The sequence below is a fragment of the Phacochoerus africanus genome, chromosome 4 (genome assembly GCF_016906955.1).
Source record: "Phacochoerus africanus isolate WHEZ1 chromosome 4, ROS_Pafr_v1, whole genome shotgun sequence".
NCBI lineage: Eukaryota > Metazoa > Chordata > Mammalia > Artiodactyla > Suidae > Phacochoerus > Phacochoerus africanus.
Genome location: NC_062547.1, coordinates 73602787 through 73674628, shown reverse-complemented (window position 1 = coordinate 73674628; position 71842 = coordinate 73602787). Strand labels below are relative to the sequence as shown.

The 71842-nt window shown below is 50.1% G+C and overlaps 1 protein-coding gene across 1 annotated transcript; it reads right to left on the bottom strand.

Moving 5' to 3' along the window:
• Positions 1 to 28805: 28805 nt before the first annotated feature.
• ZNRF4 (zinc and ring finger 4) lies at positions 28806 to 32307 on the bottom strand. The gene is given in 4 exon segments (XM_047774717.1): positions 28806 to 29474; positions 29477 to 30024; positions 30027 to 30214; positions 32246 to 32307. Coding segments are annotated over 4 exon segments (1467 nt in total).
• Between the last annotated feature and the right edge of the window lie 39535 nt (positions 32308 to 71842).

Genomic DNA, 71842 nt, shown 5'->3' with positions numbered 1-71842 from the left:
ATGCTACCTGTCCAGGGTCACACATCTGGTGGGTTACCACACTGAGGGTTTTTTTTTTCTTTTTCTCTTTGTGTGTGTGTGTGTTTTAGGGCTGCACCTGTGGCACATGGAAGTTCCCAGGCTAGGCATCTAATCGGAGCTACAGCTGCTGGCCTACACCACAGCCACAGCAACGCCAGATCCGAGCTACATCTTCGACCTACACCACAGCTCACGGCAACGCCAGATCCTTAACCCACCCAGTGAGGCCAGGGATCAAACCCACGACCTCAGGGATACCAGTTGGGTTTGTAACCTGCTGAGCCACAATGGGAACTCCCACACAGGTTTTTTTCTGCTTTCTGTGCCCAATGGAGTCACATTCTTTGAGGTAAAATTAGAATACAGGTAAGTCTCCAAGAAGCATCAGATGGTTTGTCATCTCAGGGATAGCAACAACCAAGTTTGGGGGGTGAGGGGAACGTATGTCCTTTCAGAGTGATTTCCTATGCATAAATAGGAATTCATGCACCAAAATAGGAATTCATGCACCAAATGTTCATTGAGCTCTTATTATGCCAGACACTGTTTCGGGTACTGGGGATATGACAAGAGACAAAGAGACTTCCAGGAAGATCATTCTGGGCAGAGGGGACAACCCGTGCAAAGGCCCTGAGGCAGGACCATGCCTGGCGTGTTGGAGGAACAGTGAAGCTGGAGCAGAGTAGGTGCAGGGGTGTAGGGGTGGGAAATGAGGTCAGCAGGGGGGCATGCAGGGTGGAATTAGGGAACCAGGAGAGAACTTCATGTAATTATTCAAGGTGGCAGGCCACAAGCTGGGGAGGTGGGCTGACAGGGTGACTCAAATCCTGGCTAAGCAGCTGCAAGGGTGGGGCTGCCTCAGGCCGAGATGGGGCCAGGGTGGTTGGAGCAGGTGTGGGAGATGGTGGGGTACAGGGTGGTTAAGTTTGCCCCACCCCCACCGTGAGCCTCTTGCGTGGAGACTTTAAGGGGAAGCTGGACCCTGAGTCGGGAGTGGAGGGGGTTCCATCCCTGAGAGTGGATGAAGTCCTTGTCCTTGGAAAGGAGTGATGGGGGGAAGGGGCAACCGATCTAGGAGGGGCCGGGAGAAGTGGAAGGGAAGTGGGAGGAATTAAGTGGGTCCCTGAAGGAGGATCCGGCAGGGTCCCTCTGACCCAGGAGGCTGAAGAGGACGAAGCAGGCATCACTGACCATGAGGAGAGTGAGGCCGGTAGTGGACAGGGAAGGTATGAGAAGCTGATTAGAGAAGGTTCTGGGCAGAGCGACAGAAATGGAGACTGCGCATGCAGACAACCCTCAGGAGTTTTGCTATCAAAAGAGGCCAAGGCACCCTCCTGCACTGTTGGTGGGAATGTAAACTGGTACAGCCACTATGGAGAACAGTTTGGAGATACCTTAGAAATCTATACATAGAACTTCCATACGACCCCGCAATCCCACTCTTGGGCATAGAAATCTATACATAGAACTTCCATACGACCCCGCAATCCCACTCTTGGGCATATATCCGTACAAAACTCTACTTAAAAGAGACACATGCACCGCATGTTCATTGTAGCACTATTCACAACAGCCAGGACATGGAAACAACCCAAATGTCCATCACAGATGATTGGATTAGGAAGATGTGGTATATATACACAATGGAATACTACTCAGCCATAAAAAAGAATGACATAATGCCATTTGTAGCAACATGGATGGAACTAGAGAATCTCATACTGAGTGAAATGAGTCAGAAAGACAAAGACAAATACCATATGATATCACTTATAACTGGAATCTAATATCCAGTACAAATGAACATCTACACAGAAAAGAAAATCATGGACTTGTAAAATAGACTTGTGGCTGCCTGATGGGAGAGGGAGGGAGTGGGAGGGATCGGGAGCTTGGGGTTATCAGACTTAGAATAAATTTACAAGGAGATCCTGCAGAGTAGCATTGAGAACTATGTCTAGATACTCATGTTCCAACAGAACAATGGGTGGGGGAAAAAATGTATACATGTAAGGATAACTTGATCCCCTTGCTGTACAGTGGGGAAAAAAAAAAAAAAAAAAAAAAGCCAAGGCATGGGCATCCGCCAGAGAGGGAAAGCCGGAGTTGAATTCCCCTCCCCTCGTAAGATGAGACGCTGTGATGGAGGAGGAAGTGGCCGTTTCTGGAGTCGGGTCCTCCAGTGGGGATCCGTGCCCGCCCCACACAGTATTCACGCTCCCTCGGTTGCCTCGTCTGCAAAATGGGCACCAGAACAGAATCTACCTCTGGGGCTGCTGGTCCCAGGCAGCCCTCGGAGGTCTAGGCTGGCGTTAAGCCGCTTTCTTTCCCCAGGGCTGCGTCTGGGAGCTGGTCGCCCCCAGCCCAGGGACCGCGACCGACGACTCAGCACCCCCACCCCCACCCCAAGAGCAGCAGAGCGTCTCGAGGAAAAACTCGTTGCGAGATCCCCCGCCGAGAAAGGGCCCCACAAGTCAAAGTGCTTTTTCAAAAATAAATAGCCTGATTAGCATAAGGTATGCAAATGTATGCTAATGTGACAACTATTAAAAGATTCCAAATGTCATCGAGGGAAAACACACCGGTCCGGGCTGAGGTGGGGGTGGGGGTGGGGCGGGGGGATGGGAGGAGAGGACGCAGCCCGGACTCTGCAGAAAGGTCGGCGCGCTCAGCCTGGGTGTCAGCAGGTTGGACACACAAGGGTTATTCTAGGGTGAGCCACATCTTGTACTGGGGAGACCCACAGAGCTTTCCTCTGAAAGTCTGCACCCCGAAAACACTGCCAAGCTCGTGAAAAACTGTCTATTCCACAGGTAAGCTTAGGCTTACCACTTGCTGGGAGAAGGGATGGGACCCCAGAATCCTTCTTACCAATAGGTTAAAAACAGAGTCTTTCCCACAACAAAAGGCACCCCAAAATCTCCCAAGAGAATTTTGCTGCCCATAACCAATCCGTGAGTAGCTTACCTCCCTTCAGGAGAAAATTTCCATCCCCAGCTTGCTTTCTGCATCAGGAAGACAAAATAAGAGCCAGGCAGGGGAGGGACCTAGTCCCAGGGTCACACAGCTGTGCCATCTCACCTAATCACCAAAACTACTTAAAGCATTTTCAGATGAGCAAACAGCATCAGAGAGGCAAAGTGACTGGCTCTTAGGCACACAGCAACTGTAAGGCTGCAGGAGCCTCAGAGTCCCAAACAGCAGTCCTTCCTACCACCTCTGCTGTTCATTCCTGAATGCTTCCCTTCAAATGGACTCATGTCTTAAAACCTTAAATCTGTTGAAAAGGAAATGGTTTATCATGTCTGTAAATGAAAAGCCAGCATCACTGACCATAAGTAGAAACTAACTCAATGAAAACAAAATCGTGTTATTAATTTCTGAGTAGAGATAGTTGTCTCTGAGGCTCTGAGCTGGGGCCACTTTTTCCCTTTGTCCAAGAGGGAAATTCCCAGGTGTGAGAAAGGTGTTAAAGGCTGATTAGCATCCAATTAAGACTTTTTTCTTCAAAAATAAGTGAAAGGAAGAGCTCTCTCACTATGCGATTCAGTGGTATTTATAGCAGTTTTATGTGTCACCTAAAACCATCTTATGGCCACCAAGCTGGCGTCCATTTCCTGAAAGTCAGGAAAATGTCCCAATACTCTAGGATTATGGCCAGGGATCCACTGGGGATTCATACTATCAGCATCCACAGTCATATCAGTGAAGCTCAAAGATGAAGAGATGGTTTCACTCATAAATTGTTACCCCTCCATCTACCACCTACCCATCCATCCATCGTACTATCCACCCACTCAACCATTTATCCATCCACCCAGCCACTTATCCATCCATCCACCCACCCCCTCAATCTATCCACATCCACCCACTTCCCATTCACCCACCCATTCACTCGTCCATCCACGCACCCCCATCCACCCATCTACCCATTCATTCACCCACCATCCACCAACCCTACTTCTACCCACTCATTCATCCATCCATCCATTCACCCATCAATCCTCCCATCCACTCACCCACTCATCCATCTACCCAATCTATCCATCATCTACCCACCCAATCATTCACTCCCTTATCCCACCTAGTCATCTATTCACCCATTCAGTAAATATATATCCAGCACCTAACTGTATGCCTGGCACTGTTCCAGGATATGTGGACACAGTTGTGACCAAGACATATCTGGTACCCATCCTCTTGGAGCTTCTCAACTAGCAGGGACATTTTCCATTTCTTGTACAACATCATGAAGTGGAATGAAGAACTTCTTTTTCAGTGGTTAGGGTCTTTCTGGTGGACATTTCTGGCTTTTCCCAGCCTGCATTCTTCCCCCTGCCCCACCTTCAGGAGGCAGTAGTACTCTGGTTTTGCTGCTGCCTGAGGTGGGGGGGTGCTCTATCACATATTAGAGATTGTCAGGGCCTTTGCCAAACCCACGTCCTCTTTCTTCTGGGCATGCAACAAGACTACATTTCCCAGCACCCCTTGCAGTTGGGGATAGTCATGTGACAGAATTTAGCCAATGGAATTGGGCTAGTTCCAGTACTAGCCATGCTCTTTCCACCTAGATGATGAAGGAGCCACAAGAAGATGGGGTTTGTCCCTGAGTTACCAGGTGGAGAAATCTACCTGCCCATCAGGAACACCTGTTTGCATTTTACTTGCACAACTAACAAACTCCTGTTGTGTCATGTTATAAAGATGTGCCAGTTTATTATAGCAAGAGTGGTATCCTGACCAATCCACACCCTTTCCCACTTTCCAATGCTGTGGTTTAATTGGCTCCACCCACAGTTCTTGGGGTGGGGCTTTGGGGACTTCAGCCAATCACTGAATCTTATTCTTACTGGTCTCCTGATTGAGTCAGCCATGGTCACATGGTCAAAGGATGCAGATGGAGAGATCTGATGGGTTTCCAGGGACTACCATATTGGGAGTGCTGAGGCTGATGGGCCAGTGAACCAAGCCAGAGAACTGAGCTTCTAACATTTGCTCCTTGGAGAGAAAAAAGAACTTCATTTTTATTTTTAATGCTCTGGCCTTCTTCCTGGATGGTCCAAGTTCAGAAACTTGTTTCCCTAGGTTTAGTCACTTTGATGATGCCCAGACCTCCATCATCAACTAGACTGGGCCCCAGTACTCAAGCTAGTTCCTCTGGGTTGCCTCCTTTTGGATGTCCACCAGGTATAAGCAACCCCTAATGCATCAGTTCACTGCCTTCACCAGCTCTTCTTTCTTTGCCCCACCTCAACAGTGGCTCCAGCATTTTTATGAAAAGCTGAAAACAAGACTCAACACCTCACTTTCTTATCCCCACCTCCCCAATTCCACACTCCCCAAGCAACTGATTTTGCTACTATTGTCTCCAGCCCACCCCCCCCCCCCTTTCTATCTCTACCTACTTTGTTCAGACAAACCCCAGCTCCTGCAACAGACTCTTTGATGGTCCCTTGGCATTCACACAGCAGACAGAATGATCGATCATAAGTGTAAGCCTGATCCCTCCCCTCTCCTCCTCTCTAGCTTGCCATGGCTCCCCAGTGCCCTTCAGAAGAAGTCTAAATTATTTTTCAAAATTCCTCCTAGTCTAGCTACTCCATTCTTCCCTGCCCCAGCCCTCCTTCCCCTCATTCATCTAACAAATACTCATCTTTCGATGTCAGCCCTCCAGAAGACTTCCTCTGCACACCCGCCCCCGAGTGCTGAGAGAGAAGTCATGCCTCTGAGCTGCCACAGATGCCCGTGCTTCCCCCATCACAGATCTGACCACCCGATGCTGTAGATGCCTAGATATGTGTCCTTGAGTTCCAGGAGGACAAGGGCTGAGTCTGTCTTGTCCACAACCATCCCCAGTCCCTAACAAAGCACTGGCATCCAGCGGGGGCTTAATAAGTCTTTTTGTTTGTTTGTTTGGTCTTTTTGTCTTTCTAGGGCTGCGCCTGCGGCATATGGAAGTTCCCAGGCTAGGGGTCTGTCTAATCAGAGCTGTTGCTGCCGGCCTATGCCAGAGCCACAGCAACGCCAGATCCCAGCCGTATCTGAGACCTACACCACAGCTCACAGCAACGCCGGATCCTTAACCCACTGAGCTGAGCGAGGCCAGGGATCGAACCCGCAACCTTGTGGTTCCCAGTCAGACTCGTTAATAAGTCTTTTGGAATGACTAAATGGAGGGAGGAAAGAGAGATGTCATGAATGCCACTGCGTGAAACAGATGCTGTGGGTACCCCACTGCATGCCCTCAGCACCCACGTTTTGGTACCAACCAACAGCATCCTTCTGCACTCACCTGCCTCTCCCTAGCCCAAGCTTTCTCAGCCTGGGTGAGAAGCAGGTGGGATGTGCCAGGGAGTTGATACTTCCAGAGACAACTCTTGGCCACTGATGGACATGAGCTGATGCATAAATAACCCCAGCTTCTTGTCCCTCTGGAGGGACAACGCGAGTGCATGCTCTCTGCTTTCTCCCAAGTGTCCCCAGTGGGACTGAGCCCCAGTTACCCTATGTGATCATCTGCTCATAAATATTGAACCCTTCCCTTCCCTCCTTCATGTCCCCACACCCCTCCAGGGGCTTTCTGGGATCACTTCCCATATAAACGACTTGCCCCCAAATCCTCATTTCAGATGCTGCTTCCAGGGAGCCCAGCCTGAGACAGTGCAATGAAAATCTCTCAACTCTCTCACCCAGTTGCCAACACTTCCAGGAGAACTTTGACATGCTTTGGGGCGGGGGAGGAACAAAACAAAACAACGAAAACCAACAAAAACCCAGCGCCTCTTGCTCTCTGTCGGCTGTGGACCTTGCTGTCTCCATACAGAGACTGCGACATTTGCAGTTGTGTATTAATTGCGTGGGTTGTTTTTTTTTTCCCCTGAGGACGAGATGCTTTCCTGCACTGTGTGTGTGTGTTTAATGACTTTCTCATTTTGAGATGGGGCCAGATAGCTTTTTGAAGAAAGTCTGCCCAGATCCTGGAACATATAGAAAATTCTCTCAGCTTAATAGCACTCCCATCCGCCTGCCCATCCATCACAGACGCACCGCAGAATGAAAACCAAGCACATTGATTGGATCTATTTCTAATCGACAGCCTAAGATACTGAAATCTGCCATTAGATTGGAAGACGTGGGAAATGGCTTTGTCTCACGGTCTGGTCTGTGGGGGAAGACAAAGATTCAAGACAGTGGTGAGCAAGCATTTATTGAGCACCTACTGTGTACTGCATCCCAGGCTGGGTCCTGGGGACACGGCAGTGACCAAGACAGACCCAGCCCTGTCTTCTCTGTGTTGGAGACAGACAGGTCACCTGTGGCCATGATCAGGGCCATGATGGGGTATGCTCAGGCAAACCGGGGTGCCCAGAGGAGGTGCCTGATCCAGACTGGGAGATCAGTGGGGGTTTCCCAGAATCAGAAAGAGCTGAGAGCTGAAGGCTGAGGACGAGTTAGATGTCAAACCAAAACAAGAGCACTCCAGGGATGGGGGAACAGCATGTGCAAAGGTCCAGGGGCAAGTGAAGGTAATTTGGTATGGCTGGAAGGTAGAAAAGCAGTGAGAGAGGAGGAGTAAGAAGTTGGCAGTATCAGGAGTTCCCGTCGTGGCTCAGCGGTTAACAAATCTGACTAGCATCCATGAGAACACAACTTTGATCCCTGGCCTAGCTCAGTGGGTTAAGGATCTGGCATTGTCGTGAACTGTGATGTAGGCCGCAGACACAGCTTGGATCCTGTGTTGCTGTGGCTGTGGTGTAGGCCGGCAACTACAGCTCTGATTTGACGCTTAGCCTGGGAACCTCCATATGCCGCAGGTGTGGCCCTAAAAAGCAAAAAAAAAAAAAAAAAGTTGGCAGTGTCTTGAGAAGATAGGAAAGTGTTTACCTTTCCTATGGAGAGTAGGGAGCCATGGAAGAAGGTAGACCAGGGAAGCGAGTGCCATTTGTTAAAAATAATTTTGGTGTAGAATTATCATATGCCCCAGCAATTCTGCTCTTAGGAATATCCTCAAAAGAACTGAAAGATGAGACTCAAATAGATATTTGCACACCCCTGGTCACAGCAGCATGACTCACAATAGCCAAAATATGGAAGCAACCCAAGTATCCATTGGCAGATGGATGGATAAACGAAATGTGATCCATCCATACAGTGGAATATTATTCGGCCTGAGAAAGGAACGAAGTACTGATACGTGGTACAACATGGCTAAATCTTGAAAACATGATGTTCGGTTAAATAAGCCTTTTTCCATGAAAGGACAAATACCGAATGAGCCCACTTATATGAAGTGCCTAGAACAGACAATTTCATAAAGGCAGAAGTGGATTAATGTTACCAGGGGCTGAAGAAGGAGGAATGGGGAGTTATAGCTTAATGGGTATGGAATTTCTGTATGGGGTGATAAAAACTTTTTGGAACTAGTAAATTGTGATGGTTACACAACATTGTTGAATTTTTATTTTTGGTCATGCCTACCTGCAGCACACTGAAGTTCCTGGGCTTAGGGATCAAACCCAAGCCACAGCAGTGACAATGCTGGATCCTTAACCCACTGAGCCACCAGGGAACTCCTTGTTGAATGTATTTAATGCCACTGATTTGGACACTTAAAATGGTGAAAATGGGAGATTTTTAATTTTTTTTTCTTTTTTAGGGCTGCACCTGCGGTGTATGGAAGCGTTCGAATCAGAGCTGCAGGCCTTTGCCACAGCTGCAGCAATGCCATATCTGAGCTGCGTCTGTGATCTACACCGCAGGTCCCAGCAACACTGGATGTTTTAACCCACTGAGGGAGGCCAGGGAGCAAACCCACATTCTCATGGATACTAGTCGCGTTCTTAACCCACTAAGCCGCAACGGGAACTCGTGAAAATGGTCGGTGTTATGTATATTTTACCGTGTTAAAACAATTACAATATAAAAAGAAAAAAAAATCATTTGAGCTGCAGGTGGAGATTTAGGATGAAGCAGCGAGTCTGGACAAGCCATGAGAGTCCAGGCCAGCATGGAGGAGGCAGGCAAAGGCGAGTAGTGGGCGGGGTGTGTTATGGAGGCGGGGCTAAGAGGATGCTGGGGGAGGTGCCATGTTAATTTCCTGTTGGCCTCACCTCCAAGGGTGGCCTTTGCAGACCCCTGGGTTTATTGCACCCATTCTCCGGAGGCCGAGGCACCCCACCTCATCAGCCAGGACCTACTGCTTCTCCGCTCTCTAAACCCCACCCCTAATGATCCAGCCCTGGGAGACCCCCAGCAAGGAGTCCCAGATGGGAATTAACGCCCCCTCCTCAGTACAAAGTTCGAGGCAACACTGGGTAAAAACACTCCCTCTCGGCAGTAAGTTCTCCACCCGCCTTCGCTTACAAGGTGCAGATGTAATACCTGCTTTTAAATTCAATTAAGTCAGATTCAGTTCTGCTCCTGGAATACATTACCCAGCCGGAGACAGCAGGGGGGCGGGAGGAAGACAGGAAAAAATACACACACAAAACACAACACAGGCCTATTTAGAGATTTCCCTCTAAATGGATTTTAATTCTCTCGATTTGTCAGAGGCCAGAGGAGCTGCTGACAGCCGACTTTCGAGTGGCATCTGTGAACCCAGTTTCAGCCACAAGGAGGTGCGAAAAGAGGCTGAGCTTCTGCTTTGACATTTGCTTCCAGTGGGGGAGGAGGGGGGCATCTGGGGCCACTCAGATCCGAGTTTGAGTCCCAGCTCACTGGCTCCCATGTGACCTTGAAACAAGTATGGCACCCTCTATGGGCCTTGGTGTACTCGTCTATAAAATGGGGACAGTGGTTGTGCCTGTCTTCAAAAACTGGCCAACAAAAAGAGGATTCAGGTCAAGTGAGAATCCTGGGCGCAGACAGGATCACACAGGACTACATTCATTTTTCAGAAGCCCCGCCCCCACCCCATCAAAATTTATCCTTCCTGTATCCTATTTCATCAGGGAAAGCTCTGCCAAGTCCATGATGCCAGAGTACCCGTAGGAGACAGTGTATAACCTTCTCTTGCTTCTGGGAAGCCTACATTTGGTCCGGGGCTTTACAGACATCTCCCCACCCCACCAACCTACCATTGTAAAGTGTCCTGAATGGGGTAGATGCCAAGGCCTCGGGACTCACAGCCCAGAGACCAGCACCCCCTGGCTCAACCCTCAGCCGCCCACTTCATAGATGGGAAAACAGGCTCAGGAAGGAGGAGGAACCAACCACCCTGAGGCCTCAGAACTGAGAACTATCCCCAGGAAGCCTGGGTCCTAACCCAGCTGGGTCCAGACTCACCCTCTCACCTTGAAGAAGCATTCATGCAGGGGCTCAGTTTTGCCCATCTGCCCAGGAGGAGGAAGAAGGAAGGCCCCTTTGGGTCCTTCAAGGTCTGCTGTGCTAAAAGGTCGTCTGGGAATTCCCACTGTGGTGCAGCAGGATTGGCAGCAGCTTGGGAGCACTAGGACGCAGGTTCACTCCCCAGTCCAGCACAATGGGCTAAAGATCTGGCGTTGCCATTAGGTTGCAACTGTGGCTCGGATCTGATCCTTGGCCCAGGAACTCCATATGCTGCGAGGCGGCCAGAAAAGAAAAACTAACTAACCAACTAAATTCTAGGTGTAGTTTCAGTCAAATGGCACTGGGACCTCCAGGAGGGCCTCTGTCTTCATAGGAGCCTGATCAATGGTAATGGACATTGAGTCTGTGGACAAAGTGGGTCCTGGCTACCCAGGGATGTCCTCTATTGGGTTTTGACCTGTAATGTTCCTTGGGGGCCTCAGTGGGACACACTTGGTTTCTTAGAAAGGCCATTTCATCCACAGGAGGCCTCCTGGGATCCTAGACACACAGGCCCTCACCTCGCTCTGCCCTGCAAGGGCCGCGAGAGCTACTGAGGAGGGCGGAAGGTGTAACAGGTACTCTGATCTCAGGATCAGGGGAGCAAAAGTGAAAGAAAAAGACCAAATACATTTACCCTTGAGGGCACCTGACTGGGAGGGGGAACAAAAGGGGCTTCTGAGGACTAGAATATTCTGTCTTGACCTGGTGGTAGCTACATGGATTTATATCCAGGTAATGATGCCTCAGACCACACATTTAAGAACAGAGCAGGAGTTTCCCTCATGGCTCAGTGGTTAACAAACCCCATTAGGATCCATGAGGATGTGGGTTCAATCCCTGACCTCGCTCAGTGTGTTAAGGATCTGGTGTTGCCGTGAGCTGTGGTATAGACCAGCAGCTGAATCTCCAAATTGACCCCTAGGGTGGGAACTTCTATATACCACATGTGCAGCCCTAAAAAGAAAAAAAAAAAAGAAAGAAAAGATCAGGGCATTTAGGAGTTCCCTTGTGGCTCAGTAGGTTAAGGGTCCAGTGTTGTCACTGCTCTGGCTCTGGTTACAGCTGTGGCTTGGGTTCAATCCCTGTCCTGGGAACTTGTATACTGAGGATGCAGCCAAAAATAAAATAATAGTGCATTGTAGAAAGTACACTGGACACAGATAGAAAGGAAAGAGAAGGACACTGAGAGACTGGCCAAGACAGAGACAGAGAGCCAGGTGAAGAGAGAAAGAGATGGAAACAGACATTGAAACAGAGACAGAAAGACACAGGAGAGAGAGAGACTGACATGAAGAGAAAAATAGAAAAAAGAGAGAGGAGCAGGGGAAAAATGAAAGAAAACCAAAGCAGAGGGGGGGGGGAAGGAGGAGGAAACAGGCAAATGGCCCAAGAGAGGGAGGGAGGCTGGGAAGCCAGAAGCCGTCACATGCGAACATGTCCTTAATTGTAATTACACAGGAACATTTAGTTTGTAGATGCAGCAGAAAGCAAAGCGCTGAGCCTCCTCCATTAATCTAATGGATGTTCGTCAATCACTCTTCAAAAGGGGCTCTGGCTGTGGCTGCGTGGGGGGTAGCCTGTGGGTAGCAGATCAGAAGAGATGGTTTTAAACTAATGATGCCCTTAGAGAGAGCCTGAGGGGCAGTTCTGCTGAGAACAAAACTGGGCAAAAGTCTTGGCTGGTAAGTTTCAGAACCCTGCAGGCAGCTTCCAGCCCAGAATCAGAGGCTGGCTGGCGAGCAGGAATTCTAATTTGCAAGGCTGGGTCAGGGGAGATATAATGTATCCAAGAGGGAGGGAGCAGTTCTGTAACTCACCCTCTGGGGCAAGAGAAAGCTTCCTAGATGGGCCGGTCTGGAAACTGTGCTTGGATTATAGAAAGAGGCCAACGAGCAAAAATGAAAGGGAGAAGGTCCGTCCAAGTAGAGAGAATGCCTTGTGCAAAGGTTGACAAGGAAACACATGGATAACATTGAGTGTGATTCGGAGAGGTGAGCTGGAGAAGTCAGCAGAGACAAGACTACACCAGGCCTTATAAAACATACTGATGAGGGAGTTCCCGTTGTGGCGCAGTGGTTAACGAATCCGAATCCGAATTCGACTGGGAACTATGAGGTTGCGGGTTCTGTCCCTGGCCTTGCTCAGTGGGTTAAGGATCTGGTGTTGCTGTGAGCTGTGGTGTAGGTCGCAGACACAGCTAGGATCCCGAATGGCTGTGACCCTGGCGTATAGGCTGGCAGCTACAGTTCTGATTCGACCCCTAGCCTGGGAACCTCCTTATGCCGTGGGAGAGGCCCTAGTAAAGACAAAACAAAAACAAAAACTGTACTGATGGGAAGTTCTCTGGTGGTCTAGTAGTTAGGATTTGGTGCTTTCACTGCTGCAGCCCAGGTTCAATCCCTGATGTGAGAATTGAGGTCCCATATCAAGCCACTGCACTCTGAAGCCAAAAAGAAAAAAAAGAAAGAAAAAAACACTGAGAGAGAGGGAAGGAGGGACAGTATAGAGGTAGGGGATCAAGACGTACAAACTTTTATTATGTATAAAACAAGCTAGAAGGATATATTGTACAACACATGGAATGAAGCCAATATTTTACAGTAACTATAAAAGGAGTCTAACCTTTAAAAATTGTGAATCACTATATTGTACCCCTATAACTTATATAATATTGTACATCAGCTCTACCTCAATAATACAAAAAAAAAATACTGAGATTTTGTGGTTCTGAGGGTAATGGGGAGCCTTTGAGGGTTTACAGCGGACACACACAAGTTCAGATTTATATTTTAAAAAGATACCCATGTCCTCAGAAAACTAAGTATACAACTACCATATGATCTAGCAATCCCACTCCTGGGCATATATCTGGACAAAACTTTCATTCAAAAAGATACATGCATCCCTACATTCATTGAAGCACTATTCACAATAGCCAAGACATGGAAACAACCTAAATGTCCATCAAAACATGAATGGATTAAGAAGATGTGGTACATATACACAATGGAATACTACTCAGCCATAAAAAAGAACAAAATAATGCCATTTGGAACAACGTGGATGGAACTAGAGGAGTCTCATACTAAGTGAAGTAAGTCAGAAAGAGAAAGACAAATCATATGATATCACTTATATGTGGAATCTATAAAGTATGGCACAGATGAACCTATCTGCAGAATTGAAACAGACTCACAGACATAACGAACAGACTTGTGGTTGCCAAGGGGGAGTGGGAGGGAGTGGGATGAACTGGGAGTTTGGGGTCAGTAGATGCAAACTATTACATTTAGAATGGATGAGCAATGAGGTCCTATTGTATAGCCCAGGGAACTATATCCAATCACTTGTGAAAGAACATGATAGAAGATAGTATGAGAAAAAGAATGCATATATCTGTATGACTGGGTCACTTTGCTGTACAGCAGAAATTTACAGAACACTGTAAATCAACTATAATAAAAAATTTAAAAATAAAGGGGAAAAAAAGATACCCATGGAGTTCCCTTGTGGCACAGCCAGTTAAGGATCCAGCATTGTCACTGCAGTGGCTCAGGTCATGGCTGTGGCCTGGGTTCAGTCCCTGGCCTGGGATTTTCCACATGCCATAGGCACAGCCAAAACCAAAACCAAAACCGAAAATGATAGCCTTGCCTATGGAGGCAGATTTTAGGGTCAATCATAGGTTTTGTTTGTTTGTTTGTTTTAGGGCTGCACCAGAGGCATATGGAAGTTCCCAGACTAGGGGTCAAATCAGAGCTGTAGCTATCAACTTGGGATCCAAGCGATGTCTGCGACCTACACCACAGCTCACGGCAACGCTACATCCTTAACACACTGAGCCAGGCTGGGGATCAGACCTGCATCATCATGGATATTAGTTCAGTTCATTATTACTGAGCCACCATAGGAACTACCAATCACAGTATTTTTTATTCTCACAAAAAGAGTGAGCTTCCTGGTCCTGGGGGTATGTAAGATAAGGTGATGCTAATAACCCTTGGGGCATCAGGTGGAGGCTGGGATTACAGAATTGGGGCTCTCAGCTCAGAGGGTGAGAGGACCCTGCAGAGAGAGATATGATATGTTACTAATCTCACTTGGGGCCACGCTTGGACACGCAGTGGGGGGAGGGGGTGTGAATGATTCAAAAAGGCCTGGGTGGGAGGCTTGAGTCAGCACCTAGTTTGTACCTCTCCCCACCACTCTCAGGCAGGGGTGACTCACTCATTCACTTGGCTGGGAGCAAGGAGGTCTGACGGGAGTGGAGGAGGAAAAGGCCACTCAGTTATCCTGCTGCAACTCACTCCTGCTCACTGGGTGCCTATGGTGGCCCAAGTGCTGTGCACAATCCAAGACTCTGCCCCTCCCCTCAACCCAATACCTCTGGAATGAAAACTGTTGGCTCCAAAAATACAGCCCGACCTCATCCACTTCGCACTCCCTCCATGACTCCAACCCTGGTCTGGCACTGTCTTCACTCACCTGGACCAACACAGAGCCCTCTGTCCTTGCCCCCCTTCCCCCATGCCCTGGTCCCTGGCTCCCACGCTGGTCATCCAGTCTGTCCTCCTCGAAGCAGCTGGAGGGCACCTGTGAGCACCTGAGTCAGGCTCCACCCATCCTCTGCCCATAGCCCTCCGGGGCCCCCACTCCTCAGGGTAAAAGCCCAAGTCCTCCCCATAGCTCCCAAAGCCGTACAAGACCTGCCCCAATACCCCCACCACCCACCCCAAACGGGGCAGGCACAGTGCTGTCCCAGAACCTTTGCACTGGCTACTCCCATCTGCTATTCCTCCAGATCTTCTGATAGCTTCTTTATATTCTATCTAAAGATCACCTCCTCAGGTAAGCCTTCCTTGGTTGTTGGGCAAAAGTGATTCCAACCCACTCTCCTTCTGCCTTCTCATCTCGCTTTTATTTTCCTCCAAGCACCATGCTTCTCTGAAATGGATGGGTTTCTGTTTCTGTTTGTTTCCCTCATCAGATCTTAAGAATCTGGGCCAAGGCTTGCCTTGGTCAGTCCCGGATTCCCAGTACCTGGCACAGGGCCTGGTACATAGTAAGTGCTTAATATGTGCTTGTTGGCTGACCAAATGGACCTTTGCAGCACCTCCGGATGTGGGGATTTTATCTACCCCATTTCACAGCCGGAAACTGAGGCTCAGAGAGATGCAGCCTTTGACCTTTGGGTGCTGCAAGGGCGCCTATGGCTGGAGGGTGTGCCCTGAACTCTCTGGGATGAAGGGTGGTGTCTCAGGCACAGACCAGCAAACTGAGGTCCTCTCTTGACGGTGGCGGGGGCGGGGGGGGGGGGTAAGGTGTCTGTCCACGCTTGTCTGTATGTGTGTTTGTAGGAGACCCAACTTGGGGAGGGGGTGTCTTCTAATTTAGCCATGGGGGAAATTTTCTCATTCCCCTTCAGCTTCCCCCCTAAAATCGGCCTCAGGATGGCCAGGCGAGGGGTCCCACGTGGGGAGCTACACAGGGCTTCACGCTTATTATAAAGACCCACTCACAGTCCCGCAGATAGTGCAATCCCTCTTCCATGCGCTCCCTCCCCTCCCTTTCTCTCCACTCCTTTGCCCCCCTTTCTCCTTCCTCCCCGCTGGGCCCCAGCAACCTCAACCCAGTCCCCAAGAGCTAGTGCCCGGCTCCCGCCCACCGGAGCCCGCAGCCAATGGCCGCGCTTCCTGATGAGGTAATGCTTCTCCTCAGCGTTCCCATTGGCCAGCCTAGAGGCCGTTCTCGCGTCCGCGCCCGCAGGAAAATTCAGACCCTGTGAGACGTTGTCTCGGGTCCTGAAGTCTTTGGGCACCTGCATTTCCCTCCTGACTCTGGGAACCCCACCTGCCCCCGCCCCTCTCTGGGCTCAGGCCCTAGCTAGAAGGTGCGGGCTGGACTTACAGACCCCTGCCCCTCTCCTTCTGCCCCCAGGGGCGCCCAGTTCTCCCGTCTGCGCAGGAAGGAAGAAAGGACCCCCACTTCCCCGCAACAATCAAAAGACCTTAGAGCTTTGGTCGACCTTTCAGGACAATTGCGCATTAATTGAGCACCCACTGCATGCCAGCTTGGGACCCAGCGGGGATACTGAGGTAGTGACATTGCACCCAGGCTCACAGAATGTGGGGAAGAGGGACACACCATCAGACAGCCAGTCCCCTCTCCCTCCCTTTCCAGCCCGTGTGGCTGCGGACTGTTGGCAGAAAGAGTAGGCAGCGGCCGGCAGTTTCCTGGCAGCCGGTCTCCGCAGCCGGCGCTGCCAAGCCGGGCAGGGATGGCAGAGGCGGCAGAGGGGGAGGCAGGGAGGGGCTCCCCTCTTAATTATCTTGCTCACTTGTTTATTTAGGGGGAGCTCTGGGCGCATTGGGGGCTGTGCCTTCCTGTTCACTGTGTATTCATTCAACAAATATTTATTTGATTATGCTCCTTCCCCCCATTACTGGTTCTTGTTTTAAGTACTTTTCCCCTCCTTTATCCCCTTCCCCTCCACAACCATTCTAATAAGGCTTTTTTTTTGGGGGGGGTATTCTTGAGACTAGATAACGTTGTTTTGTCTGCCCCCCTCTCTTTTTAATGTTGCTGCTTTTTTTTTTTTTTTTTTTGGCCGTGCCGGTGCCCACAGCATACTTAAGTTCCCAGGCCAGGGATCAAACCCCAGCCACAGCAGTAACTAGAGCCACAGCAGTGACAACGCCAGACCCTTAACACACTGAGCCACCAGGGAAGTCCTTCTTAACCTTCTTATTGAAGTGGAAAGCACTTTTTTTTTTTTTTTCCTTTTTGGTCCACGCCCTCAGCATATGGAAGTTCCCAGGCTATGCTGCTGGGCCTAGGCCACAGGAGTGCTGCATCGGAGCCTCCACCATAGCTCACGGCAATGCTGGATCCTTAACCCGCTGAGTGAGGCCAGGGATTGAGCCTGCATCCTCACGGATACTAGTCCAGTTCATATCCCGCTGAGCTACAATGGGGAACTCTGGAAAGCACAAATCTTTAAGTGCACGAGTGGATGCATTTTTACCCAAGCTCAGCACCCAGGGGGTGAGAATCAGGGTCTGGGTTACAGGAGAGAGGGAAGTGGAGGTGAGTCTTACAAGTGCAAGGTCAAATCTTGCCTTTATTTGAAATTTTGATATTGTGTTCATTCTAGATTGGGGTGGGGGCACATTCATTTCTTTTCCAAATATTACAGTCAAACGTTACTTCCCTGATTGCTCAGTTTTTCAGTGTTCTCTTAAACTTTGTTGCTAAGGACCATGCCTTCCTCCAGTTACCCTAGGTCTGACCCTTTTATTTTTTCTTTTTTGGCCACCTCATGGCATAAAGTAGTTCCCCCAGCCAGGGATCAGATCAGAGCCACAGTTGCGCAGCTGTGGCAATGCGGGATCCTTAACCAGCTGTGCAGGGCTGGGGATGGCACCTGCGTTCCTGTGCTCCAGAGACTTCACCAACCCCTTTGCACCACGGTGGGAACTCCTAGTTCTGATCCTTTATAGAATATTCCATCACACTCAAGTCTTGGGGTAGGGGCGGCTCCCAGCAGATGTTTCCTCCCCAGGTAACTTTCTCCTCTCCATCATCATAGTTTGCCCATTTTTTTTTTAATTGCTATAAATAGAACCATACAGGACATAGTCTTTGGAATCTGGCTTCCTTCACTCAGCATAATGCTTTTGAGGTGCATCCAAGACGTTTCGTGTGTGAAGAGTTTATTCCTTTTCATTGCTGGCTTATTCTAGTATCTGGATGGACCAGAGTTTATCTGGTCACCAGCTCACGGGCATTTGTGTTGTTTCCTGTGTTTGGCCATTCCCAAAAAAGCTGCTGAGATCATTGTCACACACATCTTCGCGTGGACATATGCTTTTCATTTCTCTTGGGCAAACACCCAGGGGAAGGATGGCTGGGTCATATAGTAGGTGTGGGTTTCACTTTTTAACAAACTGCCAAATGGTTTTCCAGGATGGCCAGGCCATTTTGCATTCCCACCAGCAGTGGAGGGGCGCACCCATGAGCCTGCGTTTGGGGCAGTCACGTTTTCGGTGCCTTTATTGAGGTGTCATTTAAGTATACAGTTCGATGACTTTGGACAAATATATACACCTGTGTAACCACTACCTCGATAGATATTCAGTGAGTCCCATCACCCCAGAAAGTTCCCTTGGGACATGTGCTTTTAATTTACAAAGAGTGAGGGGGGAGAAAAAGAGAGAGTGAGGGAGATCTCACTTTTTTTTTCTTGTTTTCTGTGCTTTATTGTGAAGTTCCATCCATGTGCTTTAAAATGAATATCTTTGCCTATTATAAGGTTCTTGGAGAACAGGGTGCCTGTAATCTTTGTCCTCCTGAGTCTTCTCCAGTTTATTTTTTTTTTTTATTTTTTTTATTTTTCTTTGTCTTTCTGTCTTTTCTAGGGCCGTACCCGTGGCATACAAAGGTTCCCAGTCTAGGGGTCTAATTGGAGCTGTAGCCATCGGCCTATACCACAGCCACAGCAACATGGGATCCGAGCCGCATCTGCGACCTACACCACAGCCACAGCAACGCCGGATCCTTAACCCACTGAGTGAGGCCAGGATCGAACCTGCAACCTCATGGTTCCTAGTCAGGTTCGTTAACCACTGAGCCATGACGGGAACTCCATATTTTTTAAATTGAACAAATAGCTAGTGAGGATTTGCTGTAGCCTGATGACATTCCAAGCTCTTTATATCAATTAAATATAAACAAAGTTATTTAATCCTTTCCCATAGCACCACTACAAATTAGGCACTTATCATACTCCCCCCTCCCCCGCTTTTTTGAGCAGAGAAAGGTTTTTATGGCAGGGCCAAGCAAGAGGACGGGTAGCTCATGTTCGAAAACCTTGAACTCTATCATCCCCATTTTTTTTTTTTGTCTTTTTGCTATTTCTTGGGCCACTCCCGCGGCATATGGAGATTCCCAAGCTAGGGGTCTAATTGGAGCCATAGCCACCAGCCTATGCCAGAGCCACAGCAACGCGGGATCCGAGCCACGTCTGCAACCTACACCACAGCTCACGGCAACGCTGGATCGTCAACCCACTGAGCAAGGGCAGGGACCAAACCCGCAACTTCATGGTTCCTAGTCGGATTCGTTAACCACTGTGCCACTACGGGAGCTCCAATCTTCCCCATTTTAAAGAAAGGAAAACTGAGGTACAGAAAGGTGATGATGTAGCTTGCTCCCATCCCAGAGTTCCAAAGGGCACAGAGCTGGGATTTGAAGCATGGCCTCTGCCCATGGCACACGCTGCCTGCAGGCACCAGGCCAGCAAAATCAGTCAACAAACATCGGCCGCAGGACCACCCTCCCTCATCCACCATTCTAACACCTGAAAAGCTCCAAAAGTGGAAAATTCTCATCAATATGACTCTAAAACTCATTGAGAATCAAGAGTTAATCACCTTTGGAACTCCCTGGTGACCTAACAGTTACGGATCTGGCATTGTTACTGCTGTGACACAGGTTTGATCCCTGGCCCGGGAACTTCTGCATGTGCAGGCATGGCCAAAAAAAAAAAAAAAAAAAAAAAAACCTGATAGCCTTCAGCTTTTACTAAGCTTTATTTATCCCATTTCTTGGGTGTCAATAGTCTGTCTATTGCTACTGTGTTTGATTGGGAGGGGAGGATGGGCTGTCCCAGGCTCTGCTGGAGGGCGTTATCTAATATACGCTGAGTACATCTTCATAATGTCCTAAAATCTAGGACTTACTCTGTTCCAAAACACATCTTGCCCCAAGGGTTTCAGATGAGCTCTGTTATTTGTTACTATTATTTATTCAGCTACTGTGTGCCACCAACTCTTCTAGGCAGTGGGGACACGGCAGTGACAAAGCCAGACCCAGCCCTCACAGGGTTCATAGTCCAGCAGGGAAAGAGGACAAACATGGTGCCAGGTGGTTACAACACTGAGTAACTGAGGCCACGGTGGGGGAGGCAAAGACTTTGTGGGTTCCAGAGGAAGCACTTGACCCGGGCTGAGGCATTCGGGGAGGCTTCCTGGAGGAGGTGATGCCTGAGCAAAGACCTGAAGGAGAAGAAAGGGGTAGTGAGGGAAGGCAGACAGGGTATTCCTCTCCACAAGCAGAAAATACAGCTTGTGCCAAGGCCCTGAGATCTTCAAGGGCCTGCAAAATATCCTCGGAGGGGGAAGAACACAGAGCTCCTTGCTAGCTTTCCTGCTGCCTGATGAGGCTCCCATAACACTCCTCTGTTCTCAGGGTGTTGGGGCTGAGCCTGTGATGCTCATGGACATCTGGCAGGCACATCGCTGGTCTCTTCTTGTCTCCTTGGGCTAGACTCTGCAGCTCTCAGGATCTGATTATGTCCTAATCAGTTCACCCACATCCTTGATGCTGAGGAACACCCCCCACCTCCAATATCCAGGGGTAACTATAGTGCAGACACCTGGGCTGGGGCTCACTCCATCCAGCTACATTTCTTGGGCCTGAGTGATTGACCCGAGGCTGAAGACTTTTCTTTTGCTATTTTACTACTGCATCTGCGGCATGTGGAAGTTCCCAAGTTAGGGTCCAATTGGAGCTGTAGCTGCTGGCCTACGCCACAGCCACAGCGACATGGGATCCAAGCTGCATCTGTGACCTACACCACAGCTCATGCAATACCAGATTCTTTAACCCACTGATCAAGGCCAGGGATTGAACCTGTATCCTCACGGATGCCAATCAGATTCTTCACCCCCTGAGCCACAATGGGAACTCCCTGAAGTTTTTGTTTTTTTGTTTTTTTGTTTTTTTTTAGGCTTTGCTCTGTGGAAATCTGGCATCTCAGTGGATCAACAGTCCATTTCTACTATTTCTGGGTCAGAGATCTGGGAGTCTGTTGTTCCCTTATTTCCCCCTTTCTTCCCCTTCCCCACCCATATGATATGCAATTGTCTCCCCTTATCTGAGGGAGAAACATTCCAAGATTCTCAGTGGATGCCTCTAACCACAGATAGTACTAAATCCTACATATATTATGTTTTTTCCTACACCTATATATCTGTGATTAAACTTATACATAAGTTTAATTTATAAATTAGAAACAGAGACTATCCAAGTTGCCAACATCATGACTCTTGTGCTTTGGAGACATTATTAAGTAAAACAAGGGTTATTTGAACACAAACACTGTGATAATGTGGCAAGTCAATCTGATTACTGAGACAGCTACTAAGCCTCTAGCAGGCAGAGATGCTGGACAAAGGGATGACTCAGGCCCCACATAGGACTGAGATGGACTGTGCAAGATTTCATCACACTGCTCAGAGTGATGACAATTTAAAACTGAGTTGTTGATTTCTGGAACTTTACATTTAATATTTTCTTTTTTTTTTCTTTTTTCATGACACTGACTTTTTTTTTTTTTGCCATTTCTAGGGCCGCTCCCGCAGCATATGGAAGTTCCCAGGCTAGGGGTGCAATTTGAGCTGCAGCTGACGGCCTACACCACAGCTACAGCAACACCAGATCCAAGCCATGTCTTCAACCTACACCACAGCTCATGGCAAAGCCAGATCCTTAACCCACTGGGTGAGGCCAGGGATCAAATCCACTTCTTCATGGATACTAGTCGGGTTCATTACCAATGAGCAGTAATGGGAACTCCCTAAAATTTTTAATTTTTAATTTTCCTGGCTGTACCCATCACATGTGGAAGTTCCAGGCCAGGGATTTAACCCAAGCCACAGCAGTGACAATGCCAGATCCTTAACTGCTAGACCACCAGGGAACTCCCACATTTAATATTTTTGGATTCTGGTTAACTGTAGGTTACTGAAACCGCAGAAAGCAAAATGGCAGATAAGGGGGAACAACTGTGTCAGCCAGTCTTATCGCCTGTGCCTGCAAAATCTATCCCAAATCTGCCCACTTCTGCCCCCTCATCTGTTTCTACCTGGTCCAGTCCCTATCACTATGGGTCCTGCCTCAGGACATTTGCACTGGCTGTTCCCTCTCCTTGAATACTCTTCCTCCAGCTATAATAATGTCATCTATTTCCTTTGCTTTTAAAAATATATGACAAAGATGTAAGTTCCAAGATGCCAGTGGCTATGTCTATCTCTATCACTTTGGGTCCCCAGCTCCTAACAGTTTCTGGCACACGGTGCTCAATAAAAATTCCTTCATGATGGAAGGTGTTAATACATGGGACCTCAAAAAACAGCCTGGTTATATTACCAAGTCCTGGATGGAAGCATTTGGCCATGGATACTGATAGAGATTTAGAAAAGAAAAGGGAAAAAAGTCTTCAAATTTTGGTTGCCTCCCTCTGCCTTTAATTATTTTGTCGACAAGGCTCACAATTCAGCAAGTCAAGGTGGCATTTGAGAGGGACGGTTCCCTTTAGCATAGCTGACAGCTAATTTGTGGGAAGTTTAATTACAGGCGGCGTTAATTAACTGGCAGAGCGCTGGGCGAGGAAGGCAGCCATCTGTTCCTAAAAACATCTTCCCCTCCTGGGCCTGGCTGGGAGGCTGTGAGGGGTGGGCTAGGAAGGGGACAGGGTGTGGGGAGGAGGCAGAAACAGGAGGAAGAAGAAAGAAGGGTCAGCTGATGGATAACAGCCTTCGCATTCCCCTTCCAGATGCCCTCAGGATTGAGATCTTGGCAGCCAACCTCTTTGTGGCCTCTATCATTATGCAGTTGCCTCCAGTGGCTGCTGGGAGTAGCAGTAACAGTTACTGGGAATCTTCTCCTCACTGGTTGTATCATTAGGAGTAGAAGGTGTGGAGTAGAGGAGGTGAAAAATACAGTAATCAGGCCACATTGGACTGGGTTGGCACCCACCAAAGGAGGTTGGGAGGGGAAGCTGGGTCTCGGAGCCAGGGTTGCCCTAAGCAACCAGGCCTGAGAGTAGGGGATCACTCTGCCTCTCATTCCACCATTTACCCAGCTTTGTCACTGCTGTGGCTCTGGTTGCTGCTGTGATACAGGTTTGACCCCTGGTCCAGGAAATTCCACATGCCGTGGCCATGGTCAAAAATAAAAATAAGAGTTCCCGTGGTGGCTCAGCGGTTAGCAAATCTGACTGGCATCTATGAGGACACAGGTTCAATCCCTGGCCTTGGTCAGTGGGATAAGGATCTGGCGTTGCCATGAACTGTGGTGTAGGTTGCAGATGTGGCTCAGATCCTGCATTGCTGTGGCTGTGACATAGGCCAGCATCTTCAGTTCCAATTGGACCCCTAGCCTGGGACCCTCTATGTGCCATGGCTGTGGCCCTAAAAAGACCAAAAAAAAAAAAAAAGAGCAAAAAAAATAAAATAAAAAACAAAAATGAGTACGCATATTGGGGAGGGAGTACGTCTGATAATGTTGAGAGCCCTTGTGCCTTTTAGGACTCTGGGTGCTTGTATATATTCTGTTCCCTCCTTCTGGAACACCCTTCCCACCCCTGCCCAATTGTTTCTGTCCTATCTTTCAGGTCTTGAGGTAGATGCCCCCTGCCTGAGAAGCCTTGATCCTCCAGGCTGGGGCAAGTGCCCCTGGGGACATTCTTAGCCTCTGTGCATCCCCTTGGTCACCCTGCCATTGCCTTGTCACAGCCCAGTCCTCCCACTAGACTAGGAATGCCACGTGGGCAGGGACTGGGTCTGTCTTGGTTACTGCTGCATCCGGGGTGCCCAGCACAGACCTGAACACATAGGTGGTCAGCACACATGGTGGTACAGACACACAGCTGGAGCTATGAGCCACACATGGGGAGGCAGAGACCAGCAGAATACAGAAAGTTAGAGCCATTTAAAAACGGAGAGGGCTAGCTTGGATGTAGGCGTGAACCCCTCATCGCCACTGGCTCAGTCAGCTCCCAGGAATGTGGCCCAGGGCAGGCCACCTCCTCTTTCCAGGACTCAGTTTCTTCCTGTGGAAAATGGGTATATACAGGAACCTGGCTCAGGATGCAAGGAGTCAGTGCAGGAGAGAGCCTGGCCAGGCACCCACCATGCTGTGTGCGCTCCATAGTCATGCTGGCGGCTGTTGTTATCCCTGAGTCCATCCTCATCTCTGAGGTTGGTTCCCTGTCCTCTCAACCTCAGTTTCCCCATTTGGCCTCAATCTCCCTTAGACAAACACAGCCAGGGCACTTCCTGAATGAGCAGGGGCAGCCTCCGCTGATGCCTTCCTAAAGCAGCCACCAAGGCAGGGCTGATGGGGCTAGCATGGGCTGACCTTGCTAAGCTGGTGGTCCTTGACAGCGCTCACTTTCCTGGAGGCGGCTGGAGAAGGGCCCAGACCTGGTCATTGGGGGACCAAAGAGACTGGGATGATGCTGAAGCCCCTTCTCAGAGGGCACTGGATCTGATTGGATCTCTATGTACATTGACTAACCCCCCTATCGGATGCCAGACTAGGCTGCTTGGGGCTTTTGTTCATGCTGTTCCAGCTGCCAGGAACACTTTTCCTCTTCATGGTGCTTACTCCTGCCCTTTCTGCTCTCAATCTAGAGGACACTGCCTCGAGGAAGCCTCCCGGATTCTCTGAATTGGGTCAGACACCTCGCTTTGGGTTAACAATGTGCCTGTTGCTTCCCCCATTATAGCTCTCATCATCCAATATTACAGCTGGGCAGTGGGAAAGTCATTGAGTCAATCAACAAACACTGATGGAACACTTAGTAGGTGAGGCCCTGTGCATGCTGTCCTCATGTTATAGGTAGGGAAACCAAGGCTCAGAGAGGTTTAATAGTGGAAAAAAGCCATGTGGTTTGGGGCCTGGAGGACAGTAGGGCCTCAGAAGAGTTGGGTTTACTCCCTAGTGATGGTGAGCTCACTCCTTTTGCTGTCATGGTCATGAGGAAAGTCATCTGTCTTGTGAACTGGGATGTGCTGGCTCCCCATGTGGTGCCTATGACCTTGAAGGAGGCTCAAGCTAGAGATGTGGGGATTCATTCATTCATTATTCACTTATTCAACAAACAAGTATTGGGCAGATCTTGTGGTCCAGGTACCACAAATGTGTCCAGTGGCAGGCATGCTGGCCACCCTTAATATCTGTTCTCTCCTCTTCCATGGTGATAGAACTCTTGGGTTTTCAGCTGGACCATTGATCATTCAGAATAAAAACTACATTCCCCAGCATCTTCATGGGCAAGTATGGCCACATGACTGAGTTCTGGCCAATGGGGTATGAGTAGAAGTGGTGTATGGGGTTTCTGGGAAGTGTCCTCAAAGGAAAAGGCCAGCTCTTCCTCGCCTCTTCCTCCTCAATGACTGGAATGCAAATGTGATGGCCAGAGCTCAAGCAGCTTCCATGTCCCATGAGGAGGTCACTTGCTGAGGAGGTGAAACAACAAGATAAAAGGAACCCAGGCCCTGGGGCCTTCATGCTAGCCCTGAACTGACTACTCATGTACATGAGCAAATAACTCTCGGTGCTTAAGCTGCTTTGGTTGGGTCTCTGATCCCATTGCCAGCTCCAAGCCTGACTGTTACACATGTCCCTCCCTGTCTCACGTCTCCATCCTCATCCCAGCCCACGCATGCTGGACAGAGACACCTGTCCCTGCTCGGCAGCCCTGGCCTCTTAGGGCCATCTGCGGTGACCAAGGCAGTGTCCTCTGGATAACATAATCTCTGCTTGTGGCCTTAGGGTCACCAGGCTGGGAGCAGAGTCCCTCAGAAGGTGGGTGGGAGGTCTTTACTCTCTCCCAGGGATCCCGTTGAAGGACCTCCGTCTCTCTCGTCTCCATCTCCCAACACACACACACACCAGAGCCATGACCAAGGCTCCATCCTTTGCCATTATGAACCCAAGAAGAGAGACCCTTTCTCTGAACTACCTTGGAGGTTCCCAGCTACGTCGTGAAGCAGACAGCAAAGCACAAATGGAAAACTCTCCTGAGTGTATAAAATATTTGACTAAACTCAGATAATGACCCATGTACCCAACAAGACCAGACTACCAGGTCCAAAGCCCACCATCACCCGTATGCTGTGTCCTCCAAGACAATGTTTCCTCCTGGAACACCCTGATCGTGCCTGCCCCACAGCCAAGCATCCTCCCATTCATTGCCTGGAAGACCCCTTCATGTCGCCCAGCCCTTCTGAGGAGGGAATACACTGGGGGTGTATGTGTGAAGAAACCCCTTATCTGTTCCCTGTAAAATTAAGCCACATCTGAGCTGGTCTCTGAATCCAACCATAAATTAACCGAAGCTACAGGGATGGAGGAATACGTTAAATGTCACCATAGGGACACCCAATAGGCAAAAACCCAGATCAGGAACACCTCAGCAGGGTGAATGACCCAGTGGCCTTAAATAAATCCACTGCAAAGAAAACTTAAGAGAGAGATGGGAGTTCCCGTTGCGGCTCAGCAGGTTAAGAACCTGACTAGTATCCATGAGGATGCAGGTTTGATGCCTGGCCTCGCTCAGTAGGTTAAGGATTGGGCGCTGCCAGGAGCTGTGGTGTAGGTCACAGACATGGCTTGGATCCAGCGTTGCTGTGGCTGTGGCATAGGCCGGCAGCTATAGCTCTGATTGGAACCCCAGCCTGGGAACCTCCATATGCCGCGAGTGCAGCCCTAAAAAGACGAAAAAACAAAAAAAGAGAGAGAGAGATGGAGGGAGAAGCTCTTCATTAAGACAGACAGGGGACTGTCAGGCGATCTAGACAGTATATCCTGATTCAAACAGTCTAAATAATTATATGTCATGAACGTGTACACTAGTTCCTGTTGTGGTTCAGCAGGTTAATCCGACTAGTGTCCATGAGGATGCGGGTTTGATCCCTCGCCTCACTCAGTGGGCTAAGAGTCCAGATCCTGAGTTGCTGTGGCTGTGGCATAGGTCAGCAGCTGCAGCTCCAAATCAAACCCTAGCCTGGGAACTTCCATATGCCACAGGTTTGACCCTAAAAAGAAAAAAGTGCATATTTCTATGCTCAACTGGGGTGGCTATTTGATCTTAGTAAGGAACCACTATTCTAGATGTGATATTGGAGTCTGCAGGGTTTTTTGTTTGTTTGTTTGGCTGCACTGCAGCATATGGAAATTCTCAGGCCAGGGATCAAACTCGAACCACAGGTGTTATCAGAGCCACAGCAGTGACAACACCAGATCCTTAACCTACTGAGCTATGAGGGAACTCCTGCAGGGTTGTTTTTTAAGATGCCTTTTTTTGTTTGTTTTTAGGTTTTGGTGGTTTTGTTTTTCTTTTTTTTTTTTCTTTTTGGCAGAGCCTGTGGCATCCAGAGGTTCCCAGGCCAGAGATCAAACCTCAGCCACAGCAGTGACAACACTGGATCCTTAACCACTAGGCCACCAGGGAACTCTTTAAGATGTCTTATCTTATAGAGCAGGGTCTCTCCCCTGGCACTGGAGACCTTCAGGCCAGATCATTCTTCTAGGTAAGACCACCCTGGGCGCCTTGGGGTCTGAAGCATCATCTCTGGCCCCTACCCACTCAATGCCAAGCCCCCACCCATGTCTCGATGACAACAGTTGTCCCCAGACATCACTCGTTGTCCCTTGGGGACAACATCCCCATCAGTTAAGAACTACTTTAGAAATGCAGACTGAAATATTTACAAATGAAAAAGCATCTTGGATTTGCATCAAAATAGCAAGGGAGGGGTGGGGTTGGGTGGGGTAAAGGAGACCAGAGTTGCCCTGAGCATTCATTGTGGATGGGGACATGTGGGAGGGTCATTATTCCGTTTTCTCTACTTAGGTTTGTTTGACATTTCTCAATATAAAAAGTCAGGATGGAAGTTCCTGATGTGGCTTAGTGGGTTAAGAATCCAACTAGTGTCAGTGAGGATGTGGGCTCAATCCCAGGCCTTGCTCAGTGGGTTAGGTATCTGATGTTGCCATGAGCTGTGGTATAGGTCACAGACATGGCTCAGATCTGGTGTTGCCATGGCTGTGGCTGTGACCTCAGCTGCAGCTCCGATTCAACCCCTAGTCTGGGAATCTCCATGTGCCGCAAAAAAAAAAAAAAAAAAAAACCTGGAGTTTAGTTCATTGCAACCCACCACGTTGCTCTCTTGGTTGAGCTGAATGTGCCACGTTGATGTAGACGTGAACATTCAGGGGAAGCCGGGTGAGGATCCGGGTGAGGATCTCTCGTACCTTTGCCATTTGTAACTAAGCTAAAATTACTCGGAAGTAACAAGTTTATTCTCTTAAGGTTTAAATGAATAATAAGTATATAAAGAATCAGCCGATCAGGTGCTCAGGATTGGAACCCAGACACCTTGCGCAGTGGCTCAGGGAATCCCTGTCCCCTCCTCCACCCCCACATCCCCTCCCTCATTCACAGACGCTAGGACCCAGCCTCAGGCTCAGCTGGGCTTTGCCATGTGGGCATCCCCACAGCAGCCAGAGCAAGAATCCGCTTTCAAACCCACTTTATTATCCAGTTCCCAGATGAGAAACACTCCTCACCTCTACCCTCCCTGCCCCAATCTCCATGGGCCTCAGTGGGGCTGTGCGGGCCCCCCCTCGGATGCATGGGCTTCGGCTGCCCCCACAGAGGTGGCACTACGGCTGCGGCTGGGGCCGGCTCGGGCCAGGAGCTCCAGCCTCCGGGACCGCAACCGGGCCTGGATGGCCCAGATCGGGGGGTGGTGGCCAGGCAGCGAGGAGTCCTCCTCATCGCCATAGCTGTTGATGGTGGAGTCAGAGCCATCCTCCGTGCCGGCCACCGACTGCTTGCACATGGGGCAGGAGTGCCGGGCAGCCTGGGAGAACCAGGGGTCGATGCATTTGCAGTGGTACGTGTGGGAACAGGGCAGGATCTTGAGTCGGTCACCCTCCTCATATTCGTCCAGGCAGATGGCACACAGGTCATTGCGCCTGGTGAAGGTACGCACCTGGGCCCTCTGGCCAGCTGGTGCCTTGACGGGCGGCTCACGGGTCCACCAGGCCCAGAGCCAGTTCCATAGGTGCCGCAGGACAAAGACGGCGGACGTGAGCAGGGCCAGGGTGCGGCCCAGCACCCAGGAGACAGCCAGCACAGGGTGGCAGTCCAGGTCCGGGCAGGGTGGGTAGTTGGGCAGCAGGAGGACATGGGCAGATTTGTCGCAGCGCACGATGGCCCGCAGGTCCTGCGAGGCAGCCTCGCCCATGAACACTGAGGGGATGGCGGAATCTGGCGCCGCAGGTCCTCGTAGACGTGGCCCATTCGCACCAGGTCATCGGAGTGGACGTTGTGCACGATGGCTGCCTCGAAGCCAGCCCTCTGGGCATGCAGTACCTTGAGGTCAAACGTGCAGTCATAGCGGCGGATCAGCACGATGGCGCCGAGGGAGCCATTGCCCAGCTGTGGGCCCTCGATGGGATGGCATGCGTTGGCTGGCTTGGCCTCTATCAGGTAGCCCCGCACGCCCTCGGGGGCCAGGGGCACCCCAAACAAGGCCGGCAGATCTGCAAAGTCCACTGTGCTCGAGTTGCCATCCAGCACGGCCCGTACCACCGCCTGTGCTGGCACCAGCAGCCCCAGCAGGATCAGCGAAGCCCTGACCGCCCCCAGGGCCAGGGCTGGCCACCGCTGCCGCCCCATGGCCAGTCTCTCCTTCTCTGGCTGTGGTCTGGAGCTAGGTCCCGCTGGGGACTGGAGACGGGAGGCCTCTGGGCATCTCCAGGGCCTCCCAGGGGGGCCGTGGCCAGGGTGGGAATGGAGGTGAGCTTGATCTAGGGCTCAGAGGCAGTTAGGCAGAGCGGCTGGGACCTGGGCGGCCCTAAGTGGAAATGGCTCCTGGTGGCAGCCCAGCGTGCATTGTGTCTTTGAAGGCTGGTCCGAGGAGGAGCTGACCCACCCAGGCAGATTTCCTGGCAGATGATGCTGAGGCCAGAAGACTCCAGGGTTCTAGATGCCCCCCAGCCTCTGTGACATCGTCCTGTTACATCCTGCCCACCCCCTCCCCAAGAGAATTCCTGGGGCTCCGACCTGGGGGCGCTGGGCAGCCTTTGAAAAAACTTCTAAAAGTCTCAGAGCATCCCCAGCTCCCAGGCCTCCGAAGTCCTGGGGGTGCCACAGAGTGGACTGGGCGCCCTCATGACATGGATCCAGCCCTCCGCCATCATTTCCCCAAGCCTCTCAGGGACCCACTGAGGAAGTAGTCAACACTACCCCCTTTAGAGATTCTCAGGGGACACAGACTTGTTCAGGGCACCTTCTGTCCATGAGGTCAGTTCTTTTTTTTGCTTTTTTGCTTTTTTTAAGGCCTCACCCGTGCCAGATCACAGCAATGCAAAATTCTTAACTCACTGGTTGAGGCCAGGGATCGAACCTGAATCTTCATGGATCCTAGTCAGGTTTGCTACCATTGAGCCACGATGGGAACTCCAAAGTCAGTTCTTAAAACCCAAATTCCAGACCTGCTTCCTCTCTCCCCCTCACTCTCTCTGCCCCAGCCATGTGCTGTTCCTCCAACACACCAAGCACAGTTCTGCCCCAGGGCCTTTGCACAGGCTGTGCCCTCTGCCGGGAATGCCCTTTCCCCGCAGCTGGCTCTTTCTTAGCACTCAGGTCGAGTTCATATGTTTTGAGTCGAACTGACTTGATGTGGGGGGAGGGGGGAGTGCCAAGGTCAGGGTTGGACTGGCAGGAATGTGTGGTCCCAAGTCGTCAGCAGCTGGAAGTCCTCCAGGACCGCACTAGCTTGTTCTCTTAGCTCAGACCTTCCTCTTTAGCCAGGTCTCCAACTGTCTCCCATTCCTCAGCCAGAGCCCAGGCTATCAGCCTCATATCCCCTTGACTCCCCACCCCCAGATCTCCCTGTGAGTCTATCTCAGGGACTATGCAGCCTGCTCTGTCCTTATTCCTGGCCCTGTCATTGACAAGCTGGATGATGCCAGGTAAATCCCTTAACTTCTCTGAGCCCGCAATTTCCAGATCTGTAAAATGGGCATAATGATGAAGAACTTGTCTTATAGGGCATATAAGAGAATGGTTTGAGACTTAAAAAGGATAATGCCCAATTGACATTCAGCATAGGGTCTGAATTTATCATTCTCCCAGGACAGACCTGCCTCCAGTTCACAACCCTTTCAGCTCATCACCACGTGGCAGTCAGGAATATTTCTAAAATCTCAATCCTCTGGTCTCTCTCATGCTCTAAACTCTCCTGTGGCTCCCCATTGCCCTCCAGACAGAGACCACCCTCCTCTCTGTGGCCTACAAGCTCCTCCATGGTCAAGCCCCTGCCAATCTCTTTTTTTTTTTTTTTGGTCTTTTTGCTATTTCTTGGGCCGCTCCCACGGCATATGGAGGTGCCCAGGCTAGGGGTCCAATCAGAGCTGTAGCCACCAGCCTATGCCAGAGCCACAGCAACGAGGGATCCGAGCCGCGTCTGCAACCTACACCACAGCTCACAGCAACGCCAGATCCTCAACCCACTGAGCAATGGCGGGGACTGAACCCGCAACCTCATGGTTCCTAGTTGGATTCGTTAACCACAGCGCCACGATGGGCACTCCCAATCTCTTTTTAATTTTCCTTTTTTAGGGCAGCGTCGGCAGCATATGGAAGTTCCTGGACTAGGGGTCAAATCGGAGCTGTAACTGCCCGCCCACACCACAGCCACAGCAACACAGGGTGTGAGCTGCATGTGCAACCTACCCTGCAGCTTGCAACAATGTTGGATCCTTAACCAGTGAGCAAGGCCAGAGATCAAACCTGTATCCTCATGGATACTAGCTGGGTTCTTAACCTTCTGAGCCACAAAGGGAACTGCAAGCCCCTGCCAGGCTCAAAACCTTCAGTGCTTTTCAGTGTTCCAAATACTTCATGATTTGCTGACCTTTAGAACTTTGCAAATGCTCTTCCCTCTGCCAGGAACAGAATTCTCTCTCCTCGACCACACTTTGCCAGCCTGGCTGCTTATTCTTTAGGTTTTCTTCTTTGGTCTAATACCTCCCAGGATAGCCCTCAGCCAGTGACAAAAGAGACACAGAGCCAAACAGGAAGAAGGCCATGTGATAGCAGAAGCAGCGATTAGGGTGACGTGTCTACCGGCCAAGGAATGCCCAGGTGACAAGCAACCACTGCAAGCTTGGATCGATGCACAGAACAGATACTCCCTCGGAGCCCACAAGAAGGAACCAACCCTGCCAACAATTTGATTTTGGACTTCCAGCCTCCAGAACTGTGAGGGAATAAATCTCTGTTGTCCTGAGCCCCCTGATTTGTGGTACTTTGTTACGGCAGCCGTGAAAATGAATACACGATGGAATCCTTATCCTAGGGCCTGCATCTGTGAAGCCAGCAAGGTGTTACCATGCTGAGACTGAAGGGTAAAGAAGAAGTTGGTGTAAGAGGGCAGAGAAGAGCAAATGGCATATGCAAAGGTCCTGAGGTGAGTGGGAGATAGAGATGGCTATGGAGTTAGAGAGAGAGTTGAATGGTTGGATAGGGCAAGCCATTCAGAGCAGCTAAAAAAAGGGTCTTATTCAAGGATGGGAGAGAAACAGGGGAAGGGCAGGCAGGGACAGACCCAAACCTTGAATGTTCATGGCCTTGGGGTTTACACAGAGAATGACAAGGAGCCATAGACCAGTTTAGAGCAGAGACAAGATATGGTCGACCTGCATTTCCCATTTCAGCTCTATAAATTTCTGCACTGCTTGGATCTTTTACCATGGGAATGAATTCACTTATTCCTCCTGAAATAAAAAGAGGTTTATGTTTCTGAAAGAACTCTGTGATTACTGGGTGGAGGATGGGTTGGAGAGAGACAGAAAGAAACCAAGAAGCCACGGAAATAGCCAGAGACTCAGAGAAGGGACTGGGGACTGCGACACAGAGAGACTAAGAGGGGATGAATGATGGCACTGAACGAGTGGGTGAGTGTGAAGGACAAGAGGGGAGGTGGCCGTGAATGGAGCCAGTCATAGGACATAGCAGCATCGCTCCCCCATAATTCTCTTCCCCAGGGATTTCTTCAAGAGAATCTTGCCCGGTGCTACCGTCTTTAACATCTTTGCGGCAACTGCTAATTTCCCTAAGAGACAGGTCCTTGGCCTCACTGCATTTTATTTTTATTTTATTTTATTTCTTTTTATGGCCACACCTGTGGCATATGGAAGTTCCCAGGCTAGGGGTTGAATCAGAGCTGCAGCTGACGGCCACAGCCACAGCAATTCCAGATCTGAGCTGCATCTGCCACCTATACCGCAGTTTATAGCCACGCCAGATCCTTAAGCCAGGGATCAAATCTGCATCCTCATGGGCACTATGTTTGGTACTTTGCCCACTGAGTCACAATGGAAATTCCCTTGCTGGCATTTTATTTATTTATTTTATTTTTTATTTATTTTTATTTTTTGTCTTTTTAAGGCCACACCTATGGCATATGGAGGTTCCCAGCCTGAGGGTTAATTTGGGGCTGTAGCCACTGGCCTACGCCACAGCCAGAGCAATGCCAGATCTGAGCCACGTCTGTGACCTATGTCACAGCTCATGACAATGCTGGATCCTTAACCCACTGAGTGAGGCCAGGGATCAAACCTGCAACCTCATAGATACTAGTCAGATTCATTTCCCCTGAGCTACAACAGGAACTCCCCTCACTAACATTTTAAAGCATCAGTTTGTTTTCTTTGTTTCTTGTGGATCTCATCCCTTTGTGGCAAGAGATATGGGTTTTTCCTTCGTGACTCTCTCAAAGTTTTTACTTTTTTTTTTCTTTTTGCTTTTGTTTTTAAGGCCACAACTATGGCATATGGAGGTTCCCAGGCTAGGGGTCCAATCTGAGCTGCAGCTGCTAACCTACACCACAGCGACAGCAATGCCAGAGCCAGAGCCAAGCCGCATCTGCAACCTACCCCACAGCTCATGGCAACCCCAGATCCTTAACCTGCTGAGTGAAGCCAGGGATCAAACCCACATCCTCATGGATACTAGTTGGGTTCATTACCATTGAGCCACAATGGGAACTCCTTTTTTTTTTTCCTCATTCCTCGGCATGTGGAGTTCCTGGGCCAGGGACCAGATCTTAGCCACAGTTGCAACCTACACCGCAGATGAGGCAACACTAGATCCTTAACCCACCATCCCCTACTGGGGATTGAACTTGTGTCCTGGCACTGCAGAGACACTGCAGATCCCGTTGCACCATGGTAGAAACACCCAAAGTTTTCTTTTTCTTTTTTCTTTTATTGTTTTGCTTTTGCTTTTTAGGTTCCCAGGCTAGGGGTCCAATCTGAGCTGTAGCCATCGGTCTACACCACAGCCACAGCAACACCAGATCCAAGCCGCATCTGCGACCTACACCACAGCTTTGGGCAACACTGGATCCTTAACCCGCTGAGTGAGGCCAGGGATCGAACCCACAACCTCATGGTTCCTAGTCGGATTCATTTCTGCTGAGCCATGACGGGAGCTCCCAAAGTTTTCTTTTTAAAGGAAGATAAAACTTGGATCTTTAGGGAATATTTGGTAAATAAAGGAACAGGTGCATGATAGGAGGGGAAGAGGTCAAGAAAGAGTTCTCCAAAGACAGGCACTTGGTAGATAGAGCATGTTTGTTTCCTGGGGCTGCTGTAACAAAGTACCATAAACTGAGTGGCTGAGAACAAGAGATGTCTTATCTTGTGGTTCCGAAGTCCAGAACTCCACGGTCAAGGACCCACATGCAGGGGAATCTGGGTGTGCCAGGGAATTAACCCCCTGGGGAGTAGCCCAGAAGCAATAAAAAGATGGGAGAAGGTAGACACACGCCCCATCTCCCTTGCTCCTCAAATGAAATAACCCCGGCTTGCATATCCCTCACTATCTCCTAGAGAACCTAGCGGAACTGGGCTCCAACTGCCCCACGGATAACTTGCTCTGTACAATGCTTCCTTCACTGGTCACCTTTCCTTTCCTATTCCTGCCCCCCACTCCCCTCCCATTGTTTTCTGAGATCACCTCCAAAATAAATGTCATCAAGTCCTTGTCTCAGGGTCTGCTCCTGGGCAGATCCCAGCAAAGATGCTGCCTGAGAATAGAAGACTGCACAAGAAAGCAGAACAGAGAGACCGGGAGAGACCAGGTCCCAACAATGGCATCTGAGCACCTCCGTCCAGATGAGCCTGAAAGCCACACAGCACCTGAGGCCCTAATGAGCCAGTTATATTCCTTTTTTGGCCCTAGACAGGGTTTCTATCCCACACAGTCTCAAAGGGGAGTGGCAATTCTTCCAGAACCTCATGGGAGAGGAATTCCCTTGTGGTGCAGGGGGTTAAGGATCTGGTGTTGTCATTGCTGTGGCTCTGGTTACAGCTGTGGTGTGGGTTCAGTCTCTAACCCAGGAACTTCCACATGCCTCAGGGCATGGCCAAAACAAAGCAAAACAAAACCACACAGACAAAACCTTATGGGAGAAGAGACACTGGGCACAATTGGAAGTTTGTCTTGTTTTGTTTTTTCCCTGCTCCATGCTGCCTCCTTCCCCAAATATTTCTAGCAGGGACCCTCTTTGTGGTGGTGGAGGGCACATAACATAGACGACTGGTTCCTCTGTTAGATATAAAGCACTTATCAGATGGGGTGATGACATGGGAGTCACATCTCCTTCCTTCCTGGTGGCACCTCCTGCAAATTGGATGCTAAATTTGCATATACATGGGCAGGCATGCAATACACCTGCCCACCCAACAGGACTGCAATTTAGGAGAGCCATGTGGCTTGGGAAGGGGGGTGGGGTGCTGGGGCTGGACCTGGGTGGGGGCAGGGGGGATGGATTTGGATATCTATGAGGGGTCCTTGATAGATTGCCAGTTAATCATCCATGGGAAGGGTGCCCTGGGACCCTCTGTCTCTTTCTCTCTCCTCTCTATGTATCTCTATTGTCTCTCTCTCTGAATCTCTGACTCTTTCTTTCTTCCTCCTCTATTTTTACATTTCTCTACCATTGTCACTTTTTGTTTTAATTTTATGGCCACACCCATTGCATATGGAAGTTCCCAGGCCAGGGATTGAATCTGAGCCTCAGCTACAACTTGGGCCACAGCTATGGCAACACCAGATACTTTAATCCACTGCACCGGGCTGGGGATCGAACCTGTTCCTCTGCAGCAACTGGAGCTGATGCAGTCAGATTCTTTTTTCTTTTCTTTTTTTTTCTTTTTAGGGCTGCAACTTTGGCACACGGAAGTTCCCAGGCTAGGGGTCAAATCAGAGCTGCAGCCACTGACTACACCACAGCCACAGCAAGGCAGGATCTGAGCCACATCTGGACCTATACCGCAGCTCATGGCAATACTGGACCCTTAACCCACATCCTCATGGATACTAGCCAGGTTCTTAACCCACTGAGCCACAGCAGGAATTCCTGTCCATGTCACTTTTTGTCTTTGCCTTTTTTGTTTCTGCCTCTATCTCTGTCCTTCTCTCTCTTTCTCTCTAACTCACTCTTTCTGTGTCTCTGTTACTATAAGTCTCCATCCTGAGATGTCTCTGTCCCTGACCCTCTATGTAAGTTTCTCTTGGTCTCTGTCACCTTGTCCCTGTGTCTCTTTGTCTTCCTCGTTTAACCTCTCTTATCTCTCATGCTACTTTCTGTATGTGTCTCTGTCACTCTGCGCCTTTCTGCCTGCCTCCCCGCCCCCTGCTGTCCCAGCCCCACGCCTGGCCTACAGCAGATATGCAGTGGCTTTTGTCATCTGGAAACCAAAGGCACATCTTTGTGATGTGGTGAGAGGGGGGAGCTGGCCTTAAGGCCCAACATGCCCTCACTTACTGGCTGAGCGTATCCCTCCCCCTCTTAGCATCACACCTCCTCATCTGTAAAATGAAGCGGGTGGAGTTCCCATTGTGGCTCAGCAAAAACAAATCCGAGTAGCATCCATAAGGACTCAGGTTCTATCCCTGGCCTCGCTCAGTGGGTTAGAGATCTGGCGTTGCCATGAGCTGTGGTGTAGGTCTCAGATGCGGCTTGGATCTAGTATTGCTGTGGCTCTGGTGTAGGCTGGCAGCTACAGCTCCGATTAGACCCCTAGCCTGGGAACCTCCATATGCCGCTGGTGCTGCCTTAAAAAAAAAAAAAAATTAATTAAAAAAATAAATAAAACGAAGAAGGTGGATGCAGAGCCAACACACTCTGAACACAACTGCCCACGGACCCTCCCTCCTCCTGTCTTTAGAGGTTGGAGTTGTGCATTTTCCCTACCTTTCCCAGGAGGAAGCTGGCAGGCAGAGGGGGCACCATCCTCCCCAGTGCCATAGCCAAGAGGAGGCTGGACCACTGTCTCCATCCCAGGCTCCCCAGACCTCCTGCCCCCACCTGGCCAGGCAGCCCGCTGCCCATCACAGACCTGCTATCTGAGGTCATGGCTTTATGTGTCTTCCTTCCTTTCCTGCTCCAAGGTCCCAGTTTTTCTGATGGGATAGTTAAATTTGTAGAGACAGAAAACATGGCTGGGAAGAGGCATCTATCTGCAAAGGATATTGTGCCAGGTACTGGGTACACAGTAGTGACCAAGATAAAACTCTTGACCTCACAGGGATTATGTCCTAGCTGAGAGGATGGGAGACAGCCAGGACACTAATTAACTGAATGAAGAATCTAAATATCAAATGAAATAATTTTTTTATACAGATTTTTTTGGGGGGTCTTTTTTGCCTTTTCTAGGGCCGCTCCTGCGGCATATGGAAGTTCCCAGGCTAGGGGTCGAATCAGAGCTGCAGCCACTGGCCTAGGCCAGAGCCACAGCAACGAAGGATCCAAGCCACGTCTTTGACCTACACCACAGCTCACGGCAACACTGGATCCTTAACCCACTGAGCAAGGCCAGGGACTGGACCCACAACCTCATGGTTCCTAGTTGGATTTGTTAACCACTGTGCCAAGGCGGGAACTCCAAATGAAATAATTTTAAGGTGGGATGTGTTGTAAAGGAAATCAGGCAGGCATTTCAATCAAGAGAGGAGCAGTATTGGTTGGGGCACTCAGGGAAGTTCTCCCCAAGGCGGGGACATTTGACTGGAAGCCCAAAGTGAGGGAAGGTTTATGCTTCTAGAACATTCTTGGTATAATGGCCACCAAATCATACTTCTGGAGCACCTGGGATTTGTTGATTGGTATAATTTCAAATCAAATATTTCCTAAGCACCTACTGTGTGCTGTGTGTGTGCCAGGTCCTGGGCTGGACACCAGGGACACAGAAGTGACCAGGACAGGAGTTCCCATCGTGCTGCAGTGGTTAACAAATCCGACTAGGAACCAGGAGGTTGCGGGTTTGATCCCTGGCCTAGCTCAGTGGGTTAAGGATCTGGTGTTGCTGTGGGCTGTGGTGTAGGTCGCAGACGTGGCTCAGATCTGGCGTTGCTGTGGCTGTGGTAGCTACAGCTCCGATTAGACCCCTAGCCTGGGAACCTCCATATGCTGTGGGTGTGGCCCTAAAAAGACAAAAAAAAAAAAAAAAAAAGGAATCCGCATTCATATCCCGTCGTGCCGCAGTGGTTAACAAATCCAACTAGGAACCATGAGGTTGTGGGTTCAATGCCTGGCCTTGCTCAGTGGGTTAAGGATCCGGCATTGCCGTGAGCTGTGGTGTAGGTTGCAGATGCAGCTCGGATCCCACGGTGCTGTGGCTCTGGCCTAGGCCGGTGGCTGCAGCTCTGATTCGACCCCTAGCCTGGGAACCTCCATATGCCGAGGAGAGGCTCAAGAAAACGCAAAAAAGGACAAAAAAAAAAAGAAAGAAAGAAAGAACCGGCTCGGAAAAAAAAAAAAAAGGTAAGAAGGCAAATTTCCAGGGTGGAAATCTGGAAATCATAAACACGTGACCAAGGATGACATAACCAGTGCAGAGGGATGACATCATCACCAGTGCGGAGGCACAGCAGCTTCCTGTGTCTCCTGACATCCTACTCCTACAGCAAGGAGAATGCAACATCACCCCTGATCACCCCTGTAGGATTCTGGGCAGAAACAAACGACCCCAGTGCAGAAACAAACAACCCCAGTGCAACTCTGAGCTAACTCTGAGCTGACATCAGACACACTGGAATTGAGGGACTCTATAAAATCCCAAGCCAGTGCCCTTCACAAATGTCTTCACAGAAGACTAAGGAACTGTCCCAGAGTGAAGGATGTGTGATGACAAGATTCCATGAGTGACCTTGGATGGGATCTTGGACCAGGGAGGGGACACTCATGGAAAAATTGGTGAAACTAAAATAAGGTCTGTAGGTATGTAAAATAAGGTATGTTCGTTAATAATAATGTACCGTATGAATTTCCTGGTTTGGGTCATTGTTCCAGGTTATATACTATGTTGACATTAGGGGAAGCTGGGGGAAGGTATATAAGAACACTGTGCTTCCTGTCACGTGTATTTCTGCAAATTTTCTGTAAACCTAAAATTATCCCAAAACAAAACATTTTTAAAAAAACCAAAACAACTCTCCTGCACTGTTAGTGGCAATGTAAATTGGTGCAGCCATTAAGGAAAACAACATGCAAGCTCCCTTAAAAACTAAAAAATAGGAGTTCCCATCGTGGCGCAGTGGTTAATGAACCCAACTGGGAACCATGAGGTTTCAGGTTCGACCTCTGGCCTTGCTCAGTGGGTTAAGGATCCGGCGTTGCTGTGAGCTGTGGTGTAGCTTGCAGACATAGCTTGGATGCTGCATTGCTGTGGCTGTGGCGTAGGCTGGCAGCTGTAGCCCCGATTAGACCCCTAGCCTGGGAACCTCCATATGCCATGGATGCGGCCCTAGAAAAGACAAAAAAATTTAAAAATAAAATAAATAAATATAAAAACTAAAAAATAGAGATACCATATGATCCAGTAATCCCACTCCTAGACATAAATCTGGAAAAGATGAAAGCTCTAATTGGAAAATATTCACTCCAATGTTCACAGCAGCACTATTTACAACAGCTAAGACATGAAAGCAACCTAAATGTCCATCAAAAGAAAAATGGGTAAAGAAGATGTAGAACATATATGGGATGGAATATTATTCAGACATAAAAAAGAATGAGATAATGCCATCTGCAGCAACATGGATGGACTTAGAGATGATCATATAAAGTGGAGTAAGTCAGAGAAAGACAAATACCATATGATATCACTTTTTTTGTGGAATCCAAAAAAAAAAACCCTGATACAAATGAGCTTATTTACAAAACAGGAACAGACTCACAGACATAGAAAACAAACTCATGGTTACCAAAGGGGAAGGAGGGAGAGAGGGAAAAATTAGGAATTTGGGAATTCACATATACATGCTACTATATATAAAATTAGATAACCAACAAGGGCCTACTGTATAGCTCAGGGAGCAGAATTTGTAGTAACTTGTAATAGAAAAGAATCTGAAAAAAAAATAGATTTATGTCTATATATTTACATGTACATATATATGTGTGTAACTGAACACCGTTGCTATACACAACATTGTCAATCAACTGCATTTCAATAAAAATTTTAAAAAACAGCCAAAGAGGCTTGAGGCACTAAAAAGAAAGAGGAGGAAGCAGGGGAGGAGAAAGTCTAAGAGGGAGACAGTGGCTGACATCAAGGGGTCCGCTGTGTCCTCTCGGACCGGGTTGGCATTTAAACCAAGACTTGAAGGGTAGGGAGTTGGCAGAAGGAGACAGAGCTGGGGGAGCCCAGAGTCCCAGGGGGCGGGAACTGCATGAGCAAATGTCCAGCCAGGAGGGGTCGGATGTATGAGGAAGAGCCAGAGGACAATATGGTTGGCGTGGAGGGCAGGGAAGGAGGAGATAACAGGCTTAACTACAGAGGGTCTTGCAGCTCAGAATGAACAACTTGCATTGTATTATAAATGCCATGCAGAGTCTGGCCTATCTGGGCTCACCGCAAGGAGCCCTGAGACAAGGTTTTGGGTGCAAGCATTGCATGTGGGAGGTGATCCCAAGAAGCCCCCGGGGAGTGAGGGAGTGTGGGAGGGATGAGAAAGAGCCAGTCTGGGTGCATCCTTGAGTGACTGTGGTGGGTAGATGAGGCTCAGTTCCACTGGGGACCTCTGGGGGGTGCTTCAGAGCATGAACTTCAGAATTGCCTAGCTCCCAGGATGAGGGAGCTGGGGTATGTATGCACCTGCTCCTGCGAGCCATTGGTTGGAGGTTGCTGGAGCGAATAGCATAAACTCTGAGATACTTCTCGCCTGCCACGGTTGTGAGCAGAGCAGGCTCAGGCAGAGAGTCAGAGCTGGGATGCCAGCCAGCAGCACAGAGGACTGATGAGAGCCCAGAGGATCTGGCAGGGCCGCCTATAGCAGGAGCTGAAGAGGCTTTTGACCTGCACTGACCAACATGGCAACCACCAACTACCTGGCCATATATAAATTCATGAAAAGGAAAAGGAGTTCCCATTGAAGGGAAATGGAAACAAAATCTGACTAGTGTCCATGAGGATGCGGGTTCAATCCCTGGCTTCCCTCGGTGGGTTAAGGATCCAGCATTGCCATGAGCTGTGGTGTAGGTTGCAGACGCAGCTTGGATCTGATGTTGCATGGCTGTGGTGTAGGCTAGCAGCTGTAGCTCCTATTCAACCCCTAGCCTGGGAACCTCCATATGCTGTGGGTGTGGCCCTAAGTAAATAAATAGATAAATAAATCAATTCATTAAAAGAAAAGAGAATTAAACATTCAGTTCCTCACTCACACTTGCCACGTTTCAAGCGCTCCATAGCCACGTGTGTGTGGCCGTGTTTGGTGGCATGGGTGTATAACATTCCATCGGTCACAGAAAGTTCTACTGGACAACCCTGCATTGGAGGATTTTGAGAGAGTGACATAATCCAATTGAGGCTCTAGGAAAATCCCTCTGGCTGCTGCGGGAAAACAGCTGGCTAGGGGTAAGGGTGGAAGCCAGGAGCCCAGGGGAGGAGCCAGGCTGGAAGTAATGGAGGCTTGGACTGATGCAGTAACATTAGGCGTGGAGTGAAGCTGTTTGGAAGGGGTACCACCAGTGAGTCCTTGGACATAAGAGGTGAAGGGAAAGGAGGAAGGAGGGTGAGATGGGGACTCTGCTGTGAGCAGCAGGTTCGGTGGGGGGACTTGGGAGGGAAAGCCAATTCAGGTGTAGATACTGAGCTTTGTTTGCCCCCCCCCCCCCGCGCCCCGTGGCCTGAGGGGCTCAGAGAGAAATCCAGGGGGACATCCAGTTGGCAGCTAGACTCTAACAGCAGAGAGCAGGGTAAACACAGGAATCTGGGCCCACAGGCCATTCTGGCCACCAGCCCAGCTGGCAACCACTGGGCCGTGATCTAACTTGTCAGGCGGAAGCCGAGCCTCGTCCCCAGGCTCGAAGGCACAGCTTGCCTAAATGCTAACAAGTTTTGCCTCCAAATGGTGGCGGGGTATGCGTGTGTGTATGTGTGTGTTTAATTCTGGAATGAATTTAATTCTAATTCCGCCGACTTTGGGGATGGGAAACAGCTGTCTTAATGAGTTAAACAGTGGGTTTAAAATAGCGAGCATCTGTTCACCGTCTGAGCTAGCACCCGCCGAGGCTGCTCGGAAGCTCTGGGGCTCAGGGTTTGGGGGGTTCTGGGGATGGTGCAGAACCTGAGGCCCCTAGGTTCAGGAAGCAGGTTCAAAGCTAGCCCTGTCACCAGGTAAGTCACAGCCTCCTGAGACTTCTGCTGTTTCCTCTGTAGAAACAAGAGGCTGTTCTCCTGCCACACAAAGCCCTACATACCCTGTGCTGGGACCAGGTGCACAGCTGGGGATGGCTCAGGCCAGTCCTGTGGGGTGACATGTCCTCAGCACTAAATGTTTCCTGGCCGTGTGGCCTGAATCTCTCTGTGTCTCAGTTGCCTCATCTGTAAATGGAGATAATGACATTACCCAATGTAGAGAGAGTCACTTATAAGTTTAGATTAATTAAGATATGTGAAGTGTGTGCTTAGAACCAGGCAGAGCAGCCAGTGAGCGCTATGTAAATGTGGAAGGAGGGGGTTTTGTTCTGTTTTGTATTTTGTTTGTTTGTTTGTTTTAAGGCCAAACCAAGGCATATGGAGGTTCCCAGGCCAGGGGTCGAATTGGGGCTGTAGCTGTCGGCCTGCACCGCAGCCACAGCAATACGGAATCTGAGCCGAATCTGCAACCCACACCACAGCTCAGAGCAATACCGGATCCTTAACTCACCGAGCAAGGCTGGGGGATCAAGCCTCAGTCCTCATGGATCCTAGCTGGGTTCATTACCACTGAGCCACAATGGGAAATCTGAGGGGTTGGTTTGTTTTTTTTCAAGTAAATAAACATATCATAGGCTCACAGAGAGAAAAGAGGCTGGTGACAGGAAACAGCAGGGTGATAGATGTCACAGAGGGAACTGGGTGGAGCTGAATTAGAAAGGGAGTTCAGGGAGGGCTTCCCTGAGGAGGTGACTTTTAAGCTGAGACTCGAAGGAAGAGGAGGAACTGCCCATGTGCAAGTCAGGAGGAGAGCATTCCAGGGAGAGGGAAGAGCAGATGCAAAGGCCCTGTGGCAGGACTGTGTTTTTACAAATAGCAAGGAGGCCAGCGAGCCTGGAGGAGAAGTAGGGCCAGAATGTCAAAGAACCGGGAAGTTGCATTATGGACTTTAAGCATAATCCTAAAGGCACTGGGGAGCCACTATGGGTTTCAGCTTGGGGAGGACTGAGATCTGATTTGTAGCCAGACTTAGGGCTCTCATCTCAGTTTCTGCTTGCATTTATTAAGCAGCTACTAGACACCTGGCTCTCGTGCAGAATCAGAGTTGCTCACGGCCAAGTTGAGAAAGAGACACTGAAACACCACATGCTTCTATTCCAGCTTGTCACGGTACAGCCCCTGGGTGATGCTCTGGGCACAGACAACCCTGGGTTCAAGCCCCAGCCACATGGCCTGTCCTCAATCTACCCTTCCCTGCTTTTTTTTTTTTTTTTTTTTTGGTTGCACCCACAGGATACAGAAGTTCCCCCAGCCAGGGATCAAACCTGAGCCACAACAGTAACACAAGCCACAGCAGTGACAACACCAGATCCTTAACCACTAGGCCACCAGGGAATTCCTCAATCTCCCCTTCCTCTGACTGAGTTGTGTCCCGGATGGAACAAGATGATCCATGCCCTGCACCGCACGAGTGCTGTCACTGCGTTTCCAATGCTTAAACCAATTTCTTAAAAAAGCGAAAGGCACACCTACCATATGATCCAGCAATTCCACTCCTAGCTATTTGCTCAAGAGAAAGAGATCACACATCCACACAAAGACTTGTACCCAGGAGTTCAGAGCAGCCCCCAACTGGACACCACAAACTGTCCGTCAACAGTCGAATGGATAAACATGTGAACCCCGAAACCTTCCTCAGCGGTGGAAAGGAATGGAGCATTGAGACACGCCAGCTAGAAGACTGCACACCACGTGATACGCAGAAAATGCAAACTAAGGCATAGTGACCGAAAGCAGATCAGCATTTGCCTGAAAAGGATTGGGGGAGGGCAATAGGGAGGAGTTACGAAGGGACCCAAGGGAACTTTTGCGGTTGATGGATGTGTTCACGCTCCCGGCGGGTTTATGTGTGTGCGCATGCGCGAAAATGCATCCAACTCGCACTTTAAATATTTGCAGTTTATCGTATGCAAACTATATCTCCATAAAGCTATAAAAACAAAATGAAATAACCAAAAGCACTTAGCCCAAAGCCCTAGGTGCAGAAGGGACCGGCTGGGATGGAAATTGCATAGGTGGCCATAATGGGGGTGGGGGACAGGCGTGGGATCAGGGCAATTTAGGAGAAGCTTCAAAGAGGCCGCAGTCCCAGGGCCACAAGCGTTGCCCCAGATCCCCCTCCTCCCTGTCCTCGACCTCCGCATGCATCCTTGGAAAGAGCCTCACCAGCCCGCACTTCACCCAGGCCGGGGAAAGTAATCTCTTAACATTCTGCTCTCCGCCAACGAGACACAAGATTAATTACTGCCATAAACACGTTGGGCGCCGCCTAAATATTTCATAGGTCTGTGCGCGCGCACACACACATATACACACACACAGCTCTCTCTCCCTCTCTCTTTTTAATATTTTCTTTTTCTTTAAAGGAGGCTGCAGGTGAACCTATAGGAAGATTTCTCTCCCCTCCTCCCTGGCCCCTCCCCTTCCCCCTCTTTCTTTTCCCTCCCATCCTCTCTGGTCTTTTTTTCATTCCTTCCCCTTCCAGAGGGGCCTTAAGGAGATGGAGAGGCTTCGGCAGGGGGTTAGTGGAGGAGTGGGTTTCCCTGGCTGCCTCTTTGCAAGGGGCAGCTGTGCTGGAAGGATGTAGGGAGTGGCAGAGGGTTTGGGCCATTACTCTCTAGGGAAAAACTGAAAGCCCCTATGTCATTATGGAAAGTGGCCAAGAGCCCTTTCCTCCTTCTCAAAGGACCAATCAACACTCATTTGCTCATTCATTCAACAGGTGCTTCCTAGGACTGAAGAGTGTGGCAGTTTAGAGCACAGACTTGGGATCAGAGAAACCCAGTCCAGTTCAGCCTCAACTATCTCTTGGCTGTGTGGCCTTGGGTGACTGTCTTCACCTCTCTGAGCCTTGGTTTCCCCATTTGCAAGAGGGGGATAATAATAGTATCCTATATCACAGGGCTGCTCCAAAGCTTAAATTAGATCTAAAACACTTATAATGTTTTCAGTGTGGGGCCAGGTATACAGTAGGTGCTCAATCAGTTAAACGTTCATGAGGTGGGTATAGTACTATTTGTTGAGCTCTAGGCCCTGTCCTGGGAGTTGGCAATGGAGTAGCAAAGGAGAATGATGGTTTTCTCCCTCCTTATGGTCACACCTCATTTCTTCTTTCATCCTGACAATTTACATATGGAGGCTCAAGCCATGGAAGGGTTTGGTCAGGGACTCAGTGCAGCATATGGCTAAAGGAACTCAGAGATGCTTCAATGATCTCAAGGCTTCTTCTTTTTGCTGATGGGGAAACTGAGATACAGAGAGGGGCTGGGAGGGTTCCCAGGCTTCCAGCTCTGAGCCCAGCCTTGGGTCTCAAGAGGGACCTAAGCTATTCCAGTCACATCCCTGACTATCTTCAGCACTGCAGCCACGGAAACTGCCTCCCTGCAATTTACCAAATGTGACAGTGTCTTGGCCCCTGAGGTCCAGCCTAAGCCAGTGGCTTCTGCAGGACTGTCACTTCCCACGCCAGCTCTGAGCAATGGACTGAGGGAGCAAAAGTCAGGCTCTTATCCTGTGCCAGAGCCCAGCCAGCCCAGCCCTTCTGCAAACTTGGGGGGATGGCTAGGAACTCCTAACAACCTGATGGATGGATGGATCACAACCCCATTAGATAGATATGGAAACTGAGGCTCCAGGGTGGAAAGTAAGTCACCCTGCATCACACAGAAGGTAATTATTGGAGTTTCCATTGTGGCTCAGCATTAGCAAACCTGACTGGTATCCATGAGGTTGCAGGTTCCTTCCCTGGCCTCGCTCAGTGGGTTAAGGATCCAGCCTTGCCACGAGCTGTGCTATAGGTTTCAGATGCAGCTTGGATATGGTGTTGCTGTGGCTCTGGTGTAGGGCAGCAGCTGCAGCTCCACTTCAACCCCTAGCCTGGGAACTTCCATGTGCTATGGGTGCGGCCCTAAAAAGACAAAAAAAAAAAAAAGCTAATTATCTGCGTCTCTCCTATTGCTGGCTCTGGACTGCCGGGTGCAGAGAAGCGATTACCAAGACAGATCCAGGCCCTGCCCTCTCTGGGCTCATGTCCAGTGGTGAGGATGGGCAATGAGCAATAAGCACTGTAACTGTGTGCTGTGTTGTGTAATGAATGCTACGAGAAAAACAAAGAACCAGGGAGAAGGTATAATATATCAGGGTCGGAGGAGGGTGAAGGTATTAGAGAGATGCAAGAGCAGATCCCTGAGGGAGGTGAGGGAGGGAGCCATGGAGGAATCTCGGGGAACAGCATTCCAGGCAGAGGACACAGCCCATGCAAAAGTCCTGGGGCAGGACTGTGCCACGCTTGCTGGAGAAAGAGCAAGGAGGCCCATGCAGCTGGAACAGAGCTAGCGAGGGGGAGAGAGGGAGGAGGGGAGGGCAGGGATGGGATGAAACAGGTCATGCAGGACCTTATGGGCCTTGGGGAGAACTAGGGCTTTTGCAGGTGGGAGGTGGAGCCCCCTGGGGTTGGGGGGGGCAGGAGGGGCAGGCCCAACTCAGGTGCTCATGGGCGCCCTCTGGCTGCTGTGGGGAGGACAGACTGAGAGATGAGAGTTGGGGCTGAAAGACCCAGGCAGAGTTACAGTTAATAAAAGGCAATGGGGTAGAGATAAAGGGGATGAGATTGAGGCCAGGTGGTCTGGGAATGCATTTCTAAAGAGGTGAGCTTTGAGTTCTAAGCGAGGAAGAAAATCTAGGGCAAGAAAGGACATTTCAGGCAGAGGGCATAGCCAGTGCAAAGGCCCTGAGGCAGGAACAAGCCATGCCTGTGTGGAGAACAGCACAGAGATGGAGTGAGATAGGGAGAGGGAGATGGGTGGAGGAGGCAGATTCCAGACAGGGCAGGGTCCTGTGGGCCTCAGTGAGGAGTTTCACTTTTCCTCCAAAGCAGTGGGAAACCATGCCTTTGAGTGGGAACGGGACACAGTGGCATGGATGACGTGGGAAGCAGAATAAATTTCCCCCAGAGATGTCCTCATCCTAATGCAACCTGTGAATATGGTTCCTAATATGGTATCCCTCTAGGAACCATGAAGTGGCAGGTTCGATCCCTGGCCTCGCTCAGTGTGTAAAGAAAGGATCCAGCATTGTCATGAGCTGTGGTGTAGGTCACAGACGTGGCTCAGATCTGGCACTGTTGTGGCTATGGCATAGGCCAGCAGCTGTAGCTCTGATTAGACCCTGGGTAGTGTAGTGGGAAGGATAGTGCCCCCCCAATTCATGTCCACTCAGAACCCCCAAAAGTGATCTTCTTTGGAAAGAGATTCTGCAGGTATAATTAGTTTAGGATCTGGAAAATGAAATCATCCTACATCGAGGGTGAGCCCTCAATCCAATACTGGTACCCACATAAAAAGAAGAGTGGGAGTTCCCTGGTGGTCTAGGGGATAAGATTTGGTGCTTTCACCACTGCAGCCCAGGTTTAATTCTTGGCCTGGGAACTGAGATCTCACATCAAGCTGCTGCATGCTGGGGCCAAAAAAGAAGAGGAGAAGAAGGAGGAAAAGCAAAGAGAGAAGATGGAGAAAGAGGTTGGAGGGGTGGTGCCACACCGCAAGGAACACCTGGGCCACCAGGAAAGGGTGAGGGTTATGTGTATTTAGCTACAATAAAAAATATTTTTTAATTTAAGAAGTAACATTATTGGGGAGTACTGGATTTTCTTTGGGGGTGATGAGAAGACTCGGGAACTAGAGAAAGGTGGTGCAACATTGGGAGTCTGCTAAATGCCACTGGATTGGTTAATTTTGTGTTACGTCAATTTCACCTCAAATTTTTTTGGTTTGTTTTTCGGCCACACCCCTGGCAGGCAGAAGTTCCCAGGCCAGGGATCAAACCTACACCACAGCAGCAACCCGAGCCACAGCAGTGACAATGCCAAGTCCTTAAACTGTTGTGCCACTGGGGAACTCCAATTTAAAAAGTAATAATCAAATAAAACCCCTTTCCTTGGGTGCCCCCTGTTGACATTCTGATGCAAATGCTTCCAGAACTTTCTCTTCCCCATGTCATTCTCCTGCAGCTTCCTCTTGCCCCTGTCTCTGTGTCCCCAGTGTCAGTCTACACCTGCTCACATAGCTGGCCTCATCCTTTGTCACTTGCCTTCCCTTATCCAAGTAGCAAGAGCCACCCCCCCGGGGAGGTGGGCTTTGGGCCATTTCTGGTTATCTGTCCCTTAGTGCCAAAGTGAAGGTGACTAGACCTCTCTCTGTGTCACTCTAGAATGGAGGCAGAGGCCGAGTTTGGTTTATTTTGAATTTCACTGGATGCAGCCATCCATTCTCCACTGTCCCCAAGTATACAGGGGTGTTTTTTCCTCGCCCTCCTGCCCTCACCAGTGCCCTCAAACCAGAATGGATGGGTTAGGACTCTCTTCTTTGGCCTCCAGGCCTCCACTGTGCCCCTCCAACTCATTCCCAGAGGGACCTACTTATACATAAAGAAATCACCACCCTCCCCTGCTCAGCATCCTCCCAGGTCTCCCATCTCCACTGAATTAAACCCTACCTCCCTGTGGCCCCCAAGACTGTACATAACCCACCCCTGTCCCTTCCCTGCCCTCCTCTCCTCCCTCTCTCCCCCTCGCCCTCTCTGTTCCACACAAGCCTCCTTGCTGTTCCTCCAACACACCAGGCCCGGTCCTGCCCCAGGGCCTTTGCATATGCTGGGCCCTCTCTGCCCAAGGTGTTCCTCCCAGTCACCCCCCTTCTCCAGGTGAACTCATTTCTCAAATCACAGCTCCAGTGTTTTTTCCTCATTCCAAAGTCACAAGGGGGTCTGAGAGGGAATGAGAGGCTCTGGGGGAGAAGCCAGGCAGAGATGGGGAGGAGGAGGAGGGGATCTGGGCTTGGGGAGGATTGGGGGAGAGGGAGTTGGAGGCTGAAGAGGATGCTGGGGCTGTGCTGGAGGCGCTGGTCCCTGCTACTTGGAGCCCCCCACCCCCCACCCTGGGCACTGGCTCTTACACATCAACACTCGCCAGAGATGCAGGAAATATTTTCTCACTGGCTGACACTTTTGGCAAAATACAAATCCTCCAGCTTTTTTCCAGGCAAAAAACATGTCCATCAAAACCTTCCCCGCAGTGCCTGCAGGAGAGGGAGGCCGCTGGATTTGGTCCGGGGATTGAGGAAAGGGCTCTGGGGAAAGAAAGAAGCAGAGGCCTCGTCTCTCTCTGCAGTTGGAGGGCGACATAAAATGGTAGTAAAATAGTAGTAAAATGGCCCCATTTGCTGGGTGCTTGGTCAAGGCTGGAAGCTTTGCTACCTCCACTTGTTCTGTGTCAACATAGTTCCACGATGATCCTCATTTTTCAGATGAGGAAGCTGAGCCCAGAGAGGGGAATACACTTCCCAAAAGTCACACAGCTGAGCCAGGATTTGAACCCACAGGCTACTCAAGTTGCTTAGTTTGCCTAGAAGAGCCTCTACCCAGAAGGGAGAGGAGAGGAAAGGCAACAGAAACCAAAGGATCAGCATATGCAAGACTTCAAAGTAGGTGCCATTCGACAGCTCCAGCTGTGGCCAGGAGCCCTCAGTTAAATCAGTCTGTGACTGTGGAGAGCCTAGAAGGAGGCATACCAGCTGGGTCCCCAGCCAGGGCTCTGGCCATAGCGGTGATGAGGACAGGGTGTTCCTGATGTCTCCTAGTTGGCTGGTCATGTCTTCCTTGTCTGCCTACATCACCCTTGTATATCCTAGTCCCCTCGAACCCCAAAGCCAGTGGAAAGTGTAAGAGTAGCAGCTGTGCAGCCCTAAGCAAGTTGCTTAACCCCTCTGTGCCAGCTTCCCTGTTGGTTAAAATAGACATAAAAAATAATCCCTAACTCCCAATTAAAACCATTAATGTTCTCAAAACACATGGCACACAGTAGGTGCTTATAAATGTGGAATAGATTTAGGCAAGTGGTTCCTGACTAAGGAGCAGATGAGCCGGGGGTGGAGGCATCTTCCTTCTGCCTTGCCCACCCAACCCAGGGAAAGGTGCGACCTCTAGAAAGGCAGCAGGAAGGTGGCTCTGGTCCTGGAGCCCCAGCTGCCGCCTGTTCCGTGGCAAGGGACTGACTTTTCTAGAACGTTGCCCCTCCTCCTGGTTTCCATCCGGAGCCAGCGCTGCCGCATAAATCCCGCTTTACGGCTGTTATTGACGGGGAGCGGGGAGAGCAGCCCTAGCAAGGCCCAATTAATTTTCCCGTCTGGCATCTGTGCGCCGGGCGAATTTCTGAGCTCCTGGAGGGAGGGGGCAGAGCCAGCTGGGGACAGGCCAAGTTGAGGACAAGGTCATGGGCAGGCTGGGACATTCTAGACCCCCAGCCTAAGAGTACTGTTCAGGGAGTTCCAGATTCTGAGCCCTAGACTCTTGTCTGAAGGGTAGGCTAGGAGATGTCTCTAAACTGAGTAAACTCTGCAATTTTTAATTAGGATGAAAATGAGGGTTTCATCAAGGAGATTTCCCCCCCTTTTTAGGGCTGCACCCATGGCATATAAAAGTTTCCAGGTTAGGAGTTCCCATCATGGCTCAGTGGTTAACAAATCCGACTAGGAACCATGAGGTTGCGGGTTCGATCCCTGGTCTCCCTCAGTGGGTTAAGGATCTGGAGTTGCCGTGAGCTGTGGTGTAGGTCACAGACACAGCTCAGATCCCGTGTTGCTGTGGCTGTGGCTGTGGCCAGCAGCTGTATGTAGCTCCAATTAGACCCCTAGCTGGGAACCTCCATATACCGCGGATGCGGCCTTAGAAAAGGCAAAAAGACACACACACAAAAAAGTTCCCAGGCTTGGGGTCACATTGGAGCTGCAACTGCTGGCCTACACAGCAGTCATAGCAATGACAGATCCAAGCTGTGTCTGTGACCTACACAGCAGCTCCCAATAATGTCAGATTCTGAACCTACTGATCAGGGCCAGGGATCAAACTCGCATTGTCAAGGATACTAGTCAAGTTCATTACCTCTGAGCCACAATGGGAATTCCTCAAGGAGATCCTGGAGCAGAAACCCAAAGGAGGTTAGAGAGGGAGCCACGCAGGTTTCTGAAGAAACAGCCTGCTAGAAGAGCACACTGCTGGTGCAAAGGCCCTACAGCAGGACTGTGCCCAGTGTGTTGAATGAACAGTGTGGCTAGAGCAGCATGAATGAGAGGGAGAGAGGGAGGAGAGGTGGGGAGGGAGGGAACAAGGCTTGCGGGCCACAGGGAGGACTTGGGCTTTTACCCCAGGAGGTGGGGAGGTGGGAGTCCTGGAGGGTGTGGGCAGAACAGCTGACTCATGTGCTCACAGGCGCCCTCTGGTTGCTGTGCAAAGAACAGCCAGAGGTCCACAGTGGAAAAACAAAGCCCAGTTATTAAAATCTCCGTGCTGCCAGCCTCAAGCTGTGAGCATGAAGTCTCTTTGCTCTTTAAGAGGAAAATTAGTGCATGTGAGGAGACATTAAAACACTCTCGATGAACTATCTGCCCTGTCCAATATGGGCGCCACAAGGGACAATGTTTCCAGGGGCACTGTGGAAATGCATTTCAAATTCGCTTAATTATTTCAATTTATTTTTATCTTTTATTTTATTTTTTGTCTCTTTAGGGCCACAGCCGAGGCACATGGAGGTTCCCAGGCTAGGGGTCAAATCAGAGCTGTAGCTGCTGACCCACACCGCAGCTCAGCAAAATACCAGATCCTTAATCCACTGAGCGAGGCCAGGGATCAAACCTGCATCCTCATGGATGTTAGTCAGATTTGTTTCCACCAAGCCATGATGGGAACTCCCTAATTTATTTCTTAAATTGAGGTAAAATATACGTAACGTAACGTTTACCATTTTCACCATTTTTTCCTCTTTTTTGGCCACCCCGTGGCATATGGGGCTCCCAGGCCAGGGATCAGATTCAAGACGCAATTATGCAGCTTGGGATCCTTAACCCACTGTGCCAGGCTGGGGATCAAACCTGAGTCCTGGTGCTGTGGCGAAGCCATTGATCCTGTTGCGCCACAGTGGGAACTCCCATTTTTCCATTTTTCAATGCAAAGTGCCCTGGCATTGAGTACAGTCACACTGCCAGGTGACATCCCCACCATCCATCTCCAGAATTTTCTCATCTCCCCAACTGAAACTTTGTCCCGGTTGAATATGAACTCCCCAGCCCCTCCCCCAGCCCCCGGCCCCACCGTCTACATCCTGTCTCTATGGATCTGACTCCTACAGACTTCGCATAAGTGTGATCACACAGTATTTGTCCTTTTGTCCCTGGCTTACTTCTCTGAGCATCATGCCCTCAAGGTTCATCCATGTTGTGGAATGGGTCCGAATGTCGATCCTTATTTAAGGCTGAATAATAATCCATTGTACAGATGGGCTGTATTTTTGTGCATCCATTCATCAGTCGACAGGCACTGGGGCTGCTTCCACCTTTCAGTTCTTATGAACAGTGCTGCTCACAACGTGGATGTACAAATAACGCTTTGAGACCCTGCTTTCAATCAAATTTTATTTTATTCTGATTAATTTACATTTAACTAGCTAGGGGTAACTAATGGCTACTATATTGAACACTGTGGCTCTAAAAGGATTCAAAAAGACTTTGAGAGAGTGAATTTTCTCTTTCTTTGGTGTCGTTTAGTGCCCTGTCTAAGCCAACAAATGACGTCTTATAAGCCACCCATGCTTATTAGCATCCCAGACTATAACCCATTGTTCAAAATGGGACACAGCCCAAGAGCTTTGGAAATAACAGAAGAGCCCTTGCCTGGGATGAGGTATCCTAGGCCCCCTGCCTCCTCCTCTCCAGAGGCAGGTGGCCTGGACCCCACAGGCCTGGGGATGATGGCTGTTGCTGCCCAACCAGCCCTGCCTGCAAGAGCCTCAATATGGCCACATCCCACCCCATAACCCTGGGCCTCATTAGAGTGGTGCCTACGGAGATAGGATGGGGAATATGGAGCTCTTTGAATGTTTCCTGAGCCATAGGTGAGCCCTGAAGAAAACATCTAAGTGGAAATGTATCCGTCAGCTATTGCTGTGTAACAAAGTACTCACAAACATAGCATCTTCAAAGAAGACATTTACTATCTCATAGGCTGGGTGTCATGATTCAGGGTTTCTCATGAGCCTGCAATTTTGGTGTCCCTGGGATAATACTCCCATGAGAGGCTCAACTGGGGAAGGATCTGCTTCTAAGCCACTTCAGCTTGTTTGTAGGATTGATTTCCTTGCAGCCATAAGCCTAAGGTCCCCAGTTCTTTGCTAACTGACAACTGGATATTACTCTCAGCTTCTAGTGGCCAAACATGTTTCCTTGCCACATGATTCCCTTCATAGCCTGTTCCCAAATTCGCTGGTTGCCAGTAAGAGACAAAAAGAGTGGAAAGGAGTTCTCCTGTGGTGCAGTGGGTTAAGGATCTGGCTCTGTCACTGCAGCAGCTTGGGTCACTGCTGTGGTGAGGGTTTGATCCCTAACATGGGAACTTCCACATGCTGTGAGTGTGGCCAAAAAAAGAGAGAGAGAGAGTGATGAGACAGCTAGAAAGTTAGAGTCTTTTTTTTGTCTTTTTTTGTTTGTTTGTTGTTGTTGTTATTGTTGTTGTTGTTGTTGGCTATTTCTTGGGCCGCTCCCACGGCATATGGAGGTGCCCAGGCTAGGGGTTGAATCGGAGATGTAGCCACCGGCCTACGCCAGAGCCACAGCAACGTGGGATCCAAGCCACGTCTGCAACCTACACCACAGCTCACGGCAACGCCGGATCGTTAACCCACTGAGCAAGGGCAGGGACCGAACCCGCAACCTCATGGTTCCTAGTCGGATTCGTTAACCGCTGCGCCACGACGGGAACTCCTAGAAAAGTAGAGTCTTAAATGAGGTGGCATTATCACAGAAGTGACTTCCTATCACCTCTGCCATACTCTATTGTTTAGAAACAGGTCACAAGCCCCACCTACATGCAAAGGGAGGGAGCCACACAAAGGTGTGAATGTTAGGAGGTAGGAATCATGAGAGCCACGTTATGGTCTGTCTGCCACAGAAGGCAAAGGGAGGGAAAAGTTGCAATGGCTCTGGGCCCTGAGAGTTTTCTGGGAGAGAAAGAAAGAAAGTAGGAGGAGGGAGGAGCTGAAGGTAAGAGAGATTGGGAATTGGGAGAATGACATTAAATTGAAGCCTTCTTTTTCCCCAGTCTTGTACACAGAAAAGACATAGCCCTGAGACCTTTTGGTCCAGCCTGACGTCACATCTGCCCTAATGGATGAGAGGGCTGCCTCAGACTCTGAGAGAGCCCAGAGAAGGTTCCTTCTCCATCCTAGGGGTTTGCAAGAAAAGGTTCCCTGGAGGGGGCAGTCTCTGTGTTGACCCCCAAGGAGAGGCAATGGGTGAGTTGGAGCAGTGTATTCTAGGAGGAAGGACCAGCAAGAGGAAAGGCCTAGAAGCCCAAAGGAGAGAGATGTACACACCTGGCAGAGCAGAATTATCACAAAAGGGGGTGAACAGATGAGTTGTCACTTTGCCTCTCAGGGAGGTAATGCCACACCTGCAGATGGGGAGATTGAGGCTCAGAGAGGTGAAACCTCATTTGTCAAATGGATATTCAAGGTCCTTCTGTGCTCACACCCCAACTCATATCCTCTTTATGGCCTCCAGATTCAAAACAACATGAACAGGGAGTTCCCGTCATGGCTTAGTGGTAACAAACCCAACTAGTATCCATGAGGATGCAGGTTCAATTCCTGGCCTTGCTCAGTGGGTTGGGGACTGGTGTGGCCATGAGCTGCGCTACAGGTCGCAGATGCTTGGATCCTGAGTTGCTGTGGCTGTGGCATAGGCCGGTGGCTATATCTCTGATTCAGCCCCTAGCCTGGGTACTTCCATATGCCACGAGTGCAGCCCTAAAAATACAAAAAACAAACAAACAAACAAACAAAAACAAATAATAACAATAGTAGTAGCATTTATTGAGCATTTTCTAAGTGCTAAGTACTACTATAAATGCTATATATACACATCAGGAGATAGCCCGGGGCCAAATATGACCCAACAATTGTTTTGTACATTTTTAAATGGTTGGGGGAAAAAAAATCAAAGAATAGTATTTTTTGGTCATGTTTGCAGCATACAGAAGTCCCCAGGCCAGGGACCAAACCTGAGGCAGAGAAGTAACCCACTCCACAGCAATAACAATGCTGAGTCCTTAACCACTAGGCCACCAGGGAACTCCCAAAGAATAATATTTTGAGACATATGAAAATGATATGAAATTCAAACTTCAGCATCCATAAATAAAGTTTTATTGGCACATGGCCACACCCATCATTTACCTATCACCCACAGTGGCTCTTGTACAATAATGGTAGGGTGGATTATATGGCCCACAAAACAGAAAACTTCTACTTTCTGCTCTTCATGGGAAAACTTTGCTGGTTCCTGCTGCTGGCATATTAACTCCCTGCAGTAGCTCTATGAGAGAGATGCTCTTGCCTTCATCAGTTTATACAGACGGGGAAACTGAAGCACAGGGCTAAGGGGCTTGGCTAAGGTCACAGTGGATAATGGCCAAGCAGGGATTTGAAACCAAGTCTGTTGGACTTCCCATAAAGTGCTCTCAGCTCTGCACCACACCTGCTCATGCCCTCTGGCCTGGCCTTTGGCACTTAGGGTTGGGAATGTCTGGATCCAGCCTGGGGAGGAGGTGGGCAGTCAGCAAACTTCCAGGACAAGCATTCTGATTTCACCCTGCCCACTCTGGCTGGGACTCTCTGGAAAGGAGGCCACTTTAGAGCAAATCAATTAAACAAACTCCATGCAGGCTGTGCCCTGTTTTTCTGATTTCAGTCAAAATCTCACATTCCAGGACCTGGCCGACTTGGGTTCAAGGAAATGTACTTGTGGGCAGAGCTGAGAAGGGGCTGCGGGATCAAGAATCCACACAAAGAACTCTGGCCTGGTCCCCTGGGAGCACACGATATTGGACTGTATAATCTGATCCCCCCTGGGGAAAGTGGCGGGGAGGGGACTGTGTGAGCAAATGGTGGGAGAGAAGAACCTGTGAAAGGGGAGCCTGTTCTGCAGAAGATGAGCTTCTCACTGTGACCGGGAGTATAAGAGGAGCAGCAGGAAAAGAAGGCTATAATTTGCTCATTTGACCTGTCAATCAAGTGATGAAGGTTGCTGTTTCTTTGTCGCATTCTATTTGAGAGATGTGACACCTGAAAAGGGAGTGTCATAATGCAGGCTCTTCCTGCTGGGCTCAAAACTGGAACTATATGAGATTAGACATCTTACAGCAGACCTCTTGTTATGCCTTCTATGTGGAGGCTGAGAATAGAGTAATGTAGAGAAAGCAGAGCAGAGAGACAAAGAGAAATGAGCTCCTGGATTCAGCCACACCTGAAGTTCATGTCCATCTAGTCTTTCCACTTACAATCTGGGCATTCATGTACATGGTTTACACATAGTAACTAATAATACTCTTACCAAATATTTCCTATCTCCACCTTCTCAGTTACAGAAGATTTAATTATTATTCAGCAAATTCCAACTGATGCCCAAATTCCATAGGAGAAATATACTCCCCTGACCCACTGATGTCAGTCCCGGCCAAGGTAATGTGAGCAAAAGTGAGAGTGCCAAATCTGGGCCAAAGCCCAAAGAAGGACTGCATGTTTCTGCATGCACTCTTGTGCTACTGCCTTTGGCCATGACACAAATATATCTTGAGTAGCCACTAATCCAAAGAAGATGAGAAACCCATGGACCAGAGCTAGACATAATTCACAGATTAGCACTGAGCCCAGCAGATGTGTGAATGAGAGATAAATGCTTGTTGCTGCATACCAAAGAGATTTCGTGGATGTTTGTTACACAGCAATAACTGACTGTTACATGAGCATGTGCTAGGACTGCACTTTCTGGTTTCTATGATTGGTTGGATTGGGTGGGGCTCTATGACCAGCTTGGGCACAGAGACCAGGAAATGACCTGTGTCACTTTCAGGCCAGAGCATTTTTTGTTTGTAAAAGACTCTCCAGAGTTCTCTTTCCCTCTGCCACAGAGACAGACAATATTTCAGACAGTGGCTGCTCCATCAGCCAGCATTGTTGAATCACATGGGGCAGGCCACAGTGAACATACAATGAAAAACCTCAGTGGATATATAAACAGTGAGTGAGAAATAAACCTTTGATGTCATTAACTTCTGACACATAGAGGCTGTTTGTTACTTCAGCGAAACCAAGCCTGTTGCAATAATGGTCTGTGAGGGAGTTCCTGTCGTGGCTCCCCAGCTAGTATCCATGAGGACACAGGTTCGAGCCCTGGCCTTGCTCAGTGGGTTAAGGATCTGGCATTGCCATGAGCTGTGGTGTAGGTTGTAGACATGGCTTGGATCCTGAATTGCTGTGGCTGTGGCATAGGCCAGCGGCTATAGTTCCCATTCGACGCCTAGCCTGGGAACCTCCATGTGCCACAAGTTCAATCTAAAAAGACAAAACAAAAACAAACAAAAAGAATGGTCTGTAAAACAGAGACAGTATCAGTTCTTGCCTGGAAGCCTGGTTTTGTGGGTTAAATGAAATCACCATCTTTTCTTTCTCCCCTCCATAGCTTTCCTCACTTTCAAACACCCACTGTTACTTTTTTTTTTTGCTTTCTTTTTTGGCCGCCCCATGGCATATGGAAGTTCCCAGGTCAGAGGTCAGATCCAAGTTGAAGTTGCGACCTACACCACAGCAACAAAGGCCATGAGGGATCCTTAACCCACTGTGCCAGGCCAGAGATCGAACCTGCATACCAATGCTCCAGAGATACCACCCATCCCATTGCACCAGAGCGGGAACTCCCTTCCATGTGCTTACTTATAACCACATTCCCCCAGACTCTGAGATTCTATCAAAGAGAAAACCCACCCTTATTTTAGATCCCGCTAAGGATGACAAGAACCTGGCCGGCAGCAGATGGAGAAGACGCACCCTGATTTCAGAGATGGTAAAACAAGAAAATTGAGCATCTTAGAATCAGTGAGATGTGGTGAGTTCATTGCTTGGTGACTGTCTCTTCCGCTCGACCCATAAGGCAGGACATCATTTGTTATGGTCCTTGCTGAGTTTCCGGTGCCTAAAACAGGACTTGGCACCCAGGAGGTGCTCGATCAACATTGACTGAGTGAATAAATGAATGAATAAATGAATGAATGACCTCTTTGAAATTATGCTAAGAAGTTTCCAAGCATGATCTCATTTTATCCCCATCATGAAGACATCATCATCCTTTGCATTTTTCAAAGGGGAAATTGAGGCCCCCAAAGGGCTGGTGACTGGCCCAAGCCACAAGGTCCAGCCTGAGATTGACCTCCCTGCCTGAGGCCTGGCTCTGGCCCATCGCCCCCTGCCGGCCAATTCCCACATCGACGCTTCCAGGGCAGCCCAGGTCCAACTTGGCCCCAACATCCTTCTACACTTCCCCAGAACCTGTTTTGTGAGAACCTAATCACGCCTGCCCGAAAAGTCGACATCGAAATTACTGCAGAGCCCTTGACTCGGGGTAATTAAGAGCATTTTGGGACGCCTTGCTTGATTAAAAGCAGATCATCCGTTCAGAATGAAAATTCAGAAGGCAAATTGCTTTTGTTGCCGCCGAGATGCTATTTTAAACCCACACGGCTCTAGAGCTAATAACGGCCCGTCACTCGTCACTCGGGCTGTCGGCCTGCTCTGGACGCATTTGCATGGCTGCCGACCGATGTTTACACCATCAATTCCCCACCCCACCCTGGAGGGACCCCTGTCAGGACATCAGAGCCAGTGGGGTCTAGGGTGGTGTGGATGTTGCCTGCAAACCTGCTTCCATCTCAGGGGCACCCCTAGATTTGCCTGCCCCCCCCAACTCTGTCCCCACCCCACCCTCTCCGCCTGGACCCTGGCCTCTGCTCCTCCGTGGCTTCTCCATTCTCAGTCCCAAGCCCCTTCACCCTGCATTGTCGCCCAAGTCACCTCCCCTGGCTTTTCCAGACTCAGCTTGGAAGATGACCTGATCTCCACGCCGGCTCAGGGGCCTCCGCTGGCACTTTCAGCTGCCTGCACACCCTGCTCATCACCCAGGTTATAACAGCCCGGTTGCCTGTCCATCTCCCCGCCTGGACTGTGAGCTCTGGGAGGACAGGGCAGGGTCTGCGTGGCCACCGCTGTGTCTCCAGCACTCAGAACAGGTCAGGGCACTGAGAAGTGGCAAATAACGAATGCATGCATGCATGCATGAATGAATGAATGCACTGGAGCAAGAGGTGCTAGGGGCCCGTGGATCTTGCGACATCAGGCCTTCAAAGAGCCCCTGTCTCTGCTCTGAAGCCCACCATCCTGCAGGCCCAGAGCCCTCCCGCCTGTTGCTTTGGCCCCTCCTTCCCCATCTCATCAGATCCTCCACTAAAAATCCACTCACTGCTTCCCCATTATTGTACCATTGAAGCCAGCCCCTCATTCCAACTCCCTCCTGGACGGACAGTGTCCAATATAACCAGGTAACACCAGGTGGGAGTTCCACCCACCCCCAGGGTAAGGGAGGGGTGTAGGCTCGCCCTCTGCAGAGGCTGGTACTGGGGTGAGGGGCCAAAGGGCAGTTTCAGTCCAGAGTTGGTCAGAGCTGCACTGGGAAGTCCCTCCTGAAGTCTCACCTTGGGCCAGGGAGCCTGCAGTCTCTTAAATCACCAGCTACAGGGAGGGTCACAGTTACGACTTGACAATATTGCCATCAAATGCAAAGGACCAGCAGACAACATCTATCAATGTTTAAAAGTACAGGCATGTGCTCTGGACCCCGCAAAGTCACTTCTAGGAATTAATAATAATAGAAAGCAGGGGTGTTCCCCCATCCCAAGGGTGATCCTGCCCCTGGGGGGACATTGAGTGTTATCCAGAGACATTCTGTGGTTGTCACAACTCGGGGTGTTCCTGGCATCAAGTGGGTGGGGGCCAGAGATCAGCGGAGAGACCTCTCTGCTGTCCCCCTCATGTCCCTGCAGAGCCCGGGGCTAGGTTCCTTTGGGATCCAGGAGGCCGGGGCTGAAGCTTAACTTCCCTATTGTAGCCGCTGAAAAGGGAGCAGGTGTTGGCAGCTTTGCTGAGGAGGCCCCGCTCGACCGCCTTTGTGCCCAGAGCTGGTAGAATCCTCGTTTGCACTAGCCTCCATTCAACCCGCTGAATCCCACATTCCACCTTCGCAGCCACATTCTCCGCCCCGAAAATCCCCCATTCTGCCCAGAATGCGGGCGTCTTTGTTCATCTTTTCTTGGCCTCCTCTGCCTTTAATCGCTTCCTCTCCAAGCGGCTGGGCGGGAGGAGGGAGAGAGAGGGCAAGAATAAATAAATATGGAGGGAAAAATAAAAGCGAGTCTCCCAGTGTTCGTCGGAGGTTTCCACTGAAGGGGATTTTCGCCTGGCACTTTGAGATATTGACAAAGACGGGCGAGGCTCTGGGCGGGCGCACTTGGCCGGGGTGGCTGCATTGAGATATTCACAAAAACAAATTCATCGCGGCTGTCTTTATGATGGTCTGGCTGCCAGACATTCATTAACTCATGCCAGGGTGACCGCCTTCAACACTCCTCATCCAGAATGATGGGAGGCTGGGGAGGGGGGGTGATCCGAGTCCAAAGTTGACGGGGAGACTGGGAAGCAGAGACCACCTGCAAACCAGATCCCTCTTTCCCCTTGACTTGCTGTGTGACCTTGTGGAATCCGCCTGCTGTCTCTGTGCCTTGTCAGTAATCAGACCTTTATGTTCCTACCGTGCGGGGGATGTAGGATCTGGGGGTTGCTCAGAGGGTAGCAGTCACCCAGCCTTCAGGAGGCAAGCTCCTACTGTGTGCCAGGCTGTGCATGGGACACAGAGGTGACCAAGGCACCCAGCCCTCACAGGGCTCACAGGGGGTCACGTGATCAGGCAGTTCCAGTCCCAGGGTGATGGGGGTTTGATGGGTGACTCAGAGCCCACATTAGCCGCATCACAGGATCCATGGCCAAGCCTGGTTGTTTCTGTCTTTGAGGCTCTCTACCACCCAGCCGGATGGGAGATCACATCTGTTCCCATTTCTCAGATGATAAAACGGAGGCTGCCCCATGGCAAGCTTGGTTGGCCCAAGGTCACAGGGCAAGTGGGGCAGGGTTGGGATGAGAGGTAATCAGGTGACCAGCAGCCTCTGCACATTTCACACTGAGATGTGTTGAGATAAATGCAGTGAGGCTTCAGTGATGCTTCCAGGAGAAAGGGCTCGTGTACGTGGAGTTGCTGGCATGTGCGTTTCCTTGGCGGCTGTAAGCAATGATCACAAACTTAGTGAAACCCTTAGGAGAGCAGCACAGATTTATTATCTGACATTTCTGGAAGTCAGGAGTCCCACATAGGTCTCATGGGGCTAAAATCCAAGAGTGGGCAGGGCTGGTTCCTTCTGGAGGCTCCAGGGAAGAATCTGTTTCTTGTCTTTCCCAGCTTCTAGAGGCGCCTGAATTTTTTGGCTCTGTGGCCCTTTCTTCACTCCAGCCTCTGCTTCGGTGGTCACATCTCCTTCTCTGGCTCTGAGAAGGACCCTTGTGATGACATTGGGTCACTCAGATAAGCCATGATTGTCCCCCCTCCCAGGGTCCTTAACTTAATCCCATCTCCTGTGCCCTTTTACCATGGAAGGTATCATAGCCATGGGTTCCAGGAATTAGGGTGGGACGTATTTGGGGGACCGTGATTCTTCCTACCACCACCACTCTCTGGGGTTCGTGGCCCAGAGGGGCCAGAATGGAGGACCTGGGCAAAGGCTTGGCATTGGTGGGGGTGTGAGTAAACCTCAGTGCCCCCATATCTTTCTTTTCTTTTCTTTTCTTTTTTTTAGGGCCACACCTGCAGCATATGGAAGTTCCCAGGCTAGGGGTCAAATTGGAGCTGCAGCTGCCAGCCTACACTATAGCCACAGCAACGCCAGATCCAAGCCACATCTGCAACCTACACCACAGCTCACGGAAACGCTGGATCCTTAACCCACTGAGCAAGGCCAGGGATCGAACCTGTGTCCTTATGGATACTAGTCAAATTCGTTTCCACTGCGCCACAGTGAGAAACACCCTCACCCGCCCCCGCCACTGACCATCTTTCAAATGGGTATCAATCACAGGTCTTGACTCTGAGGGTTGTTGCAAAGCTTAGCTCAAGCCAAACTTTAATGCCAAATATTCAGCAGCAGCCAAGATCAAGCACAGTGCCTGGACCTGTGGGCAGGATGATGGACACTAAACATGAGGGGATATTAACAATGCTGGTGGGATGGAACGTGATGGGAAGCTGGGGAAGGCTTCTCTGAGGAGGGGAACCTGTGAGCAAAGAGCCATAGAGAGAAGTAGGGAAAGGGGGGGTTCAGGAAGTGGGAATAGCAAGAGCAAAGGCCCTGAGGCAGGTTGGCGCCTCGTGTCTGTGAGAACCAAAGGGAGATGGGAGAGACTGGAGAGGGTGGGAATACCCAAAGAGTTCCTGGAAGATGTGGGGCTGCAGCCAGGGCAAAGATCAGGAGACTAAGCAGCCCAGAGGGAATGGGACAGGTCAAGGGCAGCTGGTGAACGGAGCAGAAGGGCCTGAGGCAAGGTGACAAAGCTCCAGCATTCAGAGCCTTGACTTTGCCGTGGGGGCCCAAAGGAAACCCCAGGAGGGTTGTGAGAGGGAAGGGAACTGTCAGAGCCAGGCACCCAGCCTGGTGTTTGAGAGCCAGCCTGCCTGCCTATGTTCGAATCCCAGCTCTGCCAGTCTCATGCTGTGTGACCTTGGGCAAATCACCTTCCCTCCCTGGGCCTGGTTCCCCATCTGTCAAATGGGGATAACGGTAATGCCAGCATAGCAGACCTGCGTGAGGATGAATGAATAAACTGGTGACCAGCTCTGGGCTCGGAGCCCAAGAAGGCAGAGGCCAAAGTTTCATACACTTGGAGGAAAAACTCGCCCCTAAAGATGCTGCAGCCACCTCTCTGCCAGCCTCGGGTTTTAATTTTCTTTGATGACACATGTGCCGGTGTCCCCTGCTATTGTCAGGAAATGAACGTCCACCTCCCGAGCTTGATTGTGCATCATCGCCCCCCTCCCCCCGTCAGGATCCACTCACGACAGGGGCAGTGGCGGGGGTGGGGGGTGCGGAAGCCCCAATGAGGGGGCAGAATTAATCACAGCACCATTCGTGGGAGGCACCTCGGTCATTGCAAACGATTTAATAAAAAGAAAGAAATGTTCTCCTTCCCTGGGAATTAGAGGGAGACAACTTGCATCAGGATTGTGTTTTTATTTTGTTTAAGAAGAAGTGTATACGGGAGTTCCCATCGTGGCTCAGTGGTTAACAAATCCAACTAGGAACCATGAGGTTGTGGGTTCAATCCCCGACCTTGATCAGTGGGTGGAGGATCCAGCGTTGCCGTGAGCTGCGGTGTAGGTCGCAGGCGCAGCTTGGATCTGGTGTTGCTGTGGCTGTGGTGTAGGCCAGCGGCTACAGCTTTGATTAGACCCCTAGCCTGGGAACCTCCATATGCTGCAGGTACGGCCCTAAAAAGACCAAAAAAAAAAAAAAAGTGCATAATATAATCCTGTTGTTCCTGAGCCCTGGTCCTGGGTTTGAGCCACATAGAAGTGCTCCAAGGAAATGACATCTCTTTGGGAGGGGTCTTCGCTGCCACCCCCCCACCCCCAAGTTTCAGAAGTTCTCTCTGAGGCACTTCCCAAGTCTTGTGTTCTGCTGTCACACATGGCTTGTCATAGTTTCCTCCTGGGTTTCCCTTGCACACTGTAGGGACACAGAGATGCTGGTTCAATGGAACTGAGTGGCTACAAGGAGCTGCAGAGAGGTGGGAGGTGGGGACTCTGACCCAAGCTGTCATGTGAGTATTCTTCCTCAGTAAATGTTTACTGAGCACCTACTGTGTGTCTGAGCCTGTGCTGGGCACTGGGGACACAGAAGAGACCACAATAGATTTTGCTGTTTTTTAAAGCTTACTCAGAGTTCCCACTGTGGTTCAGTGGAAATGAATCTGACTAGCATCCATGAGGACGCAGGTTCGATCCCTGGCCTCGCTCAGTGGGTTAAGTTGCCATGAGCTGTGGCATAGGTTGCAGACTCGGCTTGGATCTGGCTGTGGCTGTGGTGTAGGCTGTCAGCTATAACTCCAATTGGACCCCTCCATATGCCTTGGGTACGGCCTCCATATGCCTTGGGTACGGCCCTAAAAAGACCAAATAAATAAATAAATAAAGCTGACTCTTGTGGAAGGATTTGAGCAGACTGAAAACAGGTAATGGGTTATTTGGGGGGTGTACAGGGTGAGGGGGCCTGAGCCAGCAGGGGGAGGCATCATGGAAGGCTTCTTGGAGCAGGTGACCCTGAGCAAAGACCTGAAAGATGCAATGGGAGGAGCTCAAAGAAAGAATAGGTTGAGGCATGCAGCAAAGGCCTTAAGGGGAGACCACAACACCTTCTGACAATTGGAGGGTGCATGAGGGATGCTGGGGAACCAGAGAGGAGGTGGAAGTAGGGCTACAGCTGAGGTAGAGCCATGGGGCAGAAAGGAGAGGACAGATGGAAAAAGAGAGACTTTGCAGGGAGAGCGGGCAGGACTAGGAACTCACAGGCTGTGGTGGGAGTGAAAGTGAGGTAGGGCACAAGGCCAACATCTGGTCTCCAGCTCGGGGATGGGGACATGGTGGGGCCACTTCAGAGATGAGGACCCAAGAGAAGGAGGAGGTTTGTGGGGGAGACACTGAGGCCTGATTGGCCCTGAGGATGGAGACCCTGCCGGCCATCCAGGGAGAAGCCTAAGGTTGCAGCTGGTCCTGCAGGGAGGGGGCTGAGCTAGAGTCCAAACGCCGCCAGCATCAATGGAATTCTGCTGTTCCCCCTACTTAACACGCTTCCCTACAGCCTCTACCCAGCTATAGCCTGGAAGCCACCTCCACCCAGAAGCCTTTCTGGGTTCCCACAGAGCCTGTGCATCCCCCTTAACAGCTAGGAGCCCATGCTTTGCTGTCACTGCCTAGTCACAGTGAGCCCTATAAGGGTGGGATTGGGGTCATCTTAGTTGGCTGTGTTCTCAGCACCTGGTCAGCTCCCATGACGTTGTCTGTTACAGGAACATGTGTCTATCATTTTCACCATGATGTGCTCAGCCCCCAGCAGTGCTCCTGGCACATGGTTGGCAGCCCACCCACCCCCCGTCCTTTTTTAATGGCAGAACCCATGGCATCTGAAAGTTTTCAGGCCAGGGATTGAATCTGAGCCTCAGCTGCTACCTACACTGCAGCAACACTGGATCCTTTAACCCACTGAGTCGGGCCAGGGATCAAACCCATGCCTCTGCAGCAACCTGAGCCGCCACAGTCAGATTCTTAACCCAATGCACCACAGCAGGAATTCAGTGATCGGGTCCTTTGAGCAACTCCCTCCCCAACCATCCCATCTCAAGCGGTTCTTTGAGGGCTTGACACACAGGGAAGTCACCGCAAGCAGGCGTCTCAGAGGCAAATGAGCGCTGGGCTGTTTCCAGCTGCCAATAGCCCAGGAGAAAAAGCAAAAACAGAAGAAGCAGCCAAAATGCTGGTTTATTTTAACAGAGAATGTCTCACAAATAGATGCCTCGGCTGCATGCCACACACAATCCAGTACACGCCACCGGGCTCTTCACAAGGTCATGACACAATTTATTTTGAATTAATAATTCAAGGTACACTAGAGGTGGGACTCACCCATCCACTGACTGGTAGGAACTGAGCATCAACTATATGCCAGTGTACATTCTAGGCTTCATGATGCCATGGTGACCATGACAACCCCATTGCCATCCCTCGTACAGTTCAGGGAGAGAGACAGATAAGAAATGCTTCAGCAAATAAACAGGAGTTCCTACTGTGGCTCAGTGGTAATGAACCTGATTAGTACCCATGAAGACTCAGGTTCAATCCCTGGCCTCATTTAGTGCGTTAAGTATCTGGTGTTGCTGTGAGCTGTGATGTAGGTCACAGACAGAGCTTGGATCTGGCATTGTTGTGGCTTTGGCATAGCCCGGCAGCTACAGCTCCGATTCAACCCCTTGCCTGGGAACTTCCATATGCCGCACATGCAGCCCTACAGAAACAACAAAAAATTTTTTTTCCAGGGATTCCTGTGTGGCTCAGCAGGTTAGGGATCTGGTATTGTCACTGCAGGGGCTCGGTCACTGCTGTGGTGTGGGTTTGATCCCTGGCCCAGGAACTGCTTCATGCCACAGGTGTGGGCAAAAAAAAACAAGAAAGAAAGAAAAGAAAGAAAATGTCAGGCAGTGATAAGATTGGGGCCAAAATAAATAGAATGACAGGATTAAGAAACCCAGGGGTGCCATTTATGCCGGAAAAATCAGGGAAGGCCTCCTAGGGGGGTAAGATTTGAAAAGAAAGGTTTGAAAGTTGACATGGAGCCAGCAGTGTGGATATTTGGGCAGAGGCCACCGCATATGCAAAGGCCCTGAGGCAGGACCAGACCTGGCCTGATGGAGGAATATTCCATTCCTCCCAGTGTTTGTTACTGTCATACCCACAACCCCATATGGAAAGATGTTCGAAAGAAGCCCTTTGAGGCCCCCTGGGAAGGCAAGATGATCCTCAGCTCTGACATGGCCCTGACTAGACCCTGGCACCCCCTTCTTGACCACGCCCCCACCCTGAACCCCAGGATGGTGCCTCATCATCCAAGGATCGCTTGGCTGCACCCCCGCCCTTGTCCCGCCCTTGTCCTGGCTCTGCCCCCAGACATCAAGAGCTCCGACTGGAGCCACTTGTCTTCCCTCCCAACCCCACAGCTGTCTCTACCATCCCCCACCTGCCAGGACTGGGCGGGGGGGGGGGGCTCTGGGAGAGAAACAACCCAGCCTTAGAGCCTCCACCTGGTTTCCCGGCACCTGGAGGAAGAAAGGTCATAACTACATCCACCCCACAGGGGGTTACATCTGCAAGGAGAACCAGGGTGACCGTCACCGTGTCTGGACTCCACCCCTGTGGACAGTCAAACACTGGCCTCGTGCGTGCCCCCTTTGTGATTAGTTTAAACAGGCTGAGCCCCAATCCAGGCTGCATTTTTAGATCCTGCCCCACTCTGAGCCTCCATCTCCACATCCTTTCCCGGAAGAAATAGGATTCCTTCCAGTCCTGCCACTAAATCCTAAATCCTAAACCCAAACCTGACATCCCACAGCAGGGCGTGGCTGCCGACCCACACTGGTTTGGTTGGATCTGCAGAGCAGGGCTCCTGCCCCATCTTTACCCCATAGAGCCCCCGGGACTAGAGGTTTCCCAGAGCCTAGGGCAGCGCGTGGCGCATGAGCAGGTTAGGGTTAAGGCCCTGGCAGAGGATGGGTCTCAAACTGCTCTAGTCTTGGAGGCCCTGCCGGGTGCTCCATCTTCTGCCCAGCGGGGGCCGCATTAGCCGCTCAAAACCCATTCGGGGAAATTAGAGCAGAGGCCTCTGCGACAATCATGGGTCATTCTCGTCTCCTGTTCCCAGGCTCTCCTGCAGTGATGATAGCCCAGCAGCGGGTCTGGGGAGGGGGGGACACAAGGAGATTGGTGGGTCCCAGCCAGCCGGCTCCAGCCCAAGGCCTTTTCCAAGCCAGCCAGAGAAAGAAGAGTACAGCCACTGAGATTTTTAAAGGAGTCAGTTCTCTGCTCCAGCACTTTCAGTGGCTCCCAGTTCCAAATAGTCCAACCTGCTCAATAACAGCAAGTCTTGACAGCACCAGGGGAGAAGCCCACTCTGCCAGCTCTTCCTATTTTTTCCCATAGAATTTGTAGGTTCCATGAACATCCTCCAGCCTCAGTGGCTCAAGAGGCAAAGGGGGGCAGCTAGGTTTGCTTTAATTCAGAAGTAGAGTGGACCTAAGGAATGGTTTGATCCAGTCTTTGAATTGGTCATTAAGAATAAAAATTCACTGTCTTTTCTTCTTTTTTTTTTTTTAGGGCCACACCCACGGCACAGGGAATTTCCCAGGCTAGGGGTCAAATTGGAGCTGCAGCTGCTGGCCCACGCCAGAGCCACAGCAATGCCAGATCCAAGCCACATCTGCAAACTATGCCACAGCTCACAGCAATGCCGGATCCTTAACGCACTGAGCAAGACCAGGAATTGAACCCGTGTCCTCATGGATACTAGCTGGATTCATTTCCACTGCACCACAATGGGATCTCCCACCCTGTCTTTTGACATCTCGTCCCAATCTCTTCCCCAAACTTTTCCACATCAGGTTTTTTCTCACACCTGACTGGCTTGTTCCATCTCTCCTAGCTAACTCCCATCCATTTCTTGGCCCAAATGTTGTGCCCACGGGCAGCACGCAGTAGAGTCCCTGGAAAGAAAGATCAGGAAGTTCACTGCTACCCAAGCCAAGATTTCCTCTGTCCCACCTGGAATATGAAAGGACTTGAATGCAAGGATGCTTAGAACCTCTTTCAACTCTGAGGTTCAATGAGTCTGGGACCCTATAGGAGGTGCTCACCAGGGGTTAGTTCTCTCAGTGGCTGGTTAAGTCATGATTATAGCAGTCAACATTAGCACATGCTTCCTATGAGCAGGCTCAAAAGCAAAGACCATGCTAGGTCCTGTGGTCAGTAATGAGTTAAGGTTTCAACCCTCACCTCCCATATGAAGTAGGCACTAGTGTTAGCTCCATTTTACAGATGAGAAAACTGAAGCCCAGAGAGATCCAGCCTCTCGCTAATGGTCACACAGCTGGCAGACAGTAGATCCAAGACCTGTAGATCTCATTCCAGACTCTACAACCTCAGACACCTCTGGATCTCTGGGACAAGATTTCTGGGTTCAAATCTTTAATTCAGACAACAAGCAGGGGGGTAGAAGGAGGGCTTTTCTCCCATGAACTCTGTGAGTCTCCCAGAATCAATGAACTCGGTTTACTTCCTAGGAAGTCACCCTTCCCACCCTGCTGACAAGTGAACAAACCTCTTCTCTTACAGATGTGGAAACTCAGGTACAGAAAGGAGGAGAAATTCTTCTAAGGTTTCCCAGCCAGGCAGTGCTATGGTGTCTTCTATCTGTCAGGATGGGCTGGTTGTGCAGTTACAGCAACCTTATGGAGTCAGCCCCCAAGATGGGCCCCGGGGCCTCACCTCCTGGAACTCACGACTTGTGGAGTCTCTCACATCCTGAATCAAGGCTGACCCATGTGGTCAAAGAACACAGTGGATGTGACTGTGACTAACTTCTGAGGCTGAGATGTAAAAGACACTCCAACTTCCTCTTTGCCCTGTCTGGATCACTCACAATGGGGAAAACCAGCTGCCATGTTGTGAGGGTGCTCAAGCTGAGACCTCCCCCCACCAACCACTAGAGGGAGCCACCTTGGAAGTGGCTCCTCCAGCCCCAGTCGAGACTTCAGATGATGCAACCACAGCTGAGAGCTTATCTGCAACCTTGTGAGAGATTCTGAACCAGAGATGCCTGGCTAAGTTGTCCCCAAATTCCTGACCCACCATGGTTATTACTTCTAACCATGAGAAGTAATAAATTATTATTTTTGAGCCACTAAGTTTTCAAGGAATCTACACAACCATAACAACCGTAGCAAATCCCAAAGTCTTAGTGGCCTTAAGACAACCAAGGCTAATTTATCAGTCACACTATATGTCCAACACAGCTTGGCAGAGAGCTCCTGTGTCCACTGTATGCAGGCATCAAGGCCAATGGGTGGAAACATGGTGGTCTCTGAGGCAAGGAAGAGGATATGGAGAACTGCACACTTGCTTTTAAAGGATTCCACTTGGAAGTAATGCACATCAATTCTGCACACATTTTACTGGTCAAAGCAACTGGTGGAGCCATGCCTCACTTCAAAAGTTATGTGCATTAGGCTGCTAAGGCTGCATAATGAAGTACCACCAACTGAGTGACTCAAACAACAGAAATTTATTGTCTTACAGTTCTGGAGGCCAGAAGTTTGAGATCAAGGTGTTGGGAGGGCCATGCTCCCTCTGAAGGCTCTAGGGAAAGATCTGTTCCAGGCATCCCTCCTAGCTTCTGGTGGTTTCTTGGCTTGTAGCAGCATAACTCCAGTCTTCACGTGGCATCTTCTCTGTGTGCATGTGTCTCTGTGTCCAAATGTCCCCTTTTTATAAAGACATCAGTTATAGTGGATTAGGAACCCACCCTACTCCAGCATGACCTCATCTTAATTAAGTACATCTGCAATGATCTTATTTCCAAATAAAATCACCTTCTGCAGTACTTCAGGGTGAGGACTTCAACATATGATTTTGAGGGGACACAATCCAACCCCTAACAGCAGGGGAGTGCAACGGTAACACTTTCCTGGCAAGAGGAGAACTGGCATCCTGCAAATAGCCCTAGTAACCACAAGAATCCATTTATTGAGCCCCTACTGTGTGCTAAATCTTTTCCCAGGGTCCCCACATATGCTTCCTTAACCTTCTTTCAGACAACCCTGTCAAATAGATATTCCCATATCATTTTATGGTTGAGAAACCTGGGCTCAGAGATCACAAGACACTTGCCTAAGGTTACACAGTAAGCCAGAGGCAGTACCAGAGAGAAGTCTATTCCATTATCTCATCATCCTTCTTCCCACAGAGTTTGTGGATTTCCTGAATTTCCTCCAGCCTCAGTAGCCTACAAGGTGAAGTGGGGCCATGCTGGAGTTTAAAGCAGAAGTATAGTGGACTTTAGGAAGGGTTTGATCCAGCATTTCAACTGGTCAGCAAGAATCTAGGTTTATTGTCTTTCCCCTGCCACATTCATCTTAAGTCTGGTTCCCTCAGGATTGAAGGGAGGCTGTTAACAGTGATAGCTGGTGGCATGGGGGGTAGGGGGGAGAGAACACAAGATAGAAAGAGAG